This window comes from Gossypium hirsutum, chromosome D04, assembly GCF_007990345.1.
Source record: "Gossypium hirsutum isolate 1008001.06 chromosome D04, Gossypium_hirsutum_v2.1, whole genome shotgun sequence".
NCBI classification, from domain to species: Eukaryota; Viridiplantae; Streptophyta; class Magnoliopsida; order Malvales; family Malvaceae; genus Gossypium; species Gossypium hirsutum.
Genome location: NC_053440.1, coordinates 57,909,193 through 57,970,140, shown reverse-complemented (window position 1 = coordinate 57,970,140; position 60,948 = coordinate 57,909,193). Strand labels below are relative to the sequence as shown.

The 60,948-nt window shown below is 33.1% G+C and overlaps 8 protein-coding genes and 3 pseudogenes across 20 annotated transcripts in view; 2 read left to right on the top strand and 9 right to left on the bottom strand.

Moving 5' to 3' along the window:
- Positions 1-4,002: 4,002 nt before the first annotated feature.
- On the bottom strand, positions 4,003-8,087 carry LOC107898339 (DNA-3-methyladenine glycosylase 1). The gene is made up of 5 exons (XM_016823851.2): positions 7,644-8,087; positions 5,852-5,909; positions 5,681-5,764; positions 5,301-5,442; positions 4,003-4,490 (listed from the first exon to the last, which is right to left on the bottom strand). Exons 1-5 carry the CDS (start codon positions 8,071-8,073, stop codon positions 4,212-4,214), a joined length of 993 nt encoding a protein of 330 aa, XP_016679340.1. The 5' UTR covers positions 8,074-8,087; the 3' UTR covers positions 4,003-4,211.
- A 3,458-nt stretch (positions 8,088-11,545) lies between these two features.
- LOC107898740 (UDP-glycosyltransferase 89A2-like) lies at positions 11,546-14,740 on the bottom strand (annotated as a pseudogene).
- Positions 14,741-16,583: 1,843 nt separating this feature from the next.
- Positions 16,584-18,780, bottom strand: LOC107898741 (UDP-glycosyltransferase 89A2-like; annotated as a pseudogene).
- A 1,229-nt stretch (positions 18,781-20,009) lies between these two features.
- LOC107898742 (UDP-glycosyltransferase 89A2) lies at positions 20,010-21,631 on the bottom strand. The gene has a single exon (XM_016824262.2). It carries the CDS (start codon positions 21,470-21,472, stop codon positions 20,075-20,077), a length of 1,398 nt encoding a protein of 465 aa, XP_016679751.1. The 5' UTR covers positions 21,473-21,631; the 3' UTR covers positions 20,010-20,074.
- A 4,634-nt stretch (positions 21,632-26,265) lies between these two features.
- Positions 26,266-28,534, bottom strand: LOC121202855 (pentatricopeptide repeat-containing protein At1g77360, mitochondrial). 2 transcript variants are annotated; one of them, XM_041091127.1, is made up of 2 exons: positions 28,314-28,534; positions 26,266-27,944 (listed from the first exon to the last, which is right to left on the bottom strand). In XM_041091127.1, the coding sequence occupies exon 2, from the start codon at positions 27,851-27,853 to the stop codon at positions 26,381-26,383; it is 1,473 nt and encodes a 490-aa protein (XP_040947061.1). In that variant the 5' UTR covers positions 27,854-27,944; positions 28,314-28,534; the 3' UTR covers positions 26,266-26,380. The 2 variants fall into 2 exon arrangements, with proteins under 2 accessions (XP_040947061.1, XP_016679753.1); XM_016824264.2 differs by having other exon boundaries at positions 26,266-27,960; positions 28,314-28,527.
- A 1,791-nt stretch (positions 28,535-30,325) lies between these two features.
- LOC121216017 (6-phosphogluconate dehydrogenase, decarboxylating 1-like) lies at positions 30,326-32,176 on the top strand (annotated as a pseudogene).
- A 7-nt stretch (positions 32,177-32,183) lies between these two features.
- LOC107898745 (choline/ethanolaminephosphotransferase 1) lies at positions 32,184-39,730 on the bottom strand. Of its 3 annotated transcripts, none has more exons than XM_016824267.2 (20): positions 39,569-39,730; positions 39,052-39,201; positions 38,223-38,232; positions 38,035-38,085; positions 37,651-37,728; positions 37,466-37,541; positions 37,346-37,368; positions 37,165-37,265; positions 36,826-36,920; positions 36,600-36,668; positions 35,615-35,684; positions 35,090-35,153; positions 34,962-35,002; positions 34,791-34,875; positions 34,550-34,612; positions 33,800-33,858; positions 33,124-33,176; positions 32,970-33,042; positions 32,525-32,569; positions 32,184-32,420 (listed from the first exon to the last, which is right to left on the bottom strand). In XM_016824267.2, exons 2-19 carry the CDS (start codon positions 39,186-39,188, stop codon positions 32,548-32,550), a joined length of 1,170 nt encoding a protein of 389 aa, XP_016679756.1. In that variant the 5' UTR covers positions 39,189-39,201; positions 39,569-39,730; the 3' UTR covers positions 32,184-32,420; positions 32,525-32,547. The 3 variants fall into 3 exon arrangements, with proteins under 3 accessions (XP_016679756.1, XP_016679754.1, XP_016679755.1); XM_016824265.2 differs by having other exon boundaries at positions 32,184-32,406; XM_016824266.2 differs by having other exon boundaries at positions 32,184-32,406; positions 39,052-39,216; positions 39,569-39,715.
- A 1,392-nt stretch (positions 39,731-41,122) lies between these two features.
- Positions 41,123-44,796, bottom strand: LOC107898746 (uncharacterized). Of its 2 annotated transcripts, none has more exons than XM_041091126.1 (8): positions 44,337-44,796; positions 43,440-43,520; positions 43,289-43,348; positions 42,740-42,783; positions 42,343-42,385; positions 42,179-42,250; positions 41,994-42,087; positions 41,123-41,895 (listed from the first exon to the last, which is right to left on the bottom strand). In XM_041091126.1, exons 1-8 carry the CDS (start codon positions 44,703-44,705, stop codon positions 41,882-41,884), a joined length of 777 nt encoding a protein of 258 aa, XP_040947060.1. In that variant the 5' UTR covers positions 44,706-44,796; the 3' UTR covers positions 41,123-41,881. The 2 variants fall into 2 exon arrangements, with proteins under 2 accessions (XP_040947060.1, XP_016679757.1); XM_016824268.2 differs by having other exon boundaries at positions 41,986-42,087; positions 44,337-44,795.
- A 4,259-nt stretch (positions 44,797-49,055) lies between these two features.
- Positions 49,056-56,394, top strand: LOC107898747 (protein RRP6-like 3). 6 transcript variants are annotated; one of them, XM_041091123.1, is made up of 13 exons: positions 49,067-49,401; positions 49,489-49,736; positions 49,820-49,918; positions 50,906-50,989; positions 51,152-51,238; positions 51,358-51,478; positions 51,927-52,111; positions 52,223-52,267; positions 52,402-52,458; positions 52,629-53,140; positions 53,229-53,724; positions 53,880-54,580; positions 55,942-56,394. In XM_041091123.1, exons 1-13 carry the CDS (start codon positions 49,170-49,172, stop codon positions 55,946-55,948), a joined length of 2,874 nt encoding a protein of 957 aa, XP_040947057.1. In that variant the 5' UTR covers positions 49,067-49,169; the 3' UTR covers positions 55,949-56,394. The 6 variants fall into 6 exon arrangements, with proteins under 6 accessions (XP_016679758.1, XP_040947057.1, XP_016679759.1 ...); XM_041091122.1 differs by having other exon boundaries at positions 49,068-49,401; positions 55,971-56,394; XM_016824269.2 differs by lacking the exon at positions 52,402-52,458 and having other exon boundaries at positions 49,056-49,401; positions 55,971-56,394.
- Positions 56,395-57,547: 1,153 nt separating this feature from the next.
- LOC107898052 (uncharacterized) lies at positions 57,548-57,904 on the bottom strand. The gene has a single exon (XM_016823607.1). The coding sequence runs from the start codon at positions 57,902-57,904 to the stop codon at positions 57,548-57,550; it is 357 nt and encodes a 118-aa protein (XP_016679096.1).
- A 1,801-nt stretch (positions 57,905-59,705) lies between these two features.
- LOC121216016 (thioredoxin domain-containing protein 2) overlaps positions 59,706-60,948 on the bottom strand; it is a 16,143-nt gene continuing 14,900 nt past the window's right edge. For all 4 annotated transcript variants that reach the window (XM_041091116.1, XM_041091118.1, XM_041091117.1 and 1 more), the window contains one exon: positions 59,706-60,031. In XM_041091116.1, the coding sequence (XP_040947050.1) occupies positions 59,850-60,031 (182 nt within the window). In that variant the 3' untranslated portion in view covers positions 59,706-59,849. The remainder of the gene's footprint in view (positions 60,032-60,948) is intronic.

Below are 60,948 nucleotides of genomic sequence, written 5' to 3'. Positions count from 1 at the left end.
TATGATGAAAATGCAATGCAATCATAACAAAAAGAAAACATGTTAGTACAAAGCAAAAGTAAGCAAGAATAAATAGAACACCTATTTGGGTGAATACTAGGGGTTCGAAGTGGTTCTACCTAGGGTGAGCTCCTAAGGTTCACTACATGAGGTTTGGTTCTAAAGTAAGGGTACCTGAACCAGCAGATTCCTCGATCCTCACCCATTGTAGGCTCATGCGGACCGAGTTCGGTTCAGGGGGATACATTTCTCTATGGCCATGCGGAGATGAAAATCTCACGAAGACATAGGTACGGATGTATCCCGGAAGCGATTCACTATCCCATGCGGAGGTGAAAACCTCACGAAGGCGTAGTTTCTCACTCCCACTTAAAAGGTGTGACCAACGGTCATGCAATGCAATGTGCAGAGGTATAAAATAAAATACAGAACATGATAAAAAATATAACTCAAAACAAAAAGAGATGCAATGAGAGGATCGTAAATTTAAATCGAATTTTCCACTTTCAACAAAAAGACAAGAAATAATCAACACGTGGCTTGACTCTCTTATAATCCCCAGTGGAGTCGCCAAGCTGTTGACACCATTTTTTTTGATGAAAACGGGGTCAACTTGGATTTTGAAAATAAAACGAAAAATGGGAGTCGCCACCAATCTTTTTTGATGAGGTGTGATCGGGTCACCTCGTAAAACGGTTGTTTTTAATAAACGATTTAGATTTTATCAAAACAACGATTTTTTTTACGAAATTCAGAAAAATGGGTTCGGGAGTCGGTTACGCACGAGGAAGGATTAGCACCCTCGATACGCCCAAAATTGGTACCTAGTTGATTAATCAGTGTCTTAGTGTCGAAAATTAAAAACTCGAAAAGAATTTTAAAAATATGATCCCTCCTTATATGTGTTATTTTTTAAAATTACTTGAATAAATCAAAATGGAAAATGCATCCTTATCTCGAAGTAACAAGATATTACATCCAGTAAGTTAGGACACGACACCTCGTATTTTTGAGAGTAAGCTTGCCTTTCATTTCTTTATTTAAACCTCATTTATTTTAATTTTAAAAGGATACTCGATTACTTAGAATCAACGAGAAAAATCGAAGCTCAGTAAGTTAGGGCACGATTTTCTCGAATTCTTTAAATACGGAATATTGCCTTTACTTTCGAAAAATCCTCATATCGAGAAAACCACGTATCATATCCAACGCGTTAGGACACAACATATTGAAATCCCGATAATGAGTTTTTATTTATGTTTTTTATTAAAGAGCATTCTCGAGCATTTAGATTCAACAGAAAATTAGAACCCAGCACGTTAGGGCCCAATTCTCTCGAAGATCCCAAGTATCGAGTATTGCTTTTATTTCCAAAATTTTCCCTTTTTTTCGAATTCGGGTAAAAATTGATGTGACGAAATAACAATTACGATAATGCGAGTAAAAATAATACGAGCAAAAATAACAAAAAGTAAATATATAAAAAATCAATTATATACAATAACAAGTAAACAAACAATTTAAAATGGATATAATAATTTAAAATTTGATAATATATATATATAAATTTTAAAGTAAATAGATAAACAATTTCAAATGAATAATACATAAAGCGAGTTTACAATAAATAATGTAGAAGAATTTTAAAATCTATATTATACAAAGCAAATAAAAAAATTTATATGAATAATTTTAAAATAGATAATATATATACAAATAAAAGTGTAAAATATAGAATAAGTAGAATGGGTCTAAAATAAGGTATATAAAATAATTTTAAAATAAATAATATACAATTTAATTTAAAAGTAATAAATAAGAAGTTTAAAATATATAATACGTAAAAGAATTAAAAATAGACAATATAAATATATTTTATAATGTTAATAGTTCAAAGGTAATATAAAGAGAGTTATTCGAAATACATAATATACAATAACTTAAAATATAAAATAATTTGAAATAAATATATAACGATTTTTAAAGAATTATAAATATATAAAAAAAAGCTTGAAATAAACTATATGTATACATATATAATAGGTAAGGAATAAAGAAATAAATAATACATATAAAATAGATTAAAGTGACATATATACATAAAGTTAGTTAAAATAAATAATAAGAATTTGAATAAATAGTACATTAAAATAAGTTAGAATAGATGTAAATAAACAACATATAAAATGTTTGACATAACATATAAATGAAACATTAAAAAGGGTAATAAATGAATTAAATAGATTTAGGATATTTCCAAAAACAAATTACAATTCGGGATATAAAAGTATAAATATTGGATAGTTAATTAGGGATCAAAACGAAAACCAAACAAGATCTGAGGGCCAAATTTAAAAAAAAACAAAAGAAGATAGAAAATGGGGGTTAATTGAACGAGGTTGCGAAAGAGGAGGACTAAACGCATAAATTTCCCTTTTAGGGAAAGTGCACAGACCCCACCCTCCCAAACGACGTCATTTGGAATGATTTAAAACAAAAAAAAATTTCCTTCCTTTTCAATCTGTAGGTTCATCACTTAGTTTACAAAACTCCTCATTCCAAAAAAAACAAAAATCACCCTTCCCTTCTCTTTCAGCCCATGTCCGGCCATGGGCTCCGGTTACCGGCCGTCATGCTGACCGCCGACCACCGGCGACGGCGCCACCGTACGCGGTGGTCGGAGAGTTCAAAACTTCCCCCGTTGAACCCCCTTTTCACGTAGACAAGATTTAGGACTTGAAAAACCAAAAACTAAACCCCAAACTTCTTAAAACCACAAAGATTCTTCAACCTTTGGCTTCCTCCGTCGAAGTTTTAACCGAATCTCTAGAGATCCGCCGGCTTTCGGACTAGAGAAGCGTATGCCCAGGGTACCAACGCCAAATACGGGTAAAAATCTTTCCTTTTTATATATTTGTATATAGATTCGAAATAAATACATAAAATAAATGATAAATATAGGAAATGAAAAAATGAAACCTTTTGAAAACGTTTCTTTGATTAATCTCTGTGTTCATAACCCTTTCTTTTTTTATTTTTCTCTTTCAAAAGTCCCCCATTACATTCGATTCTTCCCCCCCATACATGAGTAGTGCTTGGGGTTTTTATAACCCGATTACCAATGCTTTTATCTCTATTTTGTTTTTTACATTATTTTTTCTTTGTTGTTGCGTCTACTTGTTGCAGGTGATGGGCACAGTGGAGTAGGTGGGAGTGTCAGATGCGTGGGGCGTGGTGGCCAAGGCTGAGGCGTGCGAGTGGCGACCGGTCAGAGGCGTGCATGCGTGAGGGGAGGTGAAGCGGCGGCAGCTACAAAGCATGAGGCTAGGGTTTTTTGTTTGGCTGAAAACTAGTATAGTTTTGGGCCATTCGGGCCTCTAAGGTTTTTATCATTATTGGGCATTTGGATTGGGTCTGTTTTTGGGTTAATTTTGTTGTAATAGTCTGTTAATTCTTTATTGGTCTTGGTCTATTTGGGTTTTATGGTCTGGGCCCGGGCAAAATTTGGGTCTTACAGAAAACATTGGGGCAAGATAGGGGATACGGTACAAGCTGCACAAGAAGAATTCGTATAGAAGTTTATTTCCTCTGTTTGATATTGATTTGAATAAGGTGTTTCAACCTTATTGCATTACTTCTATTAGATGTTGATTAGAAATAATGTTTTCTAAACCTATAAATAGACGCAATCTATATTCCTTGTAATCATTCGAATTCGACATAGTGAATTTTCTTCTCCTCTGCCCGTGGTTTTTTTCCCGAAAGGGTTTCCACCGTGTGTTCTATTTCTCTCTTTTTTCTTGCCATTGTCGACATTCTATTTTGACAACAACAAATTAAATCTTACTCAACAATCTTAAAGACTAAGGCCCCAATGTGAGAGTTGCCATCAAGTTTAATCATTACCGAGAAAACTACACTATAATTTTTCCATTTAGGGGATTAAGATCCCTGTTTGCCCTTTTATATTTGCCTATGGATACATAAAGATATATATATTTGTATTTGATACTCACTCTTAAATCCAAGCCTTGTACTTAATTGAATATGCAAAACAATTACATAAGCCATGGATGAAGCTTTATGAATCATCAGTATACATATACAAAAGAAGAAGAAGAGAGAGATTTAAAGAGAGTGAGTAAAGATGTTAAAAGCAAACTCTCCGTATGCGTGTTGGACACATACCTTATCCGAATAAACATAGGTTTTTAAATGTGTCTCCAAGGTCGCTCGGCAAGGGCAACACATTCTTTGTGTCTAAAACATCCGATAAGATGATCGATAGTCAACCCGGCAGCTTGCATGAATGAATAAACGATGACTGGCCCAACGAATCGGAATCCTCGCTTCAATAGGTCCTTGCTAATGGCTTCAGCTTTTGGGGTTCTAAGAGGAACATTTCTTGGGTACTTGTATTTGTTAATTTGTGGTTGATGATTCACATAACCCCACATGAAGCTACTAAAAGATCCCTGTTCTCTCACAATCTGTGTATTTGGGTAAAGAAAACTATTTAGTGTAATTAATTGAGTAATGAATTTCAAGTTTATGTCACTCGGTTTATGCAATCATATGCAAGAAAAAAAAGATACTCAGTAGATTTGGAGTTCGAATCTTACTATCGGCAACTGTATATCTTATTCCCACGCTAAAAGGTTTTTGAAAATTTTAATTAAGCTCTTTTGATTTTTTTTTTCAGAAATTCTTGTTAATCTCACAATTTTTTCAATACTTTTAATTAGACCTCTATTTTTTTGAAAAAAAATCTCGTTAAAGTCTTAAAATATTTGAACATTTTAGTTAGCTCTCAAAAACTTAGTTTCAAAATCCATCACCCTTAAAAAGAATCATTCAATAGGGTTGGAACTCAAATTCTAACATATCAAAGACCCTTTTTCCTAATTAGGGGTTGTCTCTCAACCCTATCGAGAGCCAGAGTGCTTAAAAAGGTGACTGTTCACTTAAGTTGAATAGAAGAATCATCAAAGAAACTAAAGAGTTTGGAATCGATGGAATTTGAACCCATGCCTTAGATAAGCATGAGTGCAAGTTGGGAACCACTTGAGCCAAACATGATCTAAGCATGTAAAACCATTTTTCCTATTCTCGAGCTAAAGAAAAACTAAAATGCAATGAACCCTAAGCTTAATTGGTTCATGCAACCACATTCATTAGGTTCAGAATTCGAATTCCAACATCTGCAACTATTTCCCTATTCCCATGCTAAGAAAAATGTAACGCAATGCAATAAACCCGAAGCTCTATTAAAATTCGAATCCTAAAATCCGCAAACTTACCTTTTGTATGCATTTGGCATTGTGTATTATGCACCTTACTCTGCTCTCAACCAACATAATAGCTTTGTTTGATGATATCTCATTGATTTCTTTATCCCCCATTTTTGCAACAATTTCAGGATCAAACCCAGCAAAAGCTTCTCTGTAAAATTATTATATAAATAAATAGAGGCAATCTTTAGTCCAATATTCACCTTGAATTATACATATTTTAATGATATCACCAAATTAATCTAATTACATAATTTTTCTCGATACGACAGAGATTAAATAGAGATTAGTGTTAATTAAAATTTTGAATCTGATACAAAAGCATTAAAAGGTGTATAATTGAATTAGAATTTATATATTCTTTAAATAAAAATCGGAGAATAACATACCTATAAAGTTCTTTTTTTTTCAAAATTTCGGTCCAATTGTAATCCATCAACATACCGGACAAGGCAAGCAGTTCGAATAATTGCCTGTTTGATCATTATAACTTTAAGATATCAAAAAAAATCATAATTTAGTGAAAATCATTGTGATTTTATTGAATTAGAAGAACTCACTTGTCATCATAAACTGGAACTCCCCATTGTTCATCATGAAATGATATGTACGCTTTATCTGCATCAAGAAAACTTTTGTTAGTTTTACCGAAATTTAAATGGTTTAATTCTAGTTTTAATCACTTAAGTATGCTAAAAATTCAAATACTTGATGTTGATATCAGTACCATGGAGGTCCTCGTATTAAGATTTAAATTGTATTTTTCTCCTTCTATTTAAAAATGGATAAATTAGTCCTTGTATGTAAAAATTCCACCCATTTGTAAAGTTAAAAATCGGTGCGATTGACGGAATAATCAGCATGTGTACCTCATGTTGATGTAGAGGACCAATATTTAACAATAGAAATTGATGAAATTTTTAACTAAAAGACCTAATTGCTCTTTGATTTAATATATAGGGACTAATTTATCTATTTTTTAGTAGAGGAGGCAAAATGCAATCTAACTTCTAGTATAGGAGCCTCTATGATACTCTTACCTGAAAAAGTAAAGGGACTAAAACCAGAATTAAACCTATTTAAATCCTTACGTATTTCTCAGTTTCTATAGGAGAGGACCTATATAAATATAAATAAATTTATGTAGAGATTAGAGAAGTCTCAACTGCAAGACAATGATAGGTGACAAAGACAAGTTTCCTGTTGACTAATTAGGTTGTCTGAATATTGCAAGTGTTCTATCTTTTCAGTTTAATTTGACTTCAAATTTTTTCACAATATTCCCATAGCTTAACCACTCAGAAAGCAATGGTCAACGAATTAGCAGCAAAGTGTTATATATATATATATATATTCATACTTAAATCTAAATTAAACATAAATAAAATATTTTTAAAAATAAGTATTTGATTGCAAAAACAATGATGGAAATTGAAGTAATTAAAAAAAGAAAATTTATTTTCAGATTGTTGTAGATCTAAACTTAAAAATTAATTTAAATATCTTGTATGAACCTGATCCGAACTTAACCCATCAACATCTCTAGTTTAAATAGATTGAGGAGATTTTTGGTTGGATTTTAGCTAAAAATTAATTAAGAAGGACAAAGATCTAAAAACCAGCTATCAAACCATAGTGGTTGAGATGCTTCATAATAAAAATTAATGACCATTATTAGTATTGTTTAAATATATTTGTTGAACATTATCAATATAATGATAAATTGAACGACCAAATTATTCCGAATTGGAAAAGCTAAATTATGACCACCATTAATTTAATTGTATGATCACTGCCAAATTAAGATTCTATAAAACTATTTTTGGTACCATATGCTTAAATAATTCATAATTTGGTATGCAATATATCAAACAATATAGTATATTTGATATTTCATTTATCCATGTATTTTAATCTTATCAGGAGTGAAGTTAGAAATTTTTTTGAGATTAATAGGTTAAAATATAATTTTACTATATATTTAGCATAAATATCTAATTTTAGGAGGATCGAGTCATTGCCAGCTCTCCTAATCTCGATATATGTGTTTAAGACATATTCGTAAAGATACCAATAAGGTAAAGTAGAGCAAATTTTTACTCAATCCCTAATTTATTTTTTATATCTAAACATGATTTCGATCCAAACCCAAACATTTTAATTAGAAACCCATCTTGTCTTGAATTCGATTTAAAAAGAAAAAAAAAACTCTCATTTAAGATAATGTCTTGAAATTTGATGAGTTGATATTATTTTTCCGTCCCTACATATTCAGACAGGAGTACATAGTGTATGACTACTAAAACCAGTTGTCCGTTAAAAAAAATAAAATACTAGGTATTGTTAACTTACCACTGTTCTTTGTAATCCAATGGCATCTCCTAAGTTCCCCATTGTTAGGATGTTCTTGTTGTTGTTTTGGTTGCTGAGTTTGTCGTAGATTTTTAACAATCGGGACGAAGGCTCTCCGCTCATGATGAGGCGCGATCAAGCTAAGAGCTAACGAAATCCTTTGCTCCAACGGTGTAGTACTCGAATGATCTGTAATCGTTGAATCATTCGAGTTCTGCGACAAAGACAACGACAACGACGACAACGACAAAGACGAGCTACTTCGTTGAAACCCGATAGGGTAGATTTTCTTCAAGTTCTTCGACGGTACCGGACTTTCCATTGGCTTTTCTTTTCCTTTCTTCTCCATAACATGTTTCCTAACATTGGCTTTAGACATGTTGGAGAAAAACATGGAGATCTCTTTGTTTTTCATTTGTGTACTAAACATGAGTTTGTTTTTTTTTTTTTTTAAATTAGGGTTTTATAAAAGCTGCCATGGCTAAGTTGGTGAACTATGAATTTCACTATCAATTATAACATTTTTCTTTTTGCATATTTATTAAGCAAAATAAAAAAAAATTGCAGTAGGTTGGAAAGTTGAATAAATTATATATTTTTAGTTCATCCGAAAGAACAATTATTTAATATTCTAAATTATTGAAGTAGACCTTTAAGCTAATCTGATTTTAAATTTAATGAAGTTACATGCATAATTTATATCATATATATAAAGGTCAACTCATGTTTTAAATATTTATTTGTGTTTTTCTTTGGTAGTTTAATACATAATTTAGTTAATTATGAAAGATAATGACAAATGATGTTGAAGGATTATTTCTTTAACAACAATAAAGTCCTATTTTTTAATCAAAATTTAATTTAATTAATTCCAATAGTCAATTTTATTAAATAACACCCAATTTAAAATTTAAATATAAGAAAAAAGGCCAAATTTCTCTTATTTGGAATTAAAACAAAATATCCTATCAACTATTTACGATAATAATTAAATAAATTTAATCATGAGTCGAAACTATTTATTAAATTAATTTATTGTGAAAGGTGAATTTTAGGTGTAATGGTGAAAACATGTTTGATTTAGTGGCATTTTAGTTGCAGTGTTTTGTCTGAATGCAAACAGGAACAATGGGGTCCAATTTGTTAATTCTTAAATTTCACTCCTTAGCCCTTGAGGTTTTGAGGCAAACTTGTGGCCTGCATTGACAAAGAAATCTTGACATATCATCGCATATATGCTACATTATTGTTTTTACATGTTACTTAAAAACTACAGTAAATAAATTTAATGTAAGTTATTTACGTCAATATTAAAATTTTAAATTTTAAAGATTAAATCTATATCTTTATGCACGGTACAAATTTAAAAACTCAAAAAGTGTAAGGATTGTTGATCAGTTCAAAAGGCATTGGGATTAAAATTGTCTAAATTAAAGTACAATAACTAAATTCATAACTTACGCATAATACATGGACTTACAACAAAATTTAACTAATATTTAAATGTTGTATGATGTTTAGACACGTTAATTTTGACCCCAACCTGAAAACTTATTCAGCCCGAATCTATATGTAATTCAATCAGATTTGATCATAAAAAGTTTAATAACTTAATCCGATAAACCCAAATCTAAAATTAACTCCAACCCAAAATTAAACCAAATTCGAAATCCATCCAAAACCAAATTCATATTTTTTAATGAATTTTTTAAAAAAATAAAAATAAATATCCGAGAAAAAATATTTAATAATATGTAGGATTAGTTGATGAACAATGATTATCTTTGGTAAGATTTGTCTTTTCTATTTTTCGCATCTGTTATTTCTGTTTTCAATTTGCTATCCTCCAACTAACAAATATTGATGCTTTAATCACCAAATATTTCCTATTAAATCGGTTGTCCTTTTTTTAAATTTTATTATTATTTAAAATCATCATTAAATATATCCGTAATGATTTTTTATTCCAGATTAAAAAAATTACTCCATAATTATCTATTTCTTAATCTCGCTTGTCAGTGACAAATGACATTAAGTTTTGGATAGAAAATTTTAGACTTGTTTTCTAAAGCTAAGTCTAACCCGAAAAATAAGTTTAAAATTTTGTCCAAGCCCGATAAAGGTAAAAATGTTAAACCTGAGCCCGGCTCGATCTGCTTGCATTAAATTATTTTATATTATTTTTTTATATATAAATAATTTTAAAAATATAATATATCAAATACACTAAAAATATTAAAGTAAATGTTTCCCTCTACATAAAAAAAAGTCTTAATACTTAAATAACACTAAGATAATTACAAGTTAGCAAGTAAATACCTCTAAATAGTAATAAAATTAATAACATCAAAATAATAGCAATATAATAGAAAAATGATTGCAAAACAACGTCAAAATGGCAACAAACAGCAATGAAAAAAAAAGTAAGCAAATTCAGGGTGGACCCAAGCCAAAAATCTTATCATGGGCTCAACCCGTTTAGAAAAAATACATTAGTTTTTGCCCAAACCCTCTCACCTTTGGGCAAGCCTTCGGACCTGAGCGGGTAGCCCACCTACCCGCTCAGGTCTAGTTTTGAAGAAGCTAATTAAAATTTTAAAATTTTTGAGATATTTAATGAAAATTTTTAATTTTTTATAAGTCTAATGAGAATTTAAATAGAAATAGGAGTTTAATTAAAATTTTCAAAAACTTTGAAGAGAGCAAGGCGATTTGTGCCTCTAATAACTCGTTAACTTATGGAGTTAAAAAACACATAGCATTAATTATTTAATATATAAAAATAATGGGAAAAAATACTATATTTAAATTACAAATTTTCTTCTCACTTAATTTTGTTTTTAATATTTTATTTTGTCAATGTCTATTTTTAGCCCAAAGGATCCAAATTAATGCTAACTAAACATTTTAAAAATTGTCGGACCGGACCAATTGAATGCTCAGCTCTTAGGACATATCTAATTTAAACACGGTTAATGCAATATATTTAAGACAGTTATATGTTTGTCTTTAATATGTTGACATAATTTTGTTATATTCATATTTAATAAATTTATTATATTTATACATTAATTTGATGGTAAAAGAATCGATTTTTAATTAAATTTTAAAATAAAAATATTTTAACAAAGTTTTTTTCGAGAATAAATATTTTAATAAAGTTATATTATTAATTTAAGAGCATGAATATTCTCCAACTTCGTTCAAATTTAAAGTAATTATTTTTTGGTTGAAATATGTTATAGGTATTGTATTCTTCATAAATTTAGAATTTAGTCCTTGTACTTTTCTGATTACATAATTCAAGTTCAATTTTTAACTTTTTTTTGTTAAATTGGTTGGTATGATATTTTGAAATTAAAAAAAAACTTGATAGCAATGTAACTAAAAAAGAGATGTTATAATGAATTTGAATTTAATAAAATAAATTTTAACAGTGTTAATAGTTGGACTTAAATTTTGAAATTTGAAAAAGAGAGGAACAAATTTCTAAAAATGAAAGTACAAGGACTAAATTCCTAATTTATGCATATGACATATTTTAACCTTATTTTTTATTCCAACAATTACAAAGTCTCAGTTTACTAGTTAAAGCAGAGGCCTTGAATCTGTGAGTATTTAGGGACTAATTTTTAAAAGTAAAAATAGATGAATTTTTTAACAAAAGGACCAGTTTCCTCATTTATCTAACGTAAAATGACTAATTTGTCAATTTTTTTTAAAAGAGGGAGCAAAATACAGTCTAACTCCTAATAAAAAGGCCTCCAAGTTCTTTTACCCACAAATATACAAGTTGTACCAAAATGACGCCGTTTCCAGTTATATATGAACCGAACCTTACAATCCCTCAATTTTTTATCGGTACCTTTAAAATTGCCGGGAAAATAACGCCTTTTTAAATCTTAAACCCTAATTTTCAAATCTAATCCCCTGTTTTCCCAGATTCCCTTTGAAACAAACCCTTGATTCTATTAAATAATTATCGCACTACTGAAATTAACATCCTAAAACCTTAAAACGTGCTTTTTTTTCCATGCTCGACAAATGGAAAACCCTTCGGTTACCTATCAAGACCTCACATTCTCCCCCCCCCCTTCTTCGGTAGCCTTTGTCAATGCGGTTTCCGTTGAATTGCTCGAGATTTGTATCAACACACTGTTGAGTATGTCTTTGAGCCGATTCTGTGTTTGTGCCTTTTTCTAATTTTGCTGTTACTATCTTCTGACTCTGCTGCTATTAATTCTGAATAAATCTCCTAATGCTTAGGAGCATGCTGTTACAAGCTTTGTATATAAAAGGATGCCTCTGAGTCATTAAAATTCATAGCTTCATTCTTTCTTTCTCACTTTGTCTATAAATTGAAAGCTTGATTTTCCATTGGTATTCTTTGAATTTCACGGTTCTTCGAAGGCCCCCATGTTTTGGCGGGACAGAGGTTTGGTTCAGAGCTAATGTTAAAAGAGGAAAGTACTGATTCCACTTCTGGATTTTGGTTTCTGTTCATAGAAAATTTGTTATATATATTGGTGGTTGGATTTGTGTCGAAATAGGCTCGTTTTTCCGTCTGGGTAACAATCAGCTTTTGAAGCTGCCAACAGCTTGATAGGCTGTTCATATATCAAGAATATACCATTCATTTCAATGATTTTATAATTGTAAGTGTGCTTTCCTGCCCTCTTTTTACTAGCTATGCACTAATTTATTGATAATGATAGTTTGTCAATAAATAGAAAATGTAGGATGTAAAACAGAGAACAAGAAGGTTGCTTCTGCTTATTTTAATGCATGTTTTGATCCACACTAAACCTTAGACTGAAACCCTATGGTGTAGGATGAGTTCTACTATCTAATTAGGCTACCTCAGCTGGATTCAATTTCCTTTGAAACTATATACGCATGTACATGTATATCTATATTTACTCATGCAGGCTCATTGATGCATGCATGTAACCTCTTGGTAGATAATGTTGCATCAAGAAACTTAAACAAAGCTCAATATCTTCTGATTGAATTGTTCTAGGTAAGACAGGACACGATCTTTCATGTCTGGTTTTCATACAGTCTACTTTTCTTCCCTCATGTCTTATTTATCAGAAATGAAAACATAGGTCCTCCTGTTTATGTACGAGTATCAGTTACAACATGTTTAGATGTATTTTTCCTCACACTATCCTCTCATGAGGTGTTTGTTTATTTTGAAATAGAAAACATAATATCTTCTCCGATAAAATAAAAGGATTTATCACCCTCCTAGTTGACCCAATTCTTCCACAAATCTATCCAAGTCTTTCATGGAGCTTTCCCCATGACTCACTGCTGCCAAAGCCTTCTCTTTGAGATCTTTTGCCTTGGCCTTCATCCCTCCACCCTCAGTCATAAACTCGGCAATGGCTCGGCCTAGTTCATCAGAGTCAGGAACTGAGTCTGCACCCTCACACTCCCTAACACCCACACCTATATTATCCACCAAGAGCCTGGCGTTCAGAAACTGGTCAGCCTCCATAGGCCCAGCCAATATCATGACTCCACTCACTATCCCTTCCAAAACCGAGTTCCACCCACAATGACTCAGAAATCCACCCACTGCTTTGTGGTTCAGTACCAACCCTTGCGTTGCCCACCCCTTTTATCACCAAACCTTGACCTGCGGTTCGTTGCTCGAACCCGTAGGGTACTACTCCGAACCCTTCGACCTGCTGTTGGGTTGTGCCTGATTTCACCACCCAGATAAATCGTGTGGCACTCTTTTCAAGCCCGTTAGCCAAGGCTTCCATTTGTTCTTTTCTCAACAGCTTTTGACTCCCAAAACAAACATAAACAACTGAACCATCGGGGCATCGATCAAGCCAAGTCAAGACCTGGTCATTCATCTCAGACACTGAACCTGAATTGCCTCGATCCGATACATCAGGGCCTTAAACTTAGTGGTCCAACACTGAAAACACGATTATGACCTACATGTGTCTTCAACCACTGAACATATTCAGCTTCCAAATCTTCAAAGGAATTTATAAAACAACCCCAGCTCTTTGTATTTGCAACATGTCCATCCTTGATCATCTCCAAATCGGGATCCGATGGTTTTGTAGAGCTTAAACAAGGATGGCAAATGTTCCTGCTTGAAGGCAGGGGATCCAGGTAAATTACCGAACTCTATTTCACTCAAAGACTTCACTTTTTCAACGTTGTTCCAAATATAATCAAAGATAGAACCCACAGGCCACAAATGCACCAGAAGAGTAGAAAGTGAGTCTGGGTATTTGCAAGCGGGTTGCAAGGCATTGAGTCCAACCAATGAAGAAATCAGAGACGATGGCAACCGGCGGTTCAGAGTGAGAGTCGAACCACTCCACTAATGGGTCATGAAGTTTGCCTAAAGCTACCATGATGGGGAGGTTACCACTGTTGCCAAGGTCTTTAACATGTTCAACGCCTGGTGGGATGAGAGGGTGAGAAGGGAAAGGGAAAACAAGGGGAGTAATGGGAGGGTGAGAAGAGAGGAGAGGAGAAAGGAAAGGGAGGTTTTTAGGGGTGACTAAGATGGTGATGGTTAGCCCCCGGAGAGCAAGTTGGTGGGTGAGGTTTAGGAGGGCAAGCATGTGGCCTTGAGCTGGGTATGGGAACACCAAGATGTGAGGGTGAGGGTTGGGTCTAGTAGCAGTGGTGGCCATGGTGGCTGGTTGATAATGGCTCAATGGTCGACACGCGAAGAGAGGTAGCTGGTTTCGGTGATGATGGAATGAAGAAGATAAAATAGCAGAGTTGTAAAGACTGGAGAGTGGAGACCAAAGACTTCACCATTGAGTCAGTGACGGTGGACAACAATATGACTTTTTTTTAAATTTACGAAAAATTGTAGATTTACTCCAAGAACTTTAATATCAATTTTAGTCCTTGTACTTTTTGAATTTGTCAACTTTAGCCCCTATACTTTTCGAATTTTGAGATTTTAGTCTTGACCCATATAGTAGCCGTTAAATCCAGTTGTTTAAATTCAACCACTAGTCTTGTACTATGTGTATAGTTATAGATTTAGTTTATATTCTTAGATCATTCTAAGTTTCTATTTTTTTCGAAATTTGAAGTTACAGTCTTAACGCAAATAATAGTTACTAATTCATTAATTGAATTTTTGGTAAGTAATATGTGGAAAATAATATTACACATATGATAATGTGTTTTACCACAATCTAGCAATTGCCGTTTGGTGAGAATTTAAAATTTGAAAATTTGAAAAGTAAAAGCACTAAAAATACCAAATTAAAATACATGGATTAAATCCACAATTTTTGTAAAATATAGGGTCTAATAGCAGAATTTAACATTTTTTCTTATTTGGGTAAATACCTAAATTTGATTTAGAGTTAGAGGTGAAACAGTACAATTATTTTGGGTAAACCACAAAAATATCATTAAATTATTGCCTTCATTTTATTTTGGTCATTGAACTATTAAATTTTTTATTTAGTCAAAATTTTTGAAATCAAATATTTTCATCACTCAAAGCTGATTTGAAAATCTTTTATCGATTTAATAAAAAATTTAGCCCTTAAATGTTTACACATTATATCAATTTAATCCTAAATATAAAATACTCAACAAATTAGCCTTAATGTTTACAAAATTTATCATTTTATTTTAAATTTTTAAAAATTAATATAATGTGTAAACACTTGAGGGCTAAATCTTTCTTTCTTTCTTTCTTTCTTTTTATTTAAGATTTATGATTATCCTTTTAACAATATCTTTTATAAAGTTTGAATCTGAGTTTTCTCTCTAAAAAAATTAATATGTCTTACCACTACATTTAACATTTATTGACACAATTCATCTAATTCATTAAGAAAAGATTACGTTCGGATAGTATCCCATACATAATAGAATTTAAGCCTAAATAAATTTTAACAAAACTTACATATAATTTACATGTTTGGGACTTGAATTTGAACCTTCAAAATTTTAAGAGTTGGATTTTTCCATTTCAATCAAGTTCTTGTTAGTCTTTTAGCTCCTTTTATTGTTTAACAAATATTTTTATTAATATTTAAATATATTCAATGGGATGTCACATATTTCAAAATGTGTATTTGACTAATGATTCCATGTTCACCATGCTTTCATTCTAAGCAAAAGTATAGTAATGAAAAAAAAAAGATTCTCCCCCTTTTGTCATGTCAAAATCAATTGCAAACACAATTTTCAATTTTATGTCTACTAAAAGTAAATAATATGTCCCTACCATAAGCTATGTTTGAGACTTTAATACAACAAGACCATAAAAATGCAAGAACTTAAAAATAAAGTGATAGACCTATTCATGAACTGGGCGATTCGGTTAGGTTCGAAGGCTCTTTTAAAATTTGAAAGGGTTTGGGTAAAAATTTTAGGCGCGAAAAATGGGCTTGAGCAAAAAAATTAGACCGTTTAAAATATAGGTTGGGCTTGGGCTTGAATATTCAATGTCTGAGCCTGACCCGTTTTTAAGTATATAATATGTAATTTAAACACATTAAAAAGTAAACCTATATACTAAATATGTAATACTACTTTAATATAAATATTAAAATAATATTAAGATGATTATATAAAAATTTTCAATAAATAAAAAAAATATATAATTATTAAATATTAAAATAAAAAATTTTAAATTTTTTTTATAAATAATGTGGGCTGATCTAAAATGGGTTTTGATTAGTTTTTGCAAATTTAAACAGGTTTAAACAAAATTTTAGACTTATATTTCGGATCAAACTAAGCTTGGGAGCAAGTATAAAAATTAACTCAAACCTATTTTAGGTTCAAACCTGACCCGACTCGACACATGTAGTCTCCAAAAATAAGCAAGAAGTAGACAATAGACATAATTCTGAAAGATCTAAAATTAGCCCTAAGCCAACCTAAGTAAATGAAAAAACCGAATCATTCCATCATCCCCGTCTCTAAATTTAGAAATCTATTCCAAATTAGTCTAAATATGAATAATCTCAACATAAATTATCTTCATTTAGATCTTCCAGTAATGGGGGCAAAAGATGAATCAAGTCAGAAGCTGAGCAATATCAAGCCGCAAAGTATGAAAGTCTGTAAGTACACTACTTAACTATTGATGTCACTAAAAATCCATAGAAGCAGAATTTGAAGCTTTTGAGGTGGAGAAACTTATATGCATACATGGATGATAATGAAGCATCAAGAAACTTGAACAAAGCACCATCTCTTCTGATTTAATTGCTCTAGGTAAGACATGACACCATCTTTCATATTTTCATACTTGCTTCTGTTTATGTTCTTCATGGTTGTTTTGTTATTTGTTCACCTGCGAATGCTTAACTGCAGATTCTTATCACGACAAACAATATATATAGATATATTTTACAAAGAAAAGATATCCCAAAAGGATTTATCACCTTCCAAGTTGACCCAATTCTTTCACAAATTTAACCAAATCATTCATAGAGCTTCCCCCATGACTCACTGCTGCAAAAGCCTTCTCTTTCAGATCTTTCGCCTTGGTCTTCATTCCTCCACCCTCAGTCATAGCCTCGGAGATGACTCGGCCTAGTTCATCTGAGTTAGGAACCGAGTCCGCACCCTCACACACCCTCACACCCACTCCCATATCATCCACCAAAAGCCTGGCGTTCACAAACTGGTCAGCCTCCATAGGCCAAGCCAACATCATGACTCCCCCCACTATCGCTTCCGAAACCGAGTTCCACCCACAATGACTCAGGAATCCACCCACTGCCTTGTGGTTCAGTATCAAGGCCTGAGGTGCCCACCCTTTTACCACCAAACCTTGACCTGCGTTTCGTTGCTCGAACCCATCGGGTACAACTCCAAACCCTTCGACATGCTGTTGGGTTGTACTCGGTTTCACCACCCAGATAAAACGTGTGTCACTCTTTTCAAGCCCACTAGCCAAGGCTTCCATTTGTTCTTTTCTCAACAGCTTTTGACTCCCAAAGCAAACATAAACAACAGAACCATCAGGGCATTGATTGAGCCAAGTCATGACTTGGTCATTCAGGTCAGAACTCGAACCCGAATTGCCCCTATCCGAGACATCGGGGCCTATCAAACTTAGTGGTCCAACATTGAAAACACGATCATGAGCTACATGTGTCTTCAACCATTGAACATATTCACCTTCCAAAGCATCAAAGGAATTTAAAACATAACCCCAACTCTTTGTATTTGCAAGAAGTCCATCCTTGACAAACTCCCAGTCAGGATCTGATCTTTTGTAGAGCTTAAACAAAGATGGCAAATGTTCTTGCTTGAAAACCGGTGAACCAGGTAAATGACCAAACTCAACTTCACTCAAACATTTCACTTTTTCAACATTGTTCCAAATATAATCAAACACAGAAACCAGAAAAGCTCGTGTAGAGAAGAAAGCAAGTCTAGGTATTTGCAAGCGGGTAGCTAGGTGTTGAGTCCAACCGAGGAAGAAATCAGAAATGATGGCAACTGGAGGATTAGACTGAGAGTTGAACCAGTTGAACAAAGGGTCTTCAAGTTTGCCTAAAGCGGCCACATGATAAGGCGGTTCCCACAGTTGCCAACGTCTTTAACATGTTCAACACCTGGTGGGATGAGAGGGTGAGAAGGGAAAGGGGAAACAAGGGGAGTAATGGAAGAAGGGTGAGAAGAGAGGAGAGGAGAAAGGAAAGGTAGGTTTTTAGGGGTGACTAAGATGGTGATGGTTAGGCCATGGAGAGCTAGTTGGTGAGTGAGGTCCAGGAGGGCAAGCATGTGGCCTTGAGCTGGGTATGGGAACACCAAGATGTGAGGGTGAGGGTTGGATCTGGTGGCAGCGGTGGCCATGGTGGCTGGTTGATAATGGCTCAATGGTCAACACACGAAGAGAGGTAGGTAGCTGGTGCCAGTGATGATAGAATTCAGAAGATAAAATAGCTGAGTTGTAAAGACTGGAGAGTGGAGACCAAAGACTTCATCAATGGGGTCGACAAGTCAACAATATGAATTTTTTTTTTGTTAAACTTTACTATTAGTAATCAATTTTAATTTCTCTACTTTCGAATTTGAAAAATTTAATCCTAATCCAAACAACATCACTTAAATTCGTTTGTTTAAATTTAATTATTAGTAATGTATTATGTGTATAGTTATAGATTTAGTCTATATTCACCAATTGAATCATTTTAAATCCTTATACTTTTCAATTTTTAAAATTTTAATCTTAACGCAAATAAAAATTATTAATCCATTAATTAAATCTTTAGTGAGTAATTTGTAGAATTAATAAGCTGACATGGCTTTACACATACTAATGTGTTGGCCACATCAAATTTTAAAAATAGCATAACTTAATGAATCTAACAATTGTCATTTGGTAACGATTGAAATTTTAAAATTTGAAAAGTAAAAGAACTTAAATTACATCATTAAACCCACATCTTTTGCAAAAGCTAATACTAAAATTCATGAGTAAATACCCAAATTTGTTTTAGAGTTAGAAGTATAATCGGTATGATTATTTTAAGTAGTGCATGAAGATAAATTATTATAGATTATATATGATTTAGAATAAAATAAATTTGAATAGCATTTTAAGTATAACTTGTTCTTACTAAACTTAACCATGGGTTGAATTATCCGATCAAGCCTAAAAACTCGTTCTAAAAATAAAAAGATTTGAATAAAAATATAAGTCCAAAAAATGAACTTAAACAAAACAACGAGATATGTTTTCTAAACAGACCAAGCCTCTAAACCCTCCCTACCACAACAAACATCCCGACAATGTAAATAAAAATAAAGACTTGACAGAAGTCATATCCAAAATCATGCAATCTAAAGATGGACAATGTGAAGCTGCAAAGTACAGAAATTTGCAACGGGTTGATACAAATGTTAACATGAGATTGCAAAGATCCAATGACGGTGGCAAAAAATGAAATCGAGTCAAAAAAATACGAAAATTTGTAGCGAGTTGATTTAAGTGTTAACATAAGATTGCAAAAGTGCTATAGTCTCGAACAATATGGGTTTAGATTATCTATTACAACATAGTTTAGAAATATTTTTCTTCACACCATAGTTTCCTTAAGGTGTTTGTTTATTTAAAAATTACAAAATAATTATTGAACTATTCGAAAGTTTTTATTTAAGTCACTAGATTGTTAAAATCGTTATTGTATGATCTTCTTTATTTGCACCACTTGCACTAATCGAAAACTCTCATCCCCTTTCTATTTTACTTATTTTTTTAATAAAATAATTTTGAATGGCATGAATTTACAAACCAAAATCCAAATAAACCGTCATTTCGAGCTCGTTAAATGAATTTTTTTAAAGAAAAACTTAAAAATCTAGTGATTTAAATTAAAAATTTCCGAATGTCTAAATAACTATTTTATAACTTTTTAAAATAATAATTTAATAACATTGATATAAAAGACTTATCACCCTCTAAGTTGACCCAATTCTTCCACAACTCTATCCAAATCTTTCATGGAGCTTTCCCCATGGCTCACTGCTGCCAAAGCTTTTTGTTTGAGATCTTTCGCCTTGGTCTTCATTCCTCCACCCTCGGTCATTGCCTCAGCAACGGCTCGACCCAATTCATCCGAGTTAGGAACCGAGTCAGCACCCTCACACACCCTAACAGCCACACCTATTTCATCAACCAAAAGCTTGGCATTCACAAATTGGTCAGCCTCCATAGGCCAAGCCAATATCATAACTCCACCCACTATCCCTTCCAAAACTGAGTTCCACCCACAATGACTCAAAAACCCACCCACTGCCTTATGGTTCAATATCAACAACTGTGGTGCCCATCCTTTTATAACCAAACCCTGACCCGCAACCCGTTCCTCGAACCCATCGGGTACATCTCCGAACCCATTGGTCGTACCCGGTTTCACCACCCAAATAAAACGTGTACCACTCTTTTCTAGCCCATTAGCTAAAGCTTCCACTTGTACTTTCCTCAAAAGCTTTTGACTCCCAAAACAAACATAAACAACGGAACCATCAGGGCATTGATCAAGCCAAGTCATGACCCCGTCCGAACCCGAACTCGGATCCGAATCTCCCCGATTGCCTATCAAACTCACTGGTCCAACACTATAAACACGATTATGACCTACGTATGTCTTCAACCATTGAATATATTCAGTTTCCAAAGCATCAAATGAATTCAAAACACAGCCCCAACTCTTTGTATTTGCTAAAATCCCATCCTTAACAAACTCGCAATCAGGGTCTGATTGTTTATAGTGTTTAAACAAGGATGGGAAATTTTCTGGCTTGAAAACAGGAGAACCAGGTAAATGACTAAGCTTTATTTCACTCAAAGACTTCAGTTTTTCAATGTTGGACCACATATAATCACATAGAGAGACCACAAACGCACCTGAAGCGAAGAAAGTGAGTCTGGGTATTTGTAACTGAGTCGCGAGTCGTTGAGTCCAACCGAGGAAGAAATCGGAAATGATGGCAACGGGTGGATTAGACTGAGAGTTGAACCAGTTGAGTAAAGGGTCATGAAGCTTGCCTAAAGCGGCCATTATAGGGAGGTTCCCACTGTTGCCAAGGTCTTTAACATGCTCAACGCCTTGTGGGATGAGAGGGTGAGAAGGGAAAGGGAAAACGAGGGGTGTAATGGAAGAAGGGTGAGTAGAGAGGAGAGTTGAAAGGAAAGGGAGGCTTTTAGGGGTGACTAAGATGGTGATGGTTAGGCCTCTAAGGGCAAGTTGGTGGGTGAGGTCTAGGAGGGGAAGCATGTGGCCTTGTGCTGGGTATGGGAACACTAAGATGTGAGGGTGAGAAGCGGTGGCAGCGGCGGTGGCGGACATGTTGGTCGGTTGATGGTCGACACTTGAAAGAGAGGAAAGCTTGTTTAGAAAGATGAATGAATTGGTATTGTTGTAAAGTAGGATATGTAAAGCCTACTAACAGGTTGACTGGTCTTTTTTTTTTTTTTTTGGAATACGTAGCTGAATTTGTCACTTCAACTTGTATTTGAGATACATATTAACAAAAATTTATATCAACGCAAACTAATGATGGTAATATGAATGTACCAACAAATTTAGATACAAACTAGTATTTTTGAACAAGTTATGGAGGCAAACTACATATTAATCTTTCTTTTTACTCGGGACTAAATCTACCATATTGATTGGAATTAATTGAAACAAATGGTTGAATAGATTTTTGAGTGAATCGCTTTAAACTAGGTTTTATTTTTTTTTAAATAACTTTTTTTTAATTTTCATAAATTTATTTAATTAAAATCGGACTAAGAATTAGTGACTTGATTAATTCAATCATCATTTCAATTCCAATAAATCATGATATTTTTTTTTATCTTTTGTAATATATTAATTAATTATATGTATTAATTAAATTGTTTTTAATTTTTTAAAGAAAAACTATAACATTTCACAAATAATATGATTAAAAATTTAATATATATTTAATTTTAGATACTTGATAGTTATATTAAAATGAGGGTGAGTTTGAATGGGCGGTGCGTTTACTTGCGGTTAGTGTAAAAACAACTGTAGCGGTGAGATTAGATATTGTAACAACACTGTAACGTGAGACAAAAAGTAGGCTAAACGTACCGCACCCAATCGCTCATCCAAACCCATCCTGATTTTCATTATATTGGAATTTAAATTTTTAGACCAGCAACAAAAAGTGAATGAACCAACTACAAGATAATTATTAAAAATTAGGCATCCATGGACCAAAAAGTTAGGCATCCATTTATAGATGCACAAAAATATACCTAAATATAATTTATTCCAAAATTAAAAAACAAACAAACATAGAATTGATTCCAAAATTAAAGGGTAAGATTAAATTGTTTTCAAAAATTGATGAAAATTGTATTTATTATGATTTGTAGTAGGTCTTGATTATTATAGCAATATTGTCAAATGTTAATATGTTTATCAATGAGACCCATTACTTGTAGCAATATCAACTCTACTACTTGAGATTTTAGATAATATACATGATTAGTCTTTTAGTCAAATTTTAATTTCTGTAATTTAGTAGCTTGTTTAATTGTTTATCAAATATTTTTTTTATTGTCAATTGAGTCTTAGTTCGATTAGCATCGGTTTTGTTGTCAGTGCAAGAGGATGTGGGTTCGAGTGTGCTGAAGCGCATTATCATCTTATTTAAGAGTTAAGAGGGGCTATGAGTAGTTTTAGGCATTGTATCAAAAAGGTCATATATGGTAAGAATTTATAACGAAATTACTGTTAAAAAAATATTTTTTATTAATACTAGATTATGATATATTTTATGGAGGGGGATAAAGATTTTAATGTTTCAAGATTTGTATTATTTTCTATATATTTTATATAAAAATTCAAAAATATGATTTTTTTTTAAATTGGGTCAATGTGATTTAAATTTAGGTTTTCTAAATATTTTTTAGTCTCTTAGTCAAAGTTTAATTTATGTAATTTAGCAGTTCGTTTTATTGTTTAATAAATATATATTACTAATATTTATAGACTATTATCCTATACACTGTCCTGAGTAAAAGAATTCACAAGTGAATCAGGATTGATGCCATTTGTTTTTAGGAAATAATAATATAATAATTAAATAATTTAAAAAGATACTTGACATCATCCTAAACCTGCTTGTGGAGTTTTTTTACTCCACTGACAATAAATAGAATAATATCCAATATTTATAGGGTTAGTATTTAGTATACTGGCAGCGTATTTTTTTTAATTCCACAAGTAACCTTAAAAATTGCCATGTCCTTGTTAAACCATTAATCTTGCTTGTAGAATCTAAAACTCTATTAACCGTGTATCAATATTTTCTCATATTTATATAGTTTTTATAATTTAACACAATCATAAAAAATAATAATAATAATAATAATAATAATAGTTTGTTATTTTCCTTTCAAAGGTAAACAATCCAAAGATTGAGCTGAAAATGTTCTGATCTTATAAACAAGAGGGATAACATTTAATCTTGAATTGATAAATTTTTCCACTTTGATCTCTCTTATTATTATTATTTTTGTTCCATATTAATCTCAAATTTTGAAAAATTTTCTCAACTCGTGTATTTCATTAAAGTGTGATGACATATTACTCTAAGCTTATGTCTTATCATCACTTAAAAAAGAAATTTTAATTATATAATATTTTTATGATTTTGTGCATTTTTATTTTATATAATTTTTTTAAAGATTTCCAGGAGTGAAATCCCAATTCAAAGATCAAATCAAATCGAGAAAAATCTAAATTTTAAGATTAATGTGAAAAAAAATTAGGGATCAATTTGAAAAAATATTCAAATTGAAGGATTAAATATTATTTTATCCCTAAACAATAAACGAAGTTGTAATTTTAGGGAAACCTAAACGAGACGTAAAGACTTAAAAGGACAAAGAATTAAAATATCAAATGAAGTAAAAGGTTTAGAATTAAATTTAGTTGACATTTGTTTCTTAGGAAAAATTACATTAATGGTATTGATTTATAAGTTTTTGAGATTTAAATCGGTGATGAAACCGATCAAACACTAACTCTCAATTAGATTGGTTCAATTAAATAAATTATTAACAATCACAAATATTAAAAAATAGAGAATCAATTCAATCAATTTTTCAGCCCAATTCGTACCAGTTTTACAAGTCAACTATCCAACCCTTATTCTAAATCAATATCCTAACCGAGTCTTGATTGGACTGGTCTGATCAACCCAATTTTGAAAATAATACTTTTAGCTGCATAATAGCATGATTTTGACTTATAGATATTTTTTTTTACCTTTGGTTATTGGAACACACTTTAAGCAATTCATACCAATTTTACAAGTCAACTAATCCAACCCTTATTCTAAATCAATGTCTTGATTGGACTGGTATGATCAATCAATCCGATTTTGAAAATAGTACTTTTAGCCGCATAATAGAATGATTTTGACTTATAGACCATTTTTATTGTTTACCTTTGGTTATTGGAACAAACTTTAAGCAAGGATTTCAGAACTAAACCAAAGTCGAACAAATCAAGCTACTGATTCTTGATTCAATTGGTCTAAATAGTTCAGACAATTAAATTAAACAAATTGTTTAAAAATCATAAAAATTAAAAATACAAAACTACTAAAAAGACGAGAAACCAATTCAACCAATTTCGAAAAATTCGTAGGCCAACCAATTTAACCCCACTCTGGATTGATGCCCTACTAGTTCTCGGTTCGATCGATGCGATTCTCCGGTTTAAAAAACGTTGACTTTTAATTAATACACTAGTGTTTAGGGTTAATAGCACCCCATTAGTTCAGTTTTAACCATAGTTGCCTAACCTGGATCAAACTAAACAAGCCGGTCAAACCGGGAACTAACTGGAGTACCGGTCTAGATAGAATATTTAGACCGTTTCAAGAGCAAACCACTACAAACCGAACTCGAACTGCCAAACCGTCAAAATTTGAACAGCTGAAAAAAAAACCAGCTTTTCAATTTCTTAGCCCAAAAATATGGCCCAAACCAAAAAAAAAAACAGCCAAACCAATCCTAGCCTAAATCCTTAAAATCCGACCAAAATCAATCCTTAAAAAATGAATTAGAAAAGAAAAAAAAAATCTAAGCACAAAATGGATTCGATTCATATCCATAAATCGATATGAGATTATGACCCTTTGAATACATGAAGAAACTTCATGTACTTTGCATCCAATTTTCTTTCAAAAGCCTACTATAGCACCACAAAAAAGCTATGTATCTTCTCTATTGCAATGTTGCAGACTATCAAATACCGACACGAACGCGAAACTCAAGCAAATATTACCACCAAAAACAAGACAAAGATCCAAAATTATAGTCATCTAGGCGAATGCCATTGTCATGTTATGCAGTAAAATCTCCCAAACTTTACATGTCATTTGGGTCACAACATGCAATACAAGTAGGGAAAACACAAAAGGGAGACAAAGAAAATATACCAAGAGAACAACTGCCATAACAATATAGGCAAGGAGATATTAACCTGAAAAAGAAAAAAAAATAGCACGAGCTGCATTTACTAGATAAAGTTCATCTCGTTAACGATTACCACAGCTGTACATGTCATCAAAATGAGAGAAAAGATGTAACAAAGAAAATTCTATATAAAATATGTGAAAAGATGTTCATATCATGACATCTTCATAGCTTTCCATTCCCTTGAAAGACTATCATATTTATCTCTAAAACTTCTACCCTTTTTGTAAAAAGGGTTCTTTAATTTCTCCATTGTCGAATCGTATATGCTAATTCTTTTATCAAGCATTGTTTCGACAAATCTTTTCACTTCTACTAACCTACCTAAGTTGCAAAGCCCAATGAGTAACTCATTAGCGCTTTCATCGAGCGTTGAGACATGATTCTCAACCATGTGATTCCACATATTAATTGCCATTTCGGGGGTGAATGCCATTGTCATGTTATGCAATAAAATCTCCCAAACTTTACAAGTCATTTGGGTCACAACATGCAATACAAGTAGGGAAAACACAAAAGGGAGACAAAGAAAATATACCAAGAGAACAACTGCCATAACAATATAGGCAAGGAGATATTAACCTGAAAAAGAAAAAAAAAATAGCACAAGCTGCATTTACTAGATAAAGTTCATCTCGTTAACGATTACCACAGCTGTACATGTCATCAAAATGAGAGAAAAGATGCAACAAAGAAAATTCTATATAAAATATGTGAAAAGATGTTCATATCATGACATCTTCATAGCTTTCCATTCCCTTGAAAGACTATCATATTTATCTCTAAAACTTCTACCCTTTTTGTAAAAAGGGTTCTTTAATTTCTCCATTGTCGAATCGTATATGCTAATTCTTTTATCAAGCATTGTTTCGACAAATCTTTTCACTTCTACTAACCTACCTAAATTGCAAAGCCCAATGAGTAACTCATTAGCGCTTTCATCAAGCGTTGAGACATGATTCTCAACCATGTGATTCCACATATTAATTGCCATTTCGGGGTCATCGTTCTCCAACAACATCTTAATAGCCGCGGCGTAATTAGAACTTGTAGGAGGCCACTCGTTCTTGGTCATCTCGACAAAGAACTTCCCCACCTCGCGAACCATCTTATTCCTCACCAAGCAATGGAAAATCATGTTGTAAGTCAAAGAATCGGGGAAAGCTCCGTGGAATGTCATCTCATCGAGGAACCGGAAAGCGTCATGCACGTCATCGTTGTTGCATAACACACTGATCAATGCATTGTACATAATCAAATTGGGCACCAGCCCACCACCCACCATTGTATCCCACAATGGAATTATTTGGGCTGAATCATTTTGCTTGACGAGAATATCGAGAGTGTTAGAGAAAAATTTCAAACCTGGTAAGCAGTCATTCTTCTTCATAACTTGCAAAAATTTGAGAGCTTCATCGACTTGAGAGCCACGAACAAGCGTGGTCAAAAAGGCATCGTAAGCAGAAATGTGCTTCGGACTCCATCCTACTCTGACTACCATCTCGCCGAACGTGTTCTTGGCCTTAGCCAAATTGCCTTCTTTCTCCCACCCTTCGAGCAAAATGGCAAAAGTATCCCCATCAGGTGGGATCTTCATCTTGATCTTATCAAAAAACTCTATTGCAACCGACATCTGATTGTCCTCGTGGCAAATTGCACTAAGAAGTGAATTGACTGCAACAACATCTTGTTCTACACCGTATCTATCCATGACATCAAAACTCATGGTAGCCTCACTAAACCTATGCGCAATACAATAGCTGCTGAAGACAGAGCCAAACGTTGTAGTTGAAAGAAGACCCTCTTGCTTCATGGAGCGCATAGCATCCCACATCGGTTCAAAGCTTTGATTCTTCCCAAGCAAATCGACTATAAGATTCCACGCATAAGCAGAGGGCTTGACGAAGCACCCGGCCCACCTGAAGAACTTGATGGCAGACAACGGCTGATTGTAAGAAAAACCAAGGACTTGTTGGATGTCATCGGAAGTAGGGATAACCCCAGTGGAAGAAAGCGCAGATTCAATATCGTGTGGAGAGATTCGGGTAAGGAGGTCGCAAAGGATTCGAACTGTTGGAGAAATATCGGGTGCATCATGGTGTGTGGGGAAACTCTGGGGTTGAAGATTGTTCGGGATTGACCGTGGTTGGTTTTGGGGTTTTCTTGGGAGTTTAGTGCTATGGTTTTCAGCTATGGTTTCCATTCGGTTAAGACCTATAGAAGACTATTCTCTATACACTACGGTGAAGGCAATAGATTCATTTCCGTCTCCGGCCGACCAGGCCGATCATAGCCTATAAACAAATATACCTGTACTCAATATCACATGCAAGATTACAATATAAATAATAAATTATCTAAACCAATTCTCAACCACCATCACGATCTCCTTCTCGACAGTGCCCACGACAAACAATCAAACACGAACCAACAAAAATGAAAACAATTATCATCAATTCATAAATATAGAAGCCACCATTAGCCGCAGTGTTGGGCCAACATGAACAACTTAAATTTGCTTTTCTTTTTTCTTACATTTTTCAACAATCGAAATAAAACAAAAACCCCCAATTCCAACATTCAAAATTCAAAAAAAAAAAAAAGAAGCACACGAAGACTCCAATCATGAACCAGAAAATCACAAAAGGGTTGCACAACAATACCTGGATTTGCCGCGATACCTGGCGCCGCAAATTAGGGGTTTTTTGCGCCGAAACTTGCTTCTAATTTCGGAATTTAGGCGAGCTTACGCCCGTCCCCGTAATTTGTGTACGTTTTTTCTTTCCCTTTCACTTAATTTAAAGCACAACTTCAGAATCCTCCTGCCTGTGTTTGTGTAGGTTAAAGGATTGCCACTTTGACCCAGGATGGTCTTACATTTGATAGAAAGCCCGATTTTATTACTGTTATTTACAATTGGACCCAGTTATATTAGGCTTAATACCTCTTTTAGCCCCTGTACTATAGCTAAATTATTACTTTGGTATTTGTATATTTTTTTAAAGGGTAAACTACACCAAATGTCACTAAATTATTAGTAAATTATGTTTTGGTCTTTCAACTTCAAAATGTTACAAAATGATCACAACATTGTTCAAAAGTTTTCATTTAAATAAATGGATTGTTAAAATCATCGTTGTATGACCTTCCATATTCGCACCGCCTGCACCAATAGAAAGCTCTCTTTCTTCTTCTCTTCTATAATTTAGATTTTTATGAAATAACTTTGAGTGTCATGAATCTGCAAACCAAAATTCAAACAACTTTTTCCTTCAATCTCCGACATTGATTGTTAGATTAACTTGGACCTAAAGTATGTTCTTTTACTCGTCGATGAGCACTGATCAACCGTATCAATTGCAGAATTATCGCTTAAAGCTCGCTAGCCAAACTTAAAAAAAAAGACTTAACAACCCAATATTTTTCAATAAAATTTTCGAATAGTTCAGTAACTATTTTATAACTTTTTGAAGTTGAGTGACAAAAAAGTAAAGTTACTAATAATTTAGTAATTTATCCTTTTTAAATCAATTTGGCTCTTATGCTATCATTCTGCATGCCTGTTAACCAACAATAAAAAGTTACAAAATAATCACTTAATTAACCGTGCTTGTCTATTTTTAGTCTAATTCCATTAACTTAAAAGAAGAGAAGATGTGGTGACAGCGCAAAAGTTGATATTATAGCCAAATTAACTCTTATATTGTAGTTTTAAAAAATTTAACCCTCAAATTTACATATTATCTCAATTTAATTCTAATTCTAAAAAAATTAAAAAAATAACAACTCATAAATATTTTAAAAAATATAATAAATTTTAATATATATTATTAAAAAATTATTCTTTTTCTCCTCCACCTCTCCGCTGTCACTACCATCATTGACCGAAAACTTACCATTATTAAATACCTCTTTGGTGCAGTTTACTCCAAAAAGATGAAAAGTAAAGTTAAATTATGGTGCATAAATAAGATTTTCCCAAACTAAAGTGACTAAATTTGCAAATAGCCCAAAATGGTAGTGCCAGTGCCATCACGGACTTGGTTGTTTATTAGTCAATGATAATAGAATCTAAGAACCAAACCAGGAAAATTTTTCGACTCCCAAAGCAAATAATTTCAGACCAAATTTCTCTTTTTTGTGCAAAACCTACTTCAAGTTGACGTCAAAATTGTTTGCTTTATCTGTTTTTTAATGTCCAAATGCAATTTTTTTTAGATTTATTGATCTGGGTCGTCTTGTTTTATGTTTTTCTATCTGGGTTTATGGATGAAATTTGTTTTATGTTTTTAGATTGGTGCTTCTTGGACATTAAAGTTTGAATCAGACTTTGATGTCAGAATTTTATGTTTTGGTTTCTGTCCCAAAATCGAAATTTATCATATATGTTAGATTTGGTAAAAATACCATAGAAGTTTTTATATTAAGAGTCAAATTACATTTTACCTCCTTTACTATAAAATAGGTAAACTAATTCATGTATGTTAGAACAGAAGTGCAAACTGATCCTTCTATAAAAGTTTTACTGTTAAAAACTGCACATGTGGTATATATGTTGTTACTATTATCATTATTTCGTCAGCCACGCCAATGAATGAAATTTTTAATGAAAATAATCAATATGCTTTTTGATCTAATATCCATTTTAACTCATAAGCCTCTCGTATTAGGTCAGGTCTTCATCGATAAAACGGAAAAAACCGTGAGGCTTTTAGACTAAAGCAGACAATACCTCGCAGATTGGCTGCGGGTCTCAACAGACGTTTTTTCCTGGCCTTACAGCCTATGCATATAGCGATATGCAACACCCGTTTGTGTATTTGTTTCTCTGTGTACATATGTATGTATGTATAATGTTTGAATAGTTATGCCATTTGACTGATGGTGTTAAATTTCTTGTGTTGCAGAAAATAATGGTTTCCCTTACTAGAATCGGAAATCTCCCTTTGTACGGATTTCACGATCCCAAATCCTTTGTCCATTCAATCCAGAAACCGCGTGTTGTAATCGTGCTTGTGAAAGCCGGACCTCCCATAAATCAAACCGTTAAAACCTGATTGGTTTATTGGAGAAAGGAGATTTTATCGCCGACGGGAAACGAGTGATACAAAAACACGGAGAGGAGAAAGAAATCCGTGGCGGAATGGGAGCTTCCGGTGGTGTGAAGAAGGAGTTCGGCGTGGACCTTCGTTGATGCCCGGAGGTTCCTACAAGGCTTATAAATATATAGAAGATATCCTTCTGAAGGTGGCAGCTCAAGTTACGGACAGCGGCCCTACATTGGCAAGGGAGGATCCAGTAATTTTGTTAAGATGGTTCATAACGGGATTGAATACGGTGATATGCAGTTAATTGCCGAGGCTTACGATGTATTGAAATCAGTCGGGAAGTTCTCTAATGAAGAATAACGCCAGGTTTTCTCTGAGTGGAATAATGAGGATCTTCTATGCTTCTTAATCGAGATCACTGCAGATATATTCGGAATTAAGGATGACAAAGGAGAAGGATATTTGGTAGACAAGGTTTTGGATAAAACCGGAATGAAAGGTACTGGGAAATGGACAGTTCAACAAGCTGCCGAGTTATCTGTCGCAGCTCCTACAATAGCAGTGTCCCCTGATTCGAGATTCCTTGGTGGTTTAAAAGACGAGAGAATCGAAGCTGCTAAGGTTTTCACATCCCGGGGCCATGGTGGTGTCATGGCTGATGTAGCTATCGATAAAAATAAGTTAGTTGATTATGTGAGACAAGCTCTATATACATAAAAAATCTGTGGTTATGCACAATGAATCAACTTGATACGTGCAAAGAGCATTAAGAGTTGGGACTTAAAACTCGGGGAGTTAGCTCGGATTTGGAAAGGGGGATGCATTATCCATGCTGTTTTCCCGGACCATATAAAGAAGGCTTACGATAGAAACCCAAATTTGGCTAATCTCCTTGTCGATCCCGAGTTTGCTAAGGGGATTATGGAACAACAATCCGCTTGGAGAAAAGTCGTTTCCTTTTCTATTAATTCGGGCATTAGTATGCCAAGCATGTCGTCTACCCTTGCCTGTTTCGACTCATACCGGAGGGAAAGGCTTCTTGATAACTTAGTTCAAGCTCAAAAAGATTACTTCTGAGCTCATGCCTGTGACAGAATCGATATCCCAAAATCCTTCCATATGTGAGAGTTTTCGATTGTAAACTGATGGTTAACCCTGCTTCTTAACACCTAAAAAAGAAATCTACGGAATCCAAAATCTCCAATTGAGTTCCATATGCTATCAATACTATGTTATCCATACTTGAGGCGAACGTCAGATACTTATATATTTCCGATATGAGTATATTCATTTTTTTTAAAGTTGCCATTCATTCTTGAATTCGTGCTCGACTAGCTTCCTCCAATCCTAACACTTATATTATTATACTGTGTTTTCAACTCTCTGGCCCAAGCCGGCCGAATTTTATCAAGATCTTAGCCCATTAGCCTGAACCTATCGGGCCAGGCAGGGACATCGGCTCTTCACCCCTTTTGCAATATATGCTTCAAAAACTTTGATTTCATAAAATGAATCACTCATACACCAAAAGTCATAGGTTGAAGAGTTTTGCATATCTAAATTTTCCTTTCCTGTTTCTAACAAAACATTTATAACAATGTTGATGAGCTACAGCAATCATCGACAAAAAATACCTGAATCACTTCAGCAGCAGTGTTTCTTGTTCTGCCTGAACAAAAGTTATGAACTGGTTCGGCATCGAGGAAACCTGTAAAAATGAGTCTGAATGTGTGATCAAACTCGGAAACCAAATTGTAACATGTATTTAAAACGTTGTAGCAATCTCAAGCCTCGACCACCAAGGTTCGGAAACGAGAAAAAAGTACCTTTTGTCACCCATTCTTGATATTCAAGCCTCTTTCCTAGTTATCCTGTGATTTAAGCCAAGGGATAATGATTAGAAAACTGCAATGTAAAATGTCAAAACTCGGATTGAGCCAATAAACAAACATATAGATACACTCATACAGATATACCAAGAATCTTTACCCAAATACCGAGACAAGTTACCGGGAAAGTAAAAGAATATACCCAAATACCGCTTCATACGAGATTAACCTAACCAGTTAAAAAGAGTTAATTTAACCTAAGAAGCTTCCATGTCCCGACTACACTTGCATATCATTGAAGTCATCATACTGAAACTTCGAATAAACTTTTTTTTCGAGAGGGCATACGTGCTTATGATTCAAATCAATATGTGACAATTTGCATTGAACAAGGTTTGATAGCCTGACATAGAATTGATTGTCCGAAAAAGATGTTCCTCACCTGAAGCAATAAATTCCCAAAGCTGTCGTAATTTCATGAATAACCGATGTGGCAAAGTGTAAATAGAGTGATCCTGTTTGATGAAAACAGAAATATAAGGCAAAATATAACACCGTACAAGAATAATGGATGGTAACTAAAAAGGCGAACATACCCGTGAATACACAGTAACCAAGAAGAACCCAAAAATCATCAACTAGAGGAACACTGAAGAAAAAGAAAGGTAAACATCAATTAGCATTCATGTCCCCGAGAAGAACTGAAAAGGCATGTGATATATCAAGTTAGAAATATGTTACTCGGCCTCAAGTATATGTGTAAGATCATATCCTAATTCACATGTCTGAGTATGTGTCAAGCATGAGTAAAAGTATCATGACGGCCCCTACAGTAGAAGTTAGATTGCATTTTATCCCCTTCATTCAAAAAATGGACAAATTAATCTTTATACGTTAGACCGTAGACCAAATTGATCCTTTCTATTAAAATTTTTATCCATTTGTACTGTTAAAAATTGATATGACTAACGAAATAACCCGAGAATAACACATGGTATGCAACATGCACCTCATACTGGCGTACATAGGCCAATTTTTAACGGTAGAATTTTATGAAATTTTTAACAAAATGATCAGTTTACTCTTTGATCTAATGTACAAAGACAAATTTGCCATTTTTCGAGTTGAGGAGATAAAATGCGATCTGAATTTTAATACAAAAGCTTGCATGATACTTTTATCGTCAGACATGAGTGTTGAATGAGGTTACTTCATGAAAAACAAAATTCTCAGAGAAATATAGTGTCAGAATGCAAAACGTAACATACATACCCATCATTCAGCCTAGCTGTAAGAGCATTTGCAATTGCCAATGGAAGATACAAGAGCGACTGCAAACAAAACATACATAGAAGAGTTTACCATTTTAGTTACGAAAGAATAGGTTAGTGAACTGAATTTATTACCATAACCCTGATTTTCAAAAAAGATCATCGATTTATTTAAACCATGCTCATGAGCAAGTGCATAAATATACTCCCGAAAAATAAATGGGTATAGGAAATCGTGTCGGCGGGATCTATTTAGTTCTAAATATACTTGAAATTCCTCCATTTCAAATTCGATTTGAACCAAAGATAGGGATCTATTCGGTTATTAGATGATACATAGTGCGATACAGTCAAAACAAGGTATTATAGTAAGAAAAGAATAGATACCTCGGAGACAGGCGGATTCATCAACGGATTCTCTATCCTATCTTTTGCCATCTAATTGATTTATGTTCGTTATAGGATAAGAAGACGGTTAGAAATCCTTTATTTTTTCAACCCAATCGCTCTTTTGATTTTGGAAAAAAATATCTTTTCTTCATCAATATACTGCTTCTTCTACACATTCATGGACAAGTAGATTTTTTGAAACTCGGTTGAGCTTAATCTAAGATCGAGATCATGCAAGCTCAAGCAGCTTGATTAAATATTATTGAAGCCATGGCTGAACTTCTCTAAGCTCAGCTCTATTAAGCCTTTACAAACATTGATTTGATCAGATTATGTTGATTCGTATAAGAATGCTACATACCATGCACATGTTTGTTTTTAGTCCCTTGGGTTCGTCACACAAGTGAGCCAAAATCATCCGTCCCTGTCGAAAAAAAGAATCCCTCGGTAACCATATTAATTGGAATTATGAGTAACACATTTAGAAGAAAATATAGAAGCTTTAGAACGGAAAAAAGAAACGAAGAAAACAAGAAATACGAAAAGGACTAGCAAAATCAACCCGATTATTAGATGACAAAGTATAACCAAGCAAATCTTACCACAAGGAACCCAAATGCAAGTCCAGTTCCTAGTATAACCAAGTGTGGGTAATTTCCCATTATATCCGAAGGCGACAAATAATCCCTTCACATTGAAAAAAAATAGTCCATTTAAGGCCCGGAAAAGAAAATAAACATTGCTAAATTTTAAAATGGACGGTTTTGGTTTACCAAATAAGCACTCCTCCCATGAGTACAACGAAAGGATAAAGCTGCCAAGGAAGAACAAGAAAACATCTTTTAAGCAATTAAGCATACACAGAATGAAGGAAGAAACACATATTAAGTAACACGATTACCATTGCTAATGCAAGTAACATGCTTCCTTTTCGTGCCTGAATGACCTTATGGACGTTTTGTATACTGCAAAAGAAAACGTACAAGAATGTAAGAGAAGCTTATGATGGCATTAACCAAAGAGCCATAGCAACGATAATGTAAAGAAACCTAGATTGATATGAGACAGTTTCATGCACGGAAACGTTGGAAGCTAAAATCTCAAGGTAATCATTTAATATTTGGATTTCAAAGCTATGAGGTGAACGAAAAAAATAAAGAAGGGTCATTGAAAACTATCCTCGTAATCGAAAGCTCTTGTGTAAGGCTACATGAATGCTGGAATGAAAGCATGATAAGCTACAACATAAAGACTAAAACCGGCTAAAACAGAGAAACTAAAGTTCCGCAAAATGTCAAAGCAACTGAGCCTAACAATCCACATCTCGACTATAAGGCTACGAGAATGTTGAAAAGAAAGCACGAGAAGCTACCCTGTGAAACCCCGAATTAAATTGCAAGTATTAGGAATATGGATAGAAACTTACTTGCAGCCGACAGTAGGTATAACAGCAAATGCTATCATAATATACAGCACAACTCTGTATGTTGAAATTTCTAAATGACAAAAAGAAGAAAAAAATTAAATAAGCAATAATACAAGTTGAAAATACTGGTAAAACAACAATCAAGTAAATGAGATTAAAGGAGAAAAGGTAAGTTGAATAAAATAATAAAAATAACAATAGAGCAAGAATAATTCGCAGAGCTTATACGGATATAGGGATAAAATCATTATTACTTAGAAGATAATGATTTTAAAATGCAATCTGACATTTGCAACTAGATCTTGGCAGCTAAAGAAATACTTGGAAATAACATATGATTAAGAAAAATAATAACACAAGATGGTAGAATAGGAACATTGCCGAAACAACGGCAACACGAATATGATAATTAAAAGAAGAACCAAATCAGCATATGGTGACTATCAGTAAAAGATTAATGGAGGCCCTTGTATTAAGAGTTGAATTGCATTTTGCCCCCTTCTACTCAAAAAATGGGCAAATTAGTCTATATTCGTTAGATCAAAAAACAAACTAGTCTTCTGTTAAAAATTCCATCCAATACTACGGTTAAAAATTGGTCCCTGCACGTCAACTATAGGTACACGTGGCACGCCACATGTAACTGTCTAGTTATTCCATCAGTCAACTATAGGTACAATTGGCACGCCACATGTAACAGTCTAGTTATTCCATCAGTCAGGATGAAGTTTTTAACAGAAAAGGCCAGTTTGCTATTTAATCTAATGGGAACAAATTTACACATTTTTTAGTAAAAAGGGCAAAATGCAATCAGACTCCTAATACAAGAGCCTCCAAGGTACTTTTACCGATGGCTATCATACATTGAGGAAGTTGGAGCAATCTCATCAGAAAATCTAGTGAATCCATCATAAACTTGTTCATGTGATGTCATTAGCCGATAATGGTTCGACTTAAAAAATAGATAAATAAAATAAAAACTTACCATTAAGAAAAGGTACCCAACTGAAGATGGGTATGGATCTTCCGAATTGTTCAACCCACCAATGGGCACCTTAATGGGACAAAGGAAAGATACCGCAATTAGAAAAGTAAAGAGGAAAAATATACAATAAAAGTTCCAAATGTGATGCATGACAACTAAGTAAAACAAAGTTTTCGAAGTACACATTGTCGAAAGCACGAGTAAAATGTCAAGTGAGGAAACATACCCAAAAATCCTGTCAAAAAGTGCATTACATATATCAGAGCAAGACCCTCAGTTGGCCCATTAACTACGGGAAGGATCAGCGTATTGGTGAAATAGCTGAACACACAAAAAGAAAACAACATAAGGATCAGCACTGCTAAAAACTTGACCCATATGCAAAAAGAACCTGCATTGGAGGTAAGCAACATACTTAAAAAACCTCAAACATATCATGAAATCATCGCAACATTGGAAACAAATTTATAAAAACTTTTAGAAAAAACCAAGTAATTGAAGGATTGCACAATGTACGGCATGGTTTCTTGCAAGGAAAGAAATGAATACACTTCGGATTACTTACTGTTCCCATGTAGCTCCGTAAAATGGAACAGCTGAAATTACCCAGAACCAGAAACTGTCCCTTCCACACATAGCAGTGCTCCCAAAGGCCATGGTTTCGAACTACGAAAAGAATCAAATTTTATATAATGAGGAATGCCATTAGCCTTCGTCATGTAACGCAACAAGTTAAATACGCGTACCGCACATGCAAGCGCATCGCACCCTGTAATATTTCAGGACCGCCAAAAATAATTATTTCGTCAGAATACGAACTTCTAATGTAAATAGCAAAGAGAAAAGACGAGATAAGGTAATATTACCATGGTCGAAAAGTTCTCCAAGGGGACTAGAGGAGTTTGTTCTTCTTGCTTGCTTCCCATCGACAGCATCAAAAGTCTAGCAGGTAATTAGTAATACATCAGAAAAGATTGATACTAAAAATTAAAGTAAAAAACATAACGCACCACGAGACCATAAAGAAGAAATAACTTTAAGGTGTATAAACCTGATATAAAAATAGAAGTAACCCATGAGCGAAATGAACCCATCTTGGTGGAGGTGAATCCAAGTGAGGGGAATAAACCTGAACATCGGTATAAATAAATAAACCGAATGGAAAGATAAATAGCAGAAAAAGCATACACATAGCTAAAATGCTTGTTGAAATACGTATTTTACATATGAAAACTACGTTAATTAAACAGACAGTCAATGCAACAATGGTTGTGTCTCAAACACAGAATTTGCATCACATTACTGTAAAATAAAACTGCCATTTCAACACGACATCTTAAGCCAAAAAGGATTTGACTTGGGGATCAAAAATCAAAATAAATACAACAATGAAGAAACTGCAGAGAGAAGGATAGAAAGAGAGTTCGTCACTCACATAGCCAAGCACTGCTGAGGTAACCAAGAACATAAATCCCATAAGTGTTATCTTAAGAAACAAAAGCATACCAATTTAGTAATCAAATAAATCAGGTGTAATAGTAAACATGCATATACATGTATAAGCATGTCCGAGTTTGTATGTTAATAGAAAATCACAATTTAGAAGTAGTAAGCATTACATACCATGTTTGGTCTGGAAAAAAGAACAACCAACCGAGTAGCAAACACATATAGAAACATAAATTTGTTAGTGCCGGCAAATATCATTGAAAAACAGGCAAATACTTAAAGCTCAAATGAAGCATGATATAGCGTTTAAAACTTATACTTTCACACAAGGGCGTAACTAAGGGGAAAGGCAGAGGACTTGGCCCCCCTTGATGAAATGGACTAATAGCAACTTTAGTCCCTTCCAGTTATAAAATATTCAATTTAAATCCTATTCAAATATAATGTTTACTTTCAACCCCCAAACTTTTAAAATTTTATTTTGACCCCCCAAAACCGAATTTCTAGCTTCGTCTCTGCTTTCACATTGATAATTCCATTCCCTTCCTCCAAGTTCAGCTCTATATCAAATATCACAATCCACTAGCAACACTCAAACAGGTGTAGATAGGAACCAGTGTTTCAAAACAAGTAAACAACACTAACAAAATGAAGCAGCAAATAAAAACTATGGTTATTCAAAGCATAAATAGAGATGACAAAATTACTTTCACACAAAGGGGGCCTTGGCTCCCCTTGATGAAATGGACTAATACCAACTTTAGTCCCTTCCAGTTATAAAATATTCAATTTAAACCCTATTTAAATATAATTATTACTTTCAACCCCCCCCCTCCCTTTTTCCTTCAAGGTTCAGCTCTCTATCAAAATCACAATCAACTAGCAACAGTCAAAACAAGTGTATATAGGAACCAGTGCTTCAAAACAGATAAACAACACTAACAAAATGAAAACTATGACTATTCAAAGCATTAAAATAATAAAAAAAATCCAAAGAACTTACGGCATCCAAAGAGGGAAGAAGTTAACAAAACGGCTCCAAAAGGGTTGTAATACATGTTTTGCAAGGTAAGAGTGATCCACACCACTGTATTTGTATCTTTTCAAAGCTTGTACACCATGTGATCCTATATACCCCATTTTTTGCTAAGAACTGCAATAATCCAAACTAATGGGTATTGATAAAAATGATTCAAATATAAGAAAAAATGAAAAAAAAAATCAAGGAAATCAATTTAAAGAAAACCCCATGCTTGTTTTTTGCATAGAAAAAGATTTAACTTTTGAACTAATAGTTAAAGTTAAGAGATTCCATTAACTTGGGAAACAGAGAATCAAAGAAATAAGTTAGCATAAATCATGAATAAAGGGATTTTAAAGTGAAAACAAGGAACAAAATGATCAAACACTGAAAAAATATAGCAGATCTAAGACTCAAAAGTAAGCAAAAAGTTAAAACCATGTAAACACGATAAAACAATGAGAAAACTGAAGAAAAAAAGTTTTTTTTTTATGTATACCTGTTTGAAGCAGAGATCAAAAGCTTAGAAATTTGATTTGCAAAGGAATCAAAAAATCAGATCAAGTAAGGCCAAAAGGCAACGAAGAAAATTTTCTTTTCGTCTCCCGCGTTTCAAACATAAGAAGCTCAGCTGTTAAAAAGGTGCAAGAACAGAGTGTATTATTACAAATAATCATAAGGGCTATTTCGGCACCTAAATTTTACATCAATATTCAATTTAGTACTTAAATTTATTTTTTTTTAAATTTAATACCTGAGTTTAATTTTAATATTCACTTTCATACCTGAATATTTTTAAATTGATACTTAATTTTTGTACCAAATTAAATATTAGCTAATTCAGGTACTAAATGATATATTAACCCCTAATAATAAAAGAAGGAATCAAATGGAATCTTTAATTTCTTTGGCTATTTTTTTATTTTCTTTCGGACAAGATAGATTTTACCCTAAATTAATTTTTAATCTTTTTATCAATATAGTATATATTCTACCTTTGGTGAAAGTTCCTAGAAGGGCCAAAAAGCAGGTTTACCTTTATATAATATATGTAAATTACATATTTTATAATTTAATAACGAGGGGGTCGGTTTTGTTTGTTTTGAACCGGACAAATTCTTTTTGCAGGTTACTATTTATTTTTCATTATAATATATTATATATATATAAATTTAATTATTAATAAATTATGTCATAAATTTTATTTATTTTATATTTTAATAATTTTAATTTGTATATAGATCGGTCAAGTATGGAAGAGTTTTAAAACTCGTGATAATATTTATTTTTTAATAGATTTACGAAAGATTAATTATTGTGCTCGCTCTGATAAATAGTTGATAAATGAAAAAAAAGCATGAACTCATTATTTATTTAATATTTTATTTTTAAAAAATTAATATTTGTATACTTTTTAATCAATAAATATGAATCAACGAGTCATGCTTTAGTTATGGCAGTTCAAGAAGGTTCAATATGTTAGGATATTTTATATTATTTTAATTACTTTATTCAAATATAAAATAGAATTTACCGAATATATAAAGATTTAAAATAAATGACACGTGGATGGCGTATGAGTGACGGGCGTGTCACTTCAGTTGGAAACTTGGTTAACGTTTGCACACGTTTTATACACCATATAAAACACATTCCCGACATTGCTTAAATAAATTTATTTAAAATTTAAATATGAATCTATATTTTTATTATTTTGAAATTTAAAAAATAATTTGAGGATGAGTAGGGCCAACCTCAAGCTTAAGTTTTTTTTTTCCAATTTTAAAGAAAATATAAGATTAAAATTTAATTTCTATATTTTTATTTCTAACTTTTAATCCTCTAATTTTTCGGATTTTAAAATTTATTTCTAATTCTTTTTATTAAATATTTTATTGACCCGATTTAGATAAAATCGATCGAATTGAACAATAATCCGATCCTTAGAACGAGCTACTACCAACCTCCAAAGCCTTTTTTTGAGTGAAAACTTGAAAATAGGAAAAATAAAACATTGGAAATGATAAAACTCGAACTCCAAATTCCATGGATGTTATGATAATAATAAAATACTGCATTAACATCAATAATTTCAATTCACCATGTATGGCAAGAGCTGCAAATTACAGTGAAGATATACAAATCAGATCACAAATGTCAAATTAATTACAATTACAAGTATGGAGAACCATAACTATCACATTTCACCATCCATGTTACTCGGACTCAGATGAGTGTCATATAAAGATATGTTTTCAACATTCGTATGATCAATTTAGTGCACTATTAAAAAGAATTAAATAAGCTCAAATTGTAATAAAATTAACATTTACTGTATGAAAAAATGTCTTGAAATTTTTTTTTTCAATTGCAGTACAATTCCAAACAAAAAATTTCATTTACGGGACCATAAAAACTTAAAAGTATTATCCCTGTTAAACAATAAATGATTCCTTTTTTTTAAAACAGCAAATGTTAACTCTATTCCAAATTGGCCTCACTTGATTCTTTTTAATAGTATAGGGACTAAATTGATCTATTTAATAATAGAGAGACTAATTTGATCAATTCCCTATAATAGAGGAACCTCTCAAGTACATTTACTGTTTTTCTATATATTTGAAGAATCATATTCTTATACACATGTTCGAATATGAAGCAAATACAGGCATGTTAACGAAAAGTCCGAGTAAACGTAGATTACCATTATATAGCTTTCTTGAACCATCTTGGCAATCTCAATGAAGTTTTCATTCCCATTCTTGTAAGGAACAATGAATACAAGAGGTGCAGCAAGAACACAAAGGAGGCACTATTGAGCAAAACCTGTTGAATTTAGCACAATAACAGTTTTAAGTGTTTCGAGTACCCGAAAACGAAAGAAAGTAAGAGAGCGTAAAGGTAGTTCAACTGTACCAAAATACCAAATAAGGTATATATGAAGTTCATCGATGGAATCAAGTTGATACCAACAGCAGCAAAAATGTACGAGAGAGAAGCATGAATGTTTATGGTGATCTGAAGGCATTAGGAAAGAACTATGCGAGTTAATTTCCAATACTGAAGTACAAAGGCTAGAAATATAAAAAGGATATCGAACTCGAACTACCAGAGCCAGTATGTTTTCTCTAATTAAGAAAGAGGTTGTCAAGACATAGCCCACCAAACCGATCGCTCGAGCCTGCAATTGTCAACAATGGCAGTTCACGTTGTGAAGAAAGAATCATATCGATTCTAAGGAGAAAGAACATGCGATAGGGGAGAAGAAACTACAAGTGTACACAACGGAATCGTGACAGTCCAATCAGCTCCCGACCTGAGAAAATATAAGGCAAAATAGTGCACGAAATTAGTTAGTAATTGATAAAACACAAGGCATTCATCATACATATAGTAAAACAATATCACACATCATTCAGATACATTTCTATATGAAAAACTATAACAAACATATATAAAGGAAAGCACTACATTTCTTATACGCTATGTTGCTCCAACTCTTCATTTCTCCTAAAGTACGTAAGGGATCCAAATATATGAAAAAACTTTATTTTGAGCATACCCGTATTCGGTACATACTTGTATCCAATGTTCACTTCCAAGTTCTAGTAACATAGCTTATATGTAAAGCTTTAACAAACATACATAAGGGCAAAAACAACTAAATTACCTCCATAAAGCACCCATTACCAAACCAAGTATTCCGTGAGTAAGCTGCATGGGCAAGAAATGGAAAAAGTTAGTCAATCATCACCATATCGATGCAACTTTGGCAGAAAAAGGAAACTTTATCTAAAAGGGTATTTTACTTGGTCAATTCAGTTAAGAGCTGCAAATGAAATATACACTCAACACGAGTGAAACATGGCAAAAGCATATGAGACTTTTTTACTTAAAAAGCAAAATCATCAGAATGTTACGTCATTTGGTAAAAGGACCAGTTTACTTTTTGATCTAACATTCAGGGACCAATTTGCCCATCTTTTGAGTAAGAAGGGCAAAATGCAACCTGACTCCTAGTATAGGAGCCTCCATGCTACTTTTACTTGCGTCGTTTCTACCTAAAACCCCATTCACAAATATCAAACATGCACTTAATCATTATATCGCTGAAAAAGAAGTAGAGAGAGCACACAAGATTCTAATGGGAAATAGTTTAGTGGCTTAACTCAATACAGATCAAGCAAAATACGTTCAAATTTGATCAGATTCGGCTCACCAGATAGTTTATGGCTTTTACCGGGCCAGACAAGACAAACAATAACAAAACCGTCGCCACCTGCCACGAAAAAAGACCATCTCAATAGTTAGGCAACCGATAACTTTCGAACAGTATCGATACTCATTAGATCTTGATATGAGTTACAAACCAACTGTTTCCTCCCACACGCAACACCCCGTCGCATAGAGGAGATCACGATCGGCAATGAAAAGAAACACCCGAAGTAGTTCTGTTCGCAAAAATCAATCATAGTTGGCAACATGTATAGCAATAGTCCATAAACATGGCATGTAGTATACAAACAGTTGTTTCCACAAACCAAATATATAGAAGGTTCATATTGCAGAAATGTGAATTTTTACACTCTAAAAATGACCCATCAGAGAGAAATGAATGAATCAAAAGAAAGAACTCACCATACATGATTGAGTAAAACTACTTCAATCCAAGAGCTATACTCTGATGCATTATAAATTATATATATATTTGCTTCATATCAAAACAAATTTAACTATTATAAAGCTCAAAGCTAAAAGTTCAAAAAACACTAAAACCTTCTTTGTTATAATACAAAATATCATTTGACCTTAAACTAGACCATGAAGTATAATCTTTCCTATCTTACAACTCCCATTGCATGCTTTAAATATTATATATATAAACATAGCTTATAAAACAAAGTTAACTACTATAAAGCTAAAAGCTCAAAAATACTAAAACCTTCTCTATTATAATACAAAATATCACTCGACCTTAAACTAGACCATGAAATATAATCTTCCCTATCTCACGAACCCCATTGCATGCTTTAAATTTAAGCTTGAATTTGAATCATCTTCATGGAAATCTCAATTTCCAACCATTTACAGTTGCCTTGAGACAAAAGAAACCTTTTACATCTAACCTATAAACATTCACCTCTCTATGAGCTAATGAAACTAAAGACAATTAGAAGAACGATGAACACATTTCTCTAAATACAGTAATTCAATAAATGACCAAAAAAAAAGGTCATTTTGCAATTGGAAAATGAGAAAAAAAATACCTCAATTGCAAGGGAATTGCTCAAAAAGTAAACAAGTCCAGTAACAGCAGCAAACATGGAACACTCCACCAATCTCAGCGTCTCCCTGTAAACGACGCCGTTTTGTACCAAGTCTTCGAATTCCACAACCGACTCATTGCTGGGTCCTCCTCTCTCTTCTTCATCGTCGAAATAAACCGGCTGTTCGACCTTGGAAAGGCTCGAAAATTTGAAGGACCGGGAGGTTTTGGACAAGGAAAATGAAGATGGTCGGAAGGATAATTTGGGAAAGAGGTGAAGAAGGGAAGTAGGGTGGCGGGGAAGGGTAGTTTGGGAAATTCGGAGATGAGAAGGTTGGTGATGTTGGAATTTGAGGACGTTATTGTTCATTGTTTATGAGATTTTTGTCTCTGAAATCTGTTTTGTTTATTGGGTATTCGTCGTCGCCGTAAGCCGTGATATTGGCCATTGAGGAACCGGGAGAGGATAGGGGGATAAACGGGCCTTTTTTAGGCTGAAAATGGGCCGGGCTTCCCTCTTCGATGAGGGTTAAATTAGGGATGGGAAAGTTGTACACATATTTATGGGTCGGTTATTTGTTCGAAGAGAGAATTTAAACAAAAAATATTAAGTCGTATAAATGGGTTTTGGCAGAAAATTATATCCATTTAAAATATAGCCGAGATTGAGCTCAAACATTCGCTTCTTGAGCCTAGCTTGTTTTCAATATTTTTAATATAATATGTAACACATAAAAATTAAATAAATAGTAATATATTATTTAAAAATTTGTTAAGATGCTTATATATAAAATTTTACTAAATAAATATATATATAAATTTATTGAATATAAAATTGAAAAAATAATATAAATATTTTTAAAATATATAATATGAATTTGAATTAGTCATTTACAAATCTGAGTCTGCTTGGATAATACTTTAAGTTCAAATTTCAAATCAAGTCTTGAGCAAGCATATAATAAGCTATAATCAATTAAATAAAAAAATACAATAAATAAAGAATCAGAATATATGTGGACTTAAATCAAAAGGTTTTGATGCAGTGAAATCTAAACTCGGAATAATTTGAGCAATAGCCCACGATGGCATTTGGACTTGAACTTAAGCATTTAAAAGTTCCAAAATTTCAACATTTATTATTATTTAAGTATAGTGGCTTATCTAACCTTTCGACTTAACAAAAAATAAAATGTTATTTTAGTCATTTATTTAATTTTTCATCTTTTCTAATATTGAATTTTTGCTATTTTCCATGTTGACACCATTTTTTTATGGAAAACAGGGTCGACTTGGGTTTTGAAAAATTAAACGGGAGTCGCCACCAATCCTTTTTTATAAGGTGTGATCGGATCACCTTAAAAAGTGGTTGTTTTTAATAAACGATTTGATTTTATTAAAACAACGGTTTTGGTCCACGAAATTCAAAAAAACAGGTTCGGGAGTCGGTTACGCACGAAGAAGGATTAGCACCCTCGATACGCCCAAAATTGGTACCTAGTTGATTACTTAATGTCTTAGTGTCGAAAACTGAAAACTTTAAAAAGATTTAAAATACGATCCTAAAAAAACTTGAATGACATGGATTAAGATTTAAGAGAATATTTGGCTATTTGGTTAAACGAAAAAAATCGGAACCCAGCACATTAGGGCACGTTTCTTCGAATTTCCAAACGCAAAATATTATCTTAACTTGAAATTTTAAAAGGATATTTGGCTATTTGATCGAACGAGAAAAATCGAAACCCAGCACATTAGGGCACGTTTTCTCGAATCTCCAAACGCAAAACATTACCTTTATTATTTTTTAGAAAAAATCCTCATATCGAGAAAACGACATGTCATATCCAATGCGTTAGGACACAACTTATCGAATTCCCGATACAAGAATACATGCCGAAAAATTTACTTATTTAAAAAGACATTTAATTATCTCGGGTTTGAATAAAGGTATCACGCACAGTAAGTTAGGACACGATTTTTTTTTAAATCCCGATATCATTTAAAACTTGAGTTTGAAAAGATTCGTGCATTTAGATTCATCGTAAAAATCGAAACCCAGTAAGTTAGGGTACGATCTTCTCGAATCTAAACACGAAATACTATTTTTTAAAACAAATTTTATTATATCGAGTAAAATAAAACACGAAGTCGTAGTAAAGAATGTGAAAACAAATTACATTGTTGTTATGCATGACAGAACCATAATGAATACGAAAGTATAAAAATGATACGAGCAATAGCATAATATGAAATAAATAAAAAGTCAAATCTACAACATACAAAATAACAACATATACAAACGAATAAAATTAAAACATTCATTCAAAATAATAATAATGAAAATGAAATAAATAAATAGTGGATACAATTAAAAATGTAAAGAGATATATATAGATATAAATTAAAATACGTATGCTTATTAAAATATATAATATATATAAAATATTTTTAAATATAAAGAACATATAAATATGTATATATAAAATATGTACATATATACGTAGGTATATAAAATTATGAAATATGAAAATAATGAAACACATGTAAAAAGTAGGTGTACATGTATATATTTACAAGAATAAAATAATAAAAACATATATAGATATATATGCGCGTATACCTTGTAAAATAAAAGAAAATATGTATATACAAATCATAAAATATAGGGAAAGGATTTTGAGATATAAAGAATAGGTATAGATATATATAGGTATTTATGAAAAATAAGCTAGAATAATTACTAACAAAACAGTAACGAATAGATATAAGGAAAATAAAACTAATAAATAATGATAATAATAATAATAATAATATCAAAGTATTGTTTTTAATAATAAAATAACCTAAATACAAACAGAGAGCTAGATTGAATTAAAAAATAACATTTGGGGTCAAATCGTAAATAAAATAAAGGGGAAGGACCACAATGAATGCGCGAATAACAAGGAGGGACCAAATGGGAAATAATCCCGTCCCTCCAAAACGCACAGCTTCAAGGTGGACCTGATTATAAAGAAAAATAGATTACAGGGCGAAATTAAAAAAACAAAAAGAACTTGATTGCAAAATCATTTAAAAGCGGAAGGGCTGAAAGCGCAATTAGCCCTTCCGCTAAAAACACACGGATCCTGGCCTGGAGCGGGTTGGGCGAATCGGGTCAAAGCCAAAACGGCGTCGTTTTGGGCGTTCTGGGGCTAGGCCAAAACGGCGCCGTTTTGTATCCCTATAAATTGCAAAAATTTTCAAAAAAAATTCATTTTCCCTTCTTTCATAAAATAACTGATAAAAGCTCTCAAACTTCCTCTCCCCCTTTCCAGCACTGCCTAGAATCCGGTGAGGAAAATCGTCGTCCACGCCGTCGCGGTGGCCGGAAAATTCAAAGATAATTTTTTTACTTTTTTTTATTTCTAATTTATTTGTATATATATAAACTGTTTTTTTAAAGTGTGAAATAAAGAAAGTATATATATACGTATTTTCAAGGGGAAAAAATAAAGAAAAAAAAACAAAAACAAAAACAAAGATCTTAACACCTTATTTCTTTGGATCTCTTCAAACTTTTGCTTTTTTTTTTGATTGATGTCCGTCTGTTACAAGAAAGAAAGATGAAAAGAAAAAATCAAAAGAAAAAGCAAAAAAAAAGGAAAAAAAAGCCCCCCTCCTAGTGATGTTCAAATGGCTATATATAGAGCCATTTTACAAATTTTTCTCTTTTTCTTTGCTTGTTGTTGCTGCTTTCTTTATTTGTTTGTTTGCAGGTGAGTAGTTGGGCAGTGGCAGAGAGTAAGTGGCCACTTGCACTAATGAAGCGACGTGGCGGCGCTAGGGCAGGCTAGGATGGCGGCAGTACTAGGGTTTCAGAAAAGCTGAAACCCTAGTTTGACAAATTAGTTTTGGGCCTGTTGGGTATTTGGGCTTGGTTTAATTTGTTGGGTCTTAGGTTTGGGTTGTAATTGGGTTTTATGTTTGGGTAGTGGGCAAAATTGGGCTGTACATTTCAAATCACCTCAAAACAGATGGAAAAGTTAACATCTGTTGACTTAACTATTTGACATCCACGTGTATGCCACACCAACAATTAATTATTTTTTTAAAATTAATAAATATTTATATATATATATATTATAATTTTTAATAATTATAAAATTTACATTTTTTTTAATTTTATTAAATTAAAAAAATTAATTAGTTGATGACATGACATCCACGTGTAGCCATGTAGTAAAGTTAATAGACTGTTAATTTTTTTAATCCATTTTGAGGTGATTTGACAAACAATGCAAGTTCAAATGTTAAAAGATACGAAAATTAAAAGAAATCTAAAATATTTTTTTTACAAAGTTAGAGAGATAAATAATTCTTTATGAGTGTTTTTCATTTGAAGCTCGTTTTGGATTGACCAATACAAAACCTCAAATTATTAAATAATCATCATTTATCTAACATTAACCTTGTGTGTTGGTTTGATATTGCCTTAGGTGTGGCCTGTGTTTGAGCTGTGCTAATTGTGTTATTATTAGGGCTTCAAATCATTTATCTAACATTAATATTTATATAATTTATAAATTTAATTAATAAATGGTAATTCGATAATAGAAAAAAAAAGGTAATTGGGTTGGACCACAATATGTAAAAGAACCCTTCCGAATATTTGGGCTTGCAAACCAAGCCCAGAGATATAACGCGAAACAAACCGTTTAACGTGCTACCATGAACCGCCGGCTCGCGGCAACATTAAACCTCATTCAGGCCGAGTCTTCCCTCTCTCAGTCCTCTGAAACCGGCAAACCATAAATAGCTTCTTTTTTTCTCCTTAAATAGAGCTGCGATAATGGCGGACAAGAAAGAGAAGATGAAAATGTTACTCATAATCGCATCGGTAGCTGCTATCTCTATCTTCTTCACCGCTCACCTATTCAGCCGCCGCCGCAAGCAGCGGAGATCTGAAATTCGCTGTTACTTACACTCCGAACCAAAGTCGCAGCTGAATTTCAAGCGTGTCTTAGCTGATAACTCTTATTCTCCTTTCAATCATTTCAACCGCCAGTCGGATTCCGTTAAAGGTAAATAACCTTCCACTTGTTCTTGCTCATCTTCTTCTTCCGTGAAGTTTAGCTTCTTTTTTTTTGAATGATTTAATTATGTTGTAGAGAAACCTTCGACTTTGACTCATCCGTATGAAGCGGAGATAACGGCATTGATGGAGGATCCGCAGCTCCAGTTTTCTAAGATTGCGATGGATGATTTTGATATGAAAATGGGTGATTCTTATGTTTGGGTTGAATCCGAGTTGCAACTGAGTCAACTAGCTCGAGTGTTGAGTGAACAAACGGTTTTCGCTGTTGATACTGAGCAGCATAGCCTACGGTCGTTTCTAGGCTTCACCGCTCTAATTCAGGTTAATCAGTGATAACAAAACGTTAACTTGTTGAACTTTGAATTTTTAAATATTTTTTATTAGTTTAATGGTATAAAGAGCAGATTTCTACTGAGATGGAAGACTATTTGGTGGATGTAATTGCCTTACATGATTCAATGGGCATTCTTCGTCCCGTTTTTGCTGATCCTAATATTTGCAAGGTATAGATTTTACTTTCAAGTTTAGAACTCATTTATCGAAAGGAAAAGCCAAAATGCTGCTTTTGGATGCTGAAGCAAATAGTCATTTTAAAGAATTAGAACTTTAAAATATCATCTCCATACGATGGAATGCATGTTAATGTTATTAAGTTATATGAGGAACAGTTTATCAGGCAGTAAGAATGACCTTCAGGTGTTCAATGATATGTTTGAGTTAAGCACAACATAGCTTACTCGCCGCCTATGACTTCAAGGTGTTTGTTAAAATGCTTGTGAGAAACCGTCTACCTTGTTCTGGCCCATTTCTGGTTTAGCATTTCCGTTAACGGCCCATTTGGTTTCTGGTTTATCAATTAAGTCTGTTATTGTTGTTATAACAAGTGGTACAGCTGTAGCTCGTTTGCTATTTTTTTTTTTTTTGTTATTGATTTATCTAGAACGCCTGAACTCCTATAAGTAGCCTAGGTGCTGCTTTATCATTCTTATGCTATCAATGATGATTAAATCGAGTGTTACACTCACAAGCTCTCTCTCTTTTCTCATGTTCCTTCTCTTTTCTATAATTCTTTATCTGTTATTAATATTTCTTTCTTCTACTTCATGAATTTCTGGTTTCTTTATCATTTATGCTTTACTTTCAGATTACTGCACTGTCATTCTTCATACTTCGTGTAACAATCTAACACAGTTATGTCAGAAACAATATCGCATTCTAAGTTCAGCTCTATTTTTTTTTTCTGTTCTAAATAATTGTTCCTAATTTGTCATAGAAGACGAGAAGGATTGGTCAAACTGGTTTTTTGTGTTTTTCCCTAAATGCAATGTTCATGCCACCCTTTTTCCATAGAAAGTAAAATTGATTTTATCTCAATGTTATGAATTTATTGATTAATTACATTTGGTTCAATTTATTGTGCATTATTGCTAAGACAGTAGTAAGATCAAAGTATCCTGATCTCGTGTTGGACTGCTTCTGATTCAATGCAGGTTTTCCATGGGGCTGATGGTGACATTGTGTGGTTGCAAAGAGACTTCCACATATATGTTGTCAATCTATTTGATACTGCTAAGGTGAGTGTCAATCATTTGTTTATAACAAACATGGTAGAATTTTGCCTAGGTTAAATGTTAGTTACTGGAAATGCAGGCAAGCAGATTGCAGAAACGTTGCTTTATAATGACTAACCATAATCAATTTACTACTCTATTCACATTTCTCTTACTTCGGCACAGGCATGTGAAGTTTTATCAAAGCCCCAGAAATCATTGGCCTACTTACTTGAAACTTATTGTGGTGTGGCCAAAAATAAATTATTGCAGGTATGTGGTTGACTCTTGCTCAAGTGCTTTTTACAACATTTATTGTTCATCTTCTTAAACTTCCCTATCTCGAACACTGATCTTAAACTTATTTATTTTAATGTTGCATTGCATTACAGCGTGAAGACTGGAGACAACGTCCACTATCAGACGAAATGGTGCAATATGCTCGTACGGATGCGCATTATCTACTGTATATTGCAAATTGTTTCTTTGCTGAGCTCAAAAAACAGGACTGTGGTATGTTTGCTACCTAAAGATTGTTTGGATATTGGTATTTTATCTTGTTTGTCTAGAAGTGGATTGGAAGTTTGGGGCAACAGATCATAATAGGAAAGTTCTACATATATTGGTGATGGTAGAGATTAAATGATTATGCCAAAATCCAAAGAATTATCACTCTGAATTGTTAAAGGAAGACATTCACAATCAATTAGTGCTTTTTTTTTTCTCTTGTCTAGGGGTAGGAGGGGGTGTGTATTAAAGGTAGTCAGAGGGGATCCAACTTGAAGGCCTTAGTTTGAGGCTAATATCTTTCCATTCAAGGGGTTTTTAGCATAAAGAACAAGGTTAATCATTGAAGAGTGCATATAATATTTCAAATGGTAATTTTTAATTCACAAATGCTAGAAAGACCTATATCTATTGTTTTTTGTAGCATCCACATGCTAATATATTAATGCATCAGAATATTCATCCTGCACCGATGACAAGTTCAATTTTGTTCTCGAGGCTAGTCGGCGATCAAACATGATTTGTTTGCAACTCTATGCTAAAGAGATCGATGGTTTTCCTGGGGAATCTGCTGCATTTTCAATTCTTTCTCGCCAATTGAATGGTCAGGGAGCTGCTGCTATATCTGGTGAAACAAAGGTTCGCGTCTCTCCACATTACAAACACTCGAAACATTAAAAGATTGGCCATGTTTTCAGTATATTGTACTTAATTTTACATCATATTCTTATGCTTTGTTCTTAATTCCAGTTTCAGGATCTTGTTAGGAGACTGTGTGCATGGAGAGATTTAATGGTAAGTGTTAACTATACTTTAAACTACCAAGTTAAGATTGCTTCAGTACTGGATGTAGCATTCTTCTTATTGATTAGGGAAACTCCAAGGCTGCATTTCTTTTGTTCTGATGCTCTGTCAAACTTTGTTGACAGAATGGAGTGATCAGTAAATGTGGTAATAGTTGTCTACTGGAGCAATTTTTATTGTTAGTATATGCCATCAAAAGAATTTTCTATTGTTTTTAAGCTTTTTCTCTTATTAACATCTCTTCTTTTCTAAAGTAAAAAACTTGTGTTCTTTTCTTCATTCATTTAGTTGGTTTCTCCTGAAAATAGTAGTTATTGTTTGATGCTTTACATGTGGTGCTACTTCTTTTCAGGCTCGTGTGCATGATGAGAGCACAAGATACATATTATCTGATTATGCTATTGTCGCTCTCTCTGAAAAAGTCCCTACAACTCAAGTAGATATTTATGGCACCATAATTCAAGCTGATTTGAATATTGATTCTTCGAATCTCAGCTCTTCACTGCCATCTCCTTCACCTGTTGTTTGCAGCCATTGGATAGATGTCCATGAACTAATCCAGGATAAGTTGGGCAATCTTGATAAATTCTTTCCCATGGTTATTCAAAATTGTCTTGGTCCAAATGGGAGCTGTCCGTTGTCTGTATTTAACTATGCATTATTGATGAATAGTAGCCTGAAACTAGAAACTAGATTAAATACCAAACAAAATGGGTTCAAAAACCCAAAACATGTTGCTAAAAAAGCTTCTCGTCAGCTATTTATTCAAAAATTTTCCTGCAAATCTCCAGTTTACCATAATTGTAGGATCTATGCAAATGATGGACGGCTGTTATGCTATTGTGATCGCAGGAAGCTCGAATGGTTGGTGCTCCTTTTTTCTATATCTTATTTCTCTATTTAACCACAAAAGTTATGTTCAATTTGACAAGTTAATGTTATTATCTAATAGGTATCTTAGTCGAGATCTGGCAAAACTTGTTGATGACGACCCTCCTGCAATAATGCTTCTTTTCGAACCAAAAGGCCGCCCAGAGGATGAAGATAATGATTTTTACATCCAAAGTAAGAAAAACATATGTGTTGGCTGTGGTGAAGGCAATCACTACTTACGCTACCGGGTAATTCCCTCGTGCTACAGAATTCACTTTCCTGAGCACTTGAAGAGCCATCGCTCTCATGACATAGTCCTACTTTGTGTTGACTGTCATGAAGTCGCTCATGCTGCTGCTGAGAAATACAAGAAACAGATTGCTGGAGAATTTGGAATTCCACTTTATGTCCGTAAGGTGGTTGATTCAACTCAAGCGCCTATTGTATCTGGGTCATCTGAGTCAACTAACTTTGCTGATTCAGGTGTCTCACCACTACAATTGCGAACAGCTGCCAAGGCTCTTTTGCGTCATGGACCTGAAATGCCTCCCAGCCGCCGTGATGAACTGACCCAGGTCTGAAAGCTTATCTTTTGATTCCCTTTCCAGCATAATATTTATCATTAGTCACAAAAAATTGTAGGGCTTTGCTGTAGCATCTTGGCAGTATATTTCATAGTAATCTCTTTAAGTAAATGAATCCTTTTTCCTTCTTCGTGTTGCTTTTGCAGATTGTTATGAGATATTATGGAGGACGGGAAATCTCCAACGAAGATTTAGAAAGAGCCTTGGTAGTGGGCATGAGTCCTCATGAGAGAAGAAGACTCGAGAAGAAGAAAGGCTTATCTTTAAAACAGTCTACAAGAATCCCTCCTGTTAAAGAACAAGAAAGTAATGATGCAACTAGGATCTTATCTACCACATCAGATCCATCAAATGTTGACCGTCCCGATGCTTCAGATTTTATTGCAGATGTTTCTAATTCAACAAAAGTTGATACATCAAAAGAAGCATCGGGGACAAAGGATGACTTGGACTTTTGTATGGTAACATATACGGATCATACAAACAATTCTCCAGCATGTTCTGATTTCGGAGTGGCAACAGCTTGCAATGATATGAATTCACATGGCAGTGAAATCTCTGAGACTAAAAGTGTGTCAGCGGTCAATCCTGGTGATAAATCTGAGAGCAGCATACCGAAGGAAATAGTTGACTCATCTTGTGCCAGATACAACGGGAACATCCCGTTCAAACATAATTCAAAATTGTCTCTACTAGGACATGGACCTCACGGGAAACAAGTTGTCGATCATATATTAAATGAATCTGGAGAGGAAGGCATTCGTCAATTTTGTCAGCGATGGAGGCACGTTTTTGTCGAAGCTGTTCATCCTCACTTTTTACCTGCTGGCTGGGATGTAATGCACAGGTATGCATCTGCTCTGTCATATTTGTTAGTTGTTTTAGCTTCTGTTCTTATAGAACTATGGAGATTATAGGAAGACCGAGGATATGGTAAGTGAGAAACCGAATGCATTGAGGATTGGATTGTTCTTGAGGGAATTTGAGAAGCGTTCCAAAGTAAGATTTATGACCATATCTGAGGAAAGACAGGAATTCTCATAGGCTACAGCTTTTACTCATCGATAAATTTAAGTTTGAGAAGAGAGAAATCATTCAGTATGAAAACAGAGACTAATGCCTCCTTGACCTGTGGACTGGGTCTTAAAATGAAAGAAGCCCTTCTTGGTTCTGTTGTCCGTGCATTTAGGTCAATGCTCGATCCCCTCAAATTTGGGTCTTATGCCAATTATGATTTCATTAGCTAAGAACTTGATCAGTATTAGTCTAAAACCATGATAAAGTCTGTAGTTACTGTGCTATAGCAAGGTACCTTAAACTTACATTAGTCTAAAACCATGATAGTCAGTAGTAACCGCACTATAATGGAGGAATACTTTAGGTATCAAAATGGACAAAAATGCGAAAGTGGGAAAATGGGTATGCTTCAAGAGCCAAATCATGAATTAGGCCTTTGTTTTTCATGAATTCTCTCATCATTTAGATGTCTAACCCTAATTCAGATTTTAAGTGTCAGTATATATCTGTTCTAATCTCACTCTGTGTGGCATACAAACTACTCAAGCTTCACCTCCTAGTGGTGTAATTGAGCTGAACCGAATCTGAATAGCAGTAAGCTTGGGCTCAACTTGGAATTTGAGGCTTGGTACTTAGCTCGAGCTTGATGGAACATCAATTTCTAAGTTTGAGTTCAATTATGCTTGTTTATGAATTTTTGTACTCAAGATTTAACTTGATCTCGACGAAGTTCATTCATATTCAAGCTCTAGCTCATTCATGCTTAAGCTCTTTCTATAACGGTGGAAATGTAAGTTAATATAAAAATTTATTAAAATGAAAAGCTCCCGCTCACACAGAGTTTTACAGTGCTTGAATTCTGCTAGACCGGTAGCTCGAGCTCGGCTCAATAATTTATTGAACTGAGTTTGAGTTTTTCTCGAGTCGAACTAGAATAGCTTGCGAATACCACATTTATATCCCTATCAACTCCAAGGCCCCTGCAAAGTTAATACCTACTACACAGCTAGAGCACACACTTAGAACTTAATATCAGTTCCTATCCTTAGAATCTTTGCCATGATACGATAACTGTTAACCATCTCCCACCTCCACCTGCCTGGAAAAAATTTACGGCAACTTACTATATGTGTTGATTACTAATTAATGACTCGTTTCATTTATATATTGATATATTTTCTTTGTCCAAAGGATTTAACATTGGAGGCTGTTTTTGCCAGTGGGAGACGAGAATTCGGCGAGTTCAGTGTGTACAATCCTACCAAGAAAGGCACCGATAGCAGTTAATATATATTATTAATCCAAATGATGGGAACGTGAACCAGGAGACATCTCAATTTCAACTATTGGCATTTACATGGCAATGGCTGCTGCTGGCACCACAATTCCTACCCTTTTTGTGTTTGTAAGATGATCCCTTTTTAATGCAATGCATCCTCTTTGTTTGGCTGTCCCCATTTTTGAGAATTGGATCGCCTTTTTTACTCCCTTAGACAATCCATGTATGAATGTTGTATCTTGGGGTTTTTATGATCGTACCTTATCGTGTGTGTTGAAATCTTAAGCATGAATACTAACAATTGTTGGGTGTAATGGTAAAGTTACATTATATTAAGAAAAGAACTTAAGTTTGAATTTTGAAAATAGCATTGTTGGAGGGGCAATTACGAACCGTGAGAAGGATAGTCTTTATAGGTTGTAAATTGGATTGGACATGAATGACACTTGGTTATACCAAAGCATGAATATGATACATATATTTTAACTAATTGTGAGTTAAACATATTATGTTACTAATAGTCTAGTATTGAATCGCAACTTGGATCATATAAATTTTGGGTTAGGATTTCAACTTGACAATAATTCTTAAATTCTTGAATTTAATAATTGTTCTCATATTAGGGCTTGAATTAGATAATTAGTTTCTGAATTTGATAATTGTTTTCATATTAGAATTTGAAATTGATAATTGTTCACGGATTGAGATTTCAACTCTTAAGATTTTCAAGTAAATAGCAAGGACTAACTTGGAAAAAGATTTAGTTATCAATGTAAGAATAATTGTCAAATTTATGGGCTAATTTGAAAAAAGAGTTCAAGCCTCAATGTGTTCAATTGTCAAGTTTAAGATTAACTTGGACAAAAAAAGTTTAAGCCTCAATAAATTTAACTATTAATCGAGGTGTTTTTCTGTTACCTAACACAAGTCACGATTGGGAGCAAACTTAAGCAATGGATGCCAAGAAAATCATTGCTGAGTTAAGAGTATTATAATGTTAAAACGATAAGATTAATCATTACTACTAATAGTGGACACCTTGATTTCACCTAAACATTTTTTTTCCTTCAAATTATTATTGAAACATGAAAATATTTACAAAACATTAAATATTATTACACAAGATAAATTTATGTCAAGCACTGGCTGTTTAGGTAAAAGAATTATGAAGAATTAAATTACATTTTATTTCCTTTAATAAAAAAATTAACAAATCAAATCTTATACTTTAAATCAAAAGAACAAATTGATTTTTTATTAAAAAATTATCTATTTTTACTATTAAATATTAAAAATTCATCTATTATCAGCCGAAAAGAAAAAGAAAAAAAAGAGCCGAAATCTGTCAAACTACAAATAACGAAATCAAAAGGGGAAATTGGGATTTGATTGCAATTATTATTACTTTAATTATTTTTGTTGAATTAAACAAGACAAGAAGAGTAGTATGTTAATCTATAAATCTAGAGCTAAATTAAGGTGAAAAAAGAGCTCAAATTCACATATATTAAACTGATTTCATTCACTACTTAGCAGATCCACCGCAGGATCCAGCAAATCCAAAGCTGACTGTGTTGAATTAAGAAAAATCATTCCTTTGCCAGCAGATAGCTTCTTCCTTTGAAGACACTTAGGCCCGTAAGCCCTCCTCGTCGCCACAAAGCAAGGAATGCTGTCGACGGCAATGGAAAATGATCGAACGTCGTTGGACGGCAGATCGGGCAGCGAGATCTGAAAAACGGGACTCAGTCGGTGTGATCTAGCGCTGATTCGCGAGTCCCTAAGTCGAGCTAGTGCACCGGGTTTGAGGTACTTTAGGAAAGGCTCGGATCGAGTAAGGGAATGCCTGGGAAAGGACCGGCACCTGAGATCCATCGTCGGCGGCGGAAGGTTAAACGACAAGGTAAACGCCGTATCCTTTCTTGGGAGAGTGGAAGTAGGGTTTGGCCGTTTGGGGATTAGGGATTTAAGGTGAAAGTTTTTAAGAAGGGAGAAAGCGGGAAAAAAAGGGAGGGAATGGGAGAGCTTTGAAAAGTGAGGGTAGTTTTTTGGTCAAATTGTGGCCTTCGTCTCTCCACTATGCTAAAATTCAATATTTAGTTCCTATATTTTATTTTGTTATAATTTGGTCCTTCTGTTTCAATAAATATCCTTAGTTAAATCGAAATAGTTGATATCATTATCTATTCTAGTTAAAATATTGGCATAGATTTCTTTTAAAAAAGAAACACATTTTCTAACAAAAATATCAATGTTAAGATGATGAATTAGTAAGCATGGACGAAGTTTGAAAAAGTTTTATGAACCTAAATTGAATCATAATTTTTTGGAAGGTTAAGACTCAGTCAACCAGCTCATGGGTCGGGTCACTCACCCAAACCCAGGCATAAAAGTTCACTTAAAAATGATAGGGTTTGGACAAAATATGAAGCTCAAAAAATAGATTTAGGTAAAATTTAAGGCTCATTTTCTATATGAGTTGAGCATTGGGTAAGAATTTTTTAGCCTAGCATGGCGTAGCCTAACCCGACTTGAATATTATGTTATAAAATAATATTATATTAATTATATATGATAAATAATATTTTTATATATTTATATTTATATTATAATGATAAATAATAATTAAATCCAACCTAAAATATAAAATTTTATATTTAATATAATAAAATATTTATTATATTTATGGTAGTGTTTTTTTAAATATAAATACTTTTTAATATATTTTTAATGTGTTAGAAAACTTTTATTTTAGCTTTTTGTAATACATTTAGTGCATTATATTTTTTTAAATATTTTAATTTTAAGTAAAAATTAATTAAAAAAATCAAATATGGGTGGGCTAAGTCGGGCTCAGATTTGCTTTTCTTAATTTGAGTCAAACTTGAGCAAAAAAGTAAGCCCATTTTTCGGGCCAAGCTTGGACTTGGAAATGTGGTATTAATACATTGCATAAGTTTGGCTTGAACACGGCCCAGCCCGGTCTATGAACACCTCTTGACACGAGATGTAAGTCTACCATTATGTTAATTTATAATTTTCAAAAGGACTTAAAAAGCAAATTTTAGTAAAAGTATCATAGAGGCCCTTATACTAGAAGTCGAATTACATATTGCTTCTACGCAAAAAATGGACAAATTAGTTCTTATACGTTGGATCAAAGAGCAAATTACTCATTCTATTAAAAATTTCATCAATTTCTACTGTTAAAAACGAGTCATTGTATGTCAGCACGAGGTACACGTCACACTCCACATGTAACTGTTTGGTTATTCCATCAGCCACACCAATTTTTAACAAAAGAAATTAATGAAATTTTTAACGGTAAAGATTAGTTTGCTCTTTGATCTAACTACAAGAACTAATTTACACATCTGAGTAAATGAGGTAAAATATAATCCAACTCTCAGACGTATAAGAACCTCCATAACATTTTTATCCCAATTTTTCTATTTAAAGGAGACCAAGGCCACTACTTGTCTCCCTAGATTTATTGTGTTAATAAAGTTCTTTTTTAACCCATATTTCAGCTAAAATTATTTTTAAAAAAATCTCGATTTTAAGCATACTAAATTATTTAAAACAAAACTTCGATCTATTTTTTTAATATTTACAAATATTAAACATCTTTTTTACAAATTTAAATATTACGGATTCAAATATTTTAGTAATGCAATTAAAAAATAATTAATTTGGTAATTGAATATTGAAATAAAATATGTTTTAAAATTAAATCAACATATCTTCTAACATAAAATCCACTCTCTTCCTTTTTTTTCTGCCAAATATTAAGGCATATAAATATCCTCTTTATATGATATTACTTTGGCTTATTTGAGGGACTACTTTCTTCCTTTGGCTTTGGCTTTTGCTCAATTCTTTCCATTGACATTTTAATAAACTCTGCTTCAATTTCCACACCATCATAGTCTCTTAAAGCATCCAATTTTATAAACTTGGGAAAGCCCCATGCTTTCTCTTCTACACTAAACCAAGCTTTACCTGCAAATATATATATATTTGAAATATTAAAAAATAGTATTTATCTATACCACTTGTGATTTATAAAATAAAATTAGAAATAAGATCGTGACCCTGTTCAGTTCACAAACACTTCTATTACATGTTTTTTTAATATTTATATAATATATACTACCGATACTCTCATTAAGAGTTTGACTGAGTTACTGTTATCTATCAATAAGATCCCGACTCAATTACGAAAACCCCAAAAGCCCATTTTTTTACAAAACAAAACAAAAAGATTTTGAAAGTATTTCTATCTTTTTTATATTTTGATAAATATTGAAGAATATATCCACGTAATAGAAATACAACACTGATAATATGTCAGTTTTAGATTTAATTTTTTAACAAAAAAAAATTAGAAACGGGATTAAAAGTAAGAAATCAAGGTTATTAAGATTAAGCAACTTAGGTATTCGGTATTTGTTTTTCTTATTTGAAAAAAAAATTGCAAAGCATTGCACTCTACAAAAACTGAGATTTTTTCTTGATTGATGAAAAGTATTCAAAGAACTAGAATTAAGAGATTATTCACACACAAAAATTCACTTATGAAATTTGTATTACGTGGTGAAAAGAAAAAAAAATTGATGATGTGAGTTCAAACGTGTTGAAGCACGTTTATCCTCCTATTCAAGGTTGGAAAGGGATTATGCTTAGTTCTAAACCTTGTATCAACAAACATTTTCATTTTTGGTCAATTTTTTTCATTTATTTATTATTAGTTAAAAATAATGTTTGATGTATCGTCGGTGCATAAGTCACATACACCATCAATGAATAATAGCATGACCAATAATCATCATTAAATTAAACAAAAAAAACGGAAGACTTTAAATAAATACTAAAATTTTTATTTAAACATAATAAATATTAATCATAACTATTAATGA

What these genes read in the sequence shown, in the direction of transcription:
- LOC107898742 (XM_016824262.2), bottom strand. Translation starts at nt 21,472, where the DNA reads ATGTCCGCCACCGCCGCTGCCACCGCTTCTCACCCTCACATCTTAGTG.
- LOC107898339 (XM_016823851.2), bottom strand. Translation starts at nt 8,073, where the DNA reads ATGTTTAGTACACAAATGAAAAACAAAGAGATCTCCATGTTTTTCTCC. An exon ending in GTTCCAGTTTATGATGACAA is followed by an intron (nt 5,765 to 5,851) that starts GTGAGTTCTTCT and finishes ATGATCAAACAG; the next exon opens with GCAATTATTCGAACTGCTTG. An exon ending in ATGCCAAATGCATACAAAAG is followed by an intron (nt 4,491 to 5,300) that starts GTAAGTTTGCGG and finishes CCAAATACACAG; the next exon opens with ATTGTGAGAGAACAGGGATC.
- LOC121202855 (XM_041091127.1), bottom strand. Translation starts at nt 27,853, where the DNA reads ATGGAAACCATAGCTGAAAACCATAGCACTAAACTCCCAAGAAAACCC.
- LOC107898747 (XM_041091122.1), top strand. Translation starts at nt 49,170, where the DNA reads ATGGCGGACAAGAAAGAGAAGATGAAAATGTTACTCATAATCGCATCG. An exon ending in GCTTCACCGCTCTAATTCAG is followed by an intron (nt 49,737 to 49,819) that starts GTTAATCAGTGA and finishes TATAAAGAGCAG; the next exon opens with ATTTCTACTGAGATGGAAGA. An exon ending in GATCGCAGGAAGCTCGAATG is followed by an intron (nt 53,141 to 53,228) that starts GTTGGTGCTCCT and finishes ATTATCTAATAG; the next exon opens with GTATCTTAGTCGAGATCTGG.
- LOC107898745 (XM_016824267.2), bottom strand. Translation starts at nt 39,188, where the DNA reads ATGGGGTATATAGGATCACATGGTGTACAAGCTTTGAAAAGATACAAA. An exon ending in TTGGGTACCTTTTCTTAATG is followed by an intron (nt 35,685 to 36,599) that starts GTAAGTTTTTAT and finishes TTTGTCATTTAG; the next exon opens with AAATTTCAACATACAGAGTT. An exon ending in ATGGGAGGAGTGCTTATTTG is followed by an intron (nt 34,876 to 34,961) that starts GTAAACCAAAAC and finishes TTCAATGTGAAG; the next exon opens with GGATTATTTGTCGCCTTCGG.
- LOC107898052 (XM_016823607.1), bottom strand. Translation starts at nt 57,904, where the DNA reads ATGGATCTCAGGTGCCGGTCCTTTCCCAGGCATTCCCTTACTCGATCC.
- LOC107898746 (XM_016824268.2), bottom strand. Translation starts at nt 44,705, where the DNA reads ATGAACAATAACGTCCTCAAATTCCAACATCACCAACCTTCTCATCTC. An exon ending in GCAATTCCCTTGCAATTGAG is followed by an intron (nt 43,521 to 44,336) that starts GTATTTTTTTTC and finishes TTTTGCGAACAG; the next exon opens with AACTACTTCGGGTGTTTCTT. An exon ending in CGATTCCGTTGTGTACACTT is followed by an intron (nt 42,251 to 42,342) that starts GTAGTTTCTTCT and finishes TGACAATTGCAG; the next exon opens with GCTCGAGCGATCGGTTTGGT.